Consider the following 72089-nt stretch of genomic DNA (forward strand, 5'->3'; position numbering starts at 1 on the left):
TTTATTCTTAGAAGTGAAGTACATTCTCAGTATAGGAAGTTATATTATGAGCAGAGTGCACTTACCCATCCTATGATACAAATGTCTTTCATTCCTGCTTTAAGATTTTTTGTCTTTTTACATTGATCACTAAAAAAGATGCTCACTTCAGTTCAAGTAAAATGTAATTGATCATGTAGATACTGGACAGTATACTGCACGTAACATAACACAGCACCAAACACTGCATGGGAGGTGAGAACAAATGACAACTAAAGTGTGTGTGTGTGTCTTACCTCAGCGTCCTTGTTCTGTACATCATAGGTTCTCTGTATCATATGCAATGACGTCACACTTAGCTCCGCCTCCGTCAGCAGGAGCTCCAATAGCAACACCAGCTGCTCCGGCGTCACCTAGGCAATGTAAATAGAAGGGAAGAGTTATTTGTGGGTCTCAACATGATCAACGACATCAGTATGATTTACTTGACCACATGCACTCACACACACACACACACACACACACACACACACACACACACACACACACACACACACACACACACACACACACACACACACACACACACACACACACACACACACACACACACACACACACACACACACACACACACACACAAACACACACAAACAGGGAAGCATTAAGCATACAGCTAACAAACACCTGTAATAATCATCATCCTGACTACAGTATTCAAGGGAAAATGTGCCATACAGATCAAGTCAACCTCCACAAAATACAGTACTACAATTCCAGTACAATACCCACATCGGGAAACATTTCATTTTGTTTTATTTTGGCAACGCCCTTTATCTACTTCCCCAGAGTCAGCGTTTTATCTGCGTCCAGTATGAAGGAAGTTAGATGTAGTTCCATGACCCAATGCTAACTTGGTTAGCACAAAGACTGAAAGTCTTCGGGTCCAGCTAGAACGCTATTAAAATACTAGAGGAAAACATTGGCGGAATGTTCGGGAAAGGTTGGGGGAGTGTTAGGGAAAGGTTGGTGAAATGTTAGGGAAACATTGAGGGAATGTTAGGGAAACGTTGAGGGAATGTTAGGGAAACGTTGGGGGAATGTTAGGTAAACATTGAGGGAATGTTAGGGAAACGTTGGGGGAATGTTATATGTTGAAGCCGAGCGGTGATGGAGGAAGGCGGAGGAGTTATTCCATAGACTGAGTGAAAGAGACAGTGAAAACAGCTCTTATTAAAACACCACACCTTGGGGAGATGATGAGTCTTCTAAATCTATCAACAGCACACAGCCACAAGTGAAAGAAGGAACATCTTTGATTAAAATTAATCTCTGCTGATGCCCAAAGCCTTATGACAATGAAATATTATTCAATGGAAAAAGAGAGCAGGTTTCCATACATGACTAAATAAGTTCTAGAACAGAGGAAGATAGGGAAGATAGGAAAGAGACGATTAAAGGAAGAATATGTTAGATATGTTCAGTTCTAAGTTTGCTCTGTTGGGATAGTGTTGATTAATGATTTGTTATGATGAGATGTGGTATTCTGTGATAATATACAAAAAGGGCCTCCAGAGTGACGCCCGCACGGTGCTGTGAGCTGTGCCCAGCCTTGCCTGCCTCTCCCTGGGATAGACGAAACACATATTTCCCAGCTCTTGTTCTCTCAAATAGGCTCCATAGAGACTGGTATGAAAATTGATCTGTGTCTGTGTGTGTATTTGTATACACACACACACACACACACACACACACACACACACACACCTAGATATGCAACTTTTCTAATACATTTCTCCTGTCTTGTTCATATTTTGCACTCCTCCAACCATGGTATCCACAACCAGAGGCTGGTAAAACCTCAAGTCAAACAAATACGGTATAGCCTACACCAGGGTTCCCCAGCAGGTCGATCGAGAGTTATCAGTAGCTCGTAGCCCACCTATGAGTAGCTCGCCAAACAATTCTGAACGTACATGCATTTTTCACTTGTTCCACTGCAAACTGTCATAAACAAATCTCACAAGTATCAGACACCGCAAGCTCCCAGATATTATCTAGTCAACGTAACATTGACGTTATCCCACCCCTGGTTAGCCACTATTGGCTTCAAAAGCCAAACCTAATACAATAGCTGGCAATTAATTTCCAGCAATATTGCCTCTGTCTGTGTGGTGCGTGCGTTTGTCTATCACTCCACGTTTAGCCAGTTGATGTGATAACTATCTTGTGGGTTGACAGAAACACTTTCCTCAAAACCTTCTCAATTAACTGAAAGGTAGGTTTACCTGGCAGAAGTATATCATGAGTAAGTCTAGAATTTGTATCTATTATTTGGTATTTGTTCACATTGCCATGAAATGAGCAACAGCAGCAGTACAGAACCATCGCTAAACTAGCACGTTAGAAGGCACATTCCTCACTCACTAGATTCGCAATAAAAGGCCAGATGCACTATTAAAGAGGAATTACATAAAAAAATGTAAATGTGTTAGTTTTCTTCCAGACCTAAAGAAAATGGTCTTCTGATCTGATTTATGCATGAACATGGCCTCAGAACAGGGATCTCCAAACTTTTCTAGCATGAGAGCTAAATACAACATGTCGCGAGCTACTCATTTTTTGGAGACCCCTGCCTCAAAACATCCCATTTCGTTGTTTCTCTGTAATTTTTTGCGAGTGAAAAACTAAACAAATCTAAAACCAGGAAAAATATAAAAAACATAATCTGGCAAAATATCAAATAGAATTTGTGGGGAAAAACAAATATTTTATAGAGCTTTCCTTTGGTTTGCTAATTAATCATAATTTTACCAAGTACATTGACAGAAAACATAGTGCACTACTTTCTCTTGTACACTAAGGACAAGGGGAGAGGAGAAGAGAAGAATGTGCCTATTTGAAAGCTAGACAAAAATGTGCAGCTCACAACATGTTTTCTTTTTTTTAAGTAGCTCTCATGCTTGAAAAGGTTGGAGATCCCAGGCCTACACACTGACAGTCATGTATTGTGGATAGTCTGCACATAGATCTCTCAATTCAATTTCAATTTAAGGGCTTTATTAGCATGGGAAACTTTTCCTTAATTTTGCCAAAGCAAGTGAAATAGATAATAAACAAAAGTGGAATAAACAATAAAAAATGAACAGTAAACATTACACTTACAAAAGTTCCAAAATAAGAAAGACATTTCAAATGTGATAGTATGTCTATATATATGTGTTGTAATGATGTGCAAATAGTTAAAGTATGAAAGGGAAAATAAATAAACATATGGATTGAAGTTACAATGGTGTTTGTTCTTCACTGGTTGCCCTTTTCTTGTGGCAACAGGTCACAAATATTGCTGCTGTGATTGGACATTGTGGTATTTTACCCAATAAATATAGGAGTTGATCAAAATTTGATTTGTTTTCAAATTATTTGTGGGTCTGTGTAATCTAAGGGAAATGTGTGTCTCTAATTTAGCCATACATTTGGCAGGAGGCTAGGAAGTGCAGCTCAGTTTCCACCTCATTTTGTGGGCAGTGTGCACATAGCCTGTATTCTCTTGAGAGCCAGATCTGCCTATGGCGACTTTTCTCAATAGCAAGGATATGCTCACTGAGTCTGTACATAGTCAAAGCTTTCCTTCATTTTGGGTCAGTCACAGTGGTCAGGTATTCTGCCACTGTGTACTCTCTGTTTAGGGCCAAATAGCATTCTAGTTTGCTCTGTTTTTTAGTTAATTCTTTCCAATGTGTCAAGTAATTATCTTTCTGTTTTCTCATGATTTGGTTGGGTCTAATTGTGTTGTTGTCCTGGGGCTCTGTGGGGTCTGTTTGTGTTTGTCAACAGAGCCCCAGGACCAACTTGCTTAGGGGACTCTTCTCCAAGTTCATCTCTCTGTAGGTAATGGCTTTGTTATGGAAGGTTTGGGAATCGCTTCCTTATAGGTGGTTGTAGAATTGAACGCCTCTTTTCTGGATTTTGATCATTAGAGGGTATCGGCCTAATTATTTTCTACATGAATTATTTTGTGTTTTACGTTGTACACAGAGGATATTTTTGCAGGATTCTGCATGCAGAGTCTCAACTTGGTGTTTGTCCCATTTTGTGAATTGTTGGTTGGTGAGCGGACCCCAGACCTCACAACCATAAAGAGCAATGGGTTCTATAACTGATTCAAGTATTTTTAGCCAGATCCTAATTGTTTAGTCAAATGTATGTTCCTTTTGATAGCATAGAAGGCCCTTCTTGCCTTGTCTCTCAGATTGTTCGCAGCTTTGTGGAAGTTACCTGTGGCGCTGACGTTTAGGCCGAGGTATGTATAGTTTTTTGTGTGCTCTAGGGCAATGGTGTCTAGATGGAATTTATATTTTTGGTCTTGGCAATTGGACCTTTTTTGCAACACCATTATTTTATTTTCACTGAGATTTACTGTCAGTGCCCAGGTCTGACAGAATCTGTGCAGAAGATCTAGGTGCTGCTGTAGGCCCTCCTTGGTTGAGGACAGAAGCATCAGATCATCAGCAAACAGTAGAAATTTGACTTCAGATTCTAGCAGGGTGGGGCTTACGCATAATCCCTGTCTCACCCCACAGCCATGTGGAAAGAAATGAGTGTGTTTTTTGCCAACTTTAATCACACACTTTTGTGTACATGGATTGTATAATGTCGTATGTTTTTCCCCCAACACCACTTTCCATCAATTTGTATAGCAGACCCTCATGACAAAATCTTTTTTGACGTCAAATAAACATCTAAAGACTTTGCCTTTGCCTTTGTTTTGGTTAATTTATTTGTTAATTAGGGGGTGCAGGGTGAATACATGGTCTGTTGTACGGTAATTTGGTAAAAAGACAATTGACATCTCTGTCTGTCTGTCTGTCTGTTTTTCTGTCTTGCTCTCCTCACCTCTCCTCCATTGTGTGAGAGCTGACTGTTAGGTCCCTCCATTTTGTGAGAGCTGACTGTTTGGTCCCTCCATTTTGTGAGAGGTGACTGTTAAGTCCCTCCATATTTAAAGGTCTCTGAGAGGCCCACCCATTATCCTCTTCTCTGCCAGGGAACCTTTGAAAAGCCAGAGGAATCTGGTCATAAAACCCCTAATATCTCTCTCTCTCTCTCTCTCTCTCTCTCTCTCTCTCTCTCTCTCTCACGAGCACACAAAGTCAAGCATATGCACGAACACACACACACAATATGTGTGAGTGGTTCACGTGAGCTTATGTGTAGGGTCAAGACAGGGGATAGGTTTCCCACGCTAGTGGGGAAATGCTTTCAACACAAGACTATTGGGGCTATTGTTAGTCTCAGCCCTGACCGAGTCATGAGATCAAACACTGCGTGTGTTTGTGTGTGTGTGTGTGTGTGTGTGTTGCAGAGCCACTTAGCACCGTGATGTGTTGGTCTTTGTGGTCTGCTTCAACTCCTCCACATGAAAGAGACATTTCATCCATCCTTCCATTCCATATATCCTACATCTCTCAACACTGCACAACTCCTACTCCGAAATGAACACAAATAAACACTTCTCAGAGTGGTTTGGAGAGTAATGGTCATTTAAGATGGAAACTTGGGGGTATGGAGAGAGGCTTGGTATGAACCATAACCCCCCCATATCTTCATTTTCCTGTTTCTGTCCCCCTCCAAAATGGTTAGTTAGTCCCACCGTGTAGCCCTCTAGCCTTGTCTAAAAGTGGGTTTCAGCCTCATCAGCCCAAAACAGCTGGACTAGGGGAACCATCATCATTCATTCTGTAGTGTGATTTGGTGTTTGGGACATTAGTGAAACATGATTTAATATCCACTGATATCCAACATACAGATTGGTGTCTCCACACACAGGGGCACAGTGAAATCCCAGAATAAGAAGGCACCATGACAGATGAGACTGCCCTAATACACTAATAACTGGGGTAATAAGTAATAAGTAGTAAAACAATAAAACAAGAATAAAACAGTAGCTGAGTGTATTCAACTATATCTTTAAATAATACCATCTTTGAGAACTAACCAACATTTTCTCTTAGCCCATGTAAAAATGTGCCAAAAAATCTTGACCTTTCTAGCTAACAGACTATGTTAGGGTTTACACCTCCTCTTCCAACGAAGAGGGTAGGGCAAAATAATGAAACCATGAAACTGTACACAAAAATCAATTAATTTTAAATGTGGATTATTTCTACTTGCCATTATCATTCACCTGATGATAAAACAATACGTGATTTTTTTAAAATTTTGCTATCATATTATGGGGGGCCCTGGGACGCCGGTTTGCCTGGTTGGGGCTCCCTGGGACGCCGGTTTGCCTGGTTGGGGCTCCCTGGGACGCCGGTTTGCCTGGTTGGGACCCTGGGACGCCGGTTTGCCTGGTTGGGGCTCCCTGGGACGCCGGTTTGCCTGGTTGGGGCTCCCTGGGACGCCGGTTTGCCTGGTTGGGGCTCCCTGGGACGCTGGTTTGCCTGGTTGGGGGTCCCTGGGACGCCGGTTTGCCTGGCTGGGGCTCCCTGGGACGCTGGTTTGCCTGGTTGGGGGTCCCTGGGACGCCGGTTTGCCTGGTTGGGGGTCCCTGGGACGCTGGTTTGCCTGGCTGGGGGTCCCTGGGACGCCGGTTTGCCTGGCTGGGGCTCCCTGGGACGCTGGTTTGCCTGGTTGGGGGTCCCTGGGACGCTGGTTTGCCTGGTTGGGGCTCCCTGGGACGCTGGTTTGCCTGGTTGGGGGTCCCTGGGACGCTGGTTTGCCTGGCTGGGGCTCCCTGGGCAGGATCCCTGGGCAAGAAAAGTTTGAAAACGCCTGCCTCAGAGGACCTTAGGGAAATATGCTGGTGAAATAATAAAAATCCAACAACCCTGATTCAATTGTGAGTTATACTTTTACATTAACATGATCTATTGAATGCTCCTCCCACAGATACACACACACACACACACACACACACACACACACACACACACACACACACACACACACACACACACACACACACACACACACACACACACACACACACATCATCATCAAGGGACAGCTAACAGCACAATACCAAAGGAAGCTTATGACATGTTTAGCAAACACAGGAAATTAATGTAGTTTCCCTAATATATACAGTACATCCTATGTTTTAGTCTTTCCTTGTGTGTGTGTGTGTGTGTGTGTGTGTGTTTGTGTGTTTGTGTGTGTGTGTGTGTGTGTGTGTGTGTGTGTGTGTGTGTGTGTGTGTGTGTGTGTGTGTGTGTGTGTGCGTGGGCGTGTGCGTGTGTGTGTGTGCGTTTGTGTGTGTGCGTTTGTGTGTGTGCGTTTGTGTGTGTGTGCAGCCAGGTCACCAGTCAGTATTCGACGTCCATCCATGTCTGAGGACATTAGGAGATGACATGGAAACCGGCCACTAGGGACAACAGTGAGCACTGTTACCTTCAAGTAGGCCTGAACTTAACCCTAACATTAACAATTTGGAGTTAACGCCAAATTTGACGTTTGGAACAACTTTGAATTTTGAGAAACATGGATGAACGTCTAATTCTGACTTTCTATCGCTGGATTCAAACTTCATCTTAGACCTTATACCAGGGTTTCCCAAACTCGTTCCTCGAGATTCCAAGGGCTGCACGTTTTGTTTTTTTACCCTAGCACTACACATCTGATTCAAATAATCAACTAATCATCAACGTTTGATCATTTGAATCAGCTGTGTAGTGTTACGGCAAAAAACAAAATGTGCACCACCTGGGGACTCGAGGACTGAGTTTAGGAAACGCTGCCTTAAACAATTTGAAATTTGATGTTTGGAGCAACTTCGAAATTTGACATTTGAGAAACATGGATGAACATTTAAAACAAAAATCTCAAAATGCTACATTTTATCACCAGATTTGAACAGGCAGACAGATGCTTACACACATCCACCATCCCCATCCCCAAAGCCCTAGCAAAACCGAAACTGAAGCCTACTTGAAGGTGATAGTGCTCACTGTTGCCCATAGTGGTCAATTTCCACGTAATCTCCCGACACTCTCAGACATGGATGGACGTCGAAAACTGACTTGTATCACGGGTGACCTGCCTGTTATTTCACTATAGAAATTACAGAAAATAAACAGAGAGAAACAGAGACAGAGAGGGTGACAGAGAGCGAGAAAGACAGACAGACAGTGAGAGCTTCTTTATCTTTGACCTGTTCTCTCTCTCGCCACCCCTCTCTCAATCTTTCTCTCCCCCCCAAAAAAGCTAATTGAGAGAGACTTACAGTAAACCCTACCTTCTACTAATAATTTCTATCATGGTATCCATCTGTAGTACCAATGTGTGTAATGTTGACTGATGTGGTTGTTATCAACGCTTTTGCTACAAACATTTCCCAAAATATCCTGATAGGTATAAGTCACATCTGTATTTTAATGAGCTGTGTGTTTCCCTCCCCCTCCCTCCATCCCTCCCTCCTTTCCAGCGGTGTGTGTGTGTATGTGTGTGTCAGAATGCTTGCTCAGTCACTCTGCATTATGGGTGATGGAGACGTGGAATCACTGTGACATTATAAAATCTAACAGTGATTTCTCAAAGTCCATTCAACTGTGTGTGTGTGTGTGTGTGTGTGTGTGTGTGTGTGTGTGTGTGTGTGTGTGTGTGTGTGTGTGTGTGTGTGTGTGTGTGTGTGTGTGTGTGTGTGTGTGTGTGTGTGTGTGTGTGTGTGACTGACCATTCAATCGCTCCATTGCCTTTAATTTCTGTCTGACCACAGACTGGTAAAAGCTCTCTGGCACCACCAGCTAAACGCCTCAGCCCCTGCTACAGGTACTAGGGTTACGCTCTCTCTCTCTCTCTCTCGCTCTCTTTCCATTTCCCTCTTTAATGTTTGTCATTCTCCTCCCTCCATACCTCCCCACCCTCTTATTTCTCTGGCCCCTCTCAGCAAGATGTCCTTTTGTTTGTGTGTGTGTAAAATGTAAAAATGTTCATCTTGATTACGAGGTATGCTAAGCCTGATTACAAGACACACACACACACTGCCTCATCCACAGACAATGCTTCTTGATTTCTTTTGCATGGAGGGACAGACAATGAGTGACTAGCAGATAGATGACTGCTCTCAGTAAATGGGACATTCACAACATGAACTATAAACTGTCAATCCATTCCATATACATCACACCATACCATCACACCATATACATCACACCATATACATCACACCATACCATCACACCATATACATCACACCATACCATCACACCATATACATCACACCATACCATCACACCATATACATCACACCATACCATCACACCATATACATCACACCATATACATCACACCATATACATCACACCATATACATCAGACTATATACATCACACCATACCATCACACCATATACATCACACCATACCATCACACCATACCATCACACCATATACATCACACCATACCATCACACCATATACATCACACCATACCATCACACCATACCATCAGACCATATACATCACACCATATACATCACACCATACCATCACACCATACCATCACACCATATACATCACACCATACCATCACACCATATACATCACACCATACCATCACACCATATACATCACACCATACCATCACACCATATACATCACACCATACCATCACACCATATACATCACACCATACCATCACACCATATACATCACACCATATACATCACACCATACCATCACAACATACCATCACACCATATACATCACACCATACCATCACACCATATACATCACACCATACCATCACACCATATACATCACACCATACCATCACACCATATACATCACACCATATACATCACACCATACCATCACACCATACCATCACACCATATACATCACACCATATACATCACACCATACCATCACACCATATACATCACACCATACCATCACACCATATACATCACACCATACCATCACACCATACCATCACAGGACTTAAAGCGTCAGCGTGCTTCACTTTGTATGGCGCCTAGCCGAACTCAAGCGAATGTGCTCGCATACTCCCTTATAAGACATTCGCTTGAAAAATGAGAAAAAATCTGTAATAGTACTGTTTGTCCATATTGAGAGGCCGTAGCCAGTATACACTTCCCCAAAATAGTCTGAATTAATATAAGATAACTCAATAAATCTGTCATTAATATTTATTTTTCTGCAGAGGAGGTCTTAGTAGCGTGATTTTACTTCATATAAGATCTTTGGTGCAGAAAAAATTTGCAAGAAAACGAGTCGTCTCTTGTTGAATGACAACAAACACTTAACTGAAGAATCCCTATTAACTGAAGAATCCCTATTAACTGAAGAATCCCTATTAACTGAAGAATCCCTATTAACTGAAGAATCCCTATTAACTGAAGAATCCCTATTAACTGAAGAATCCCTTGCCGAAGACCAAAACGAACAAAAACGTCACAAAATGTCATCATAATATATGCACAAAGTGTTCCGAACTGTTTCGGATGGGAAGCATGCAGACGCCTTTACTAACACCTTGTTAAACGAGGGAATGTGTGAATGCCTGAATGTGTAAAATAAAATATATTTTTTATTATTATCTTTTTTTTAATACATTTTTTATAAAAGTATTGAAAAAAGTGTCTAGTCAATCCTATACATGGAGCCAGAACCTTTCTATTCTGGTCAACTCCTAGCTCATAGTGGAACTATTGAACACGTCTAACACTTCAGGCTGCATGACCTGTGAAAGTCTGATTCATTCTGGTTCAAATTCATTAAGTTCTAAATGTTCAGGACTGGCCCTGCCCATGTTGGCTCATCTCTTAGAGGACATATCTATCAATAATAAACAATGGAGGACCAACACAAACCTTCCACTATAACAAAAAACATGCACCGGATAGGTGCAGTGAAATGTGTTGTTTTACAGGGTCAGCCATAGAAGTAAGGCACCGCTGGAGCAAATTAGCATTAAGTGCAGATTTTAACCTTGTCGACTCGGGTATTCAGAACAGGAGATTTTCGGTTACTGGCCCAACGCTCTAATCGCTAACACTTGAGGACTGACTGTGTCATTTTACATGCGTATCGACACTGATGCAACAGCATGTATTATTGCAAAATAATACAATAGCATAGAACAGTAGTGACAGTATATTAGACTAGCTAAAGATAACAAATAGTGTGAATAGTTCAATAGTTATAGCAGAACCAAAGAATACTGGTTACTGCAGTCTACTGTACTGGCACTGCACTCCAGTGGTTCTGCAATTCTAACTAGTATGATGCCATATGGAAGAAGTCTGTCTCTCCATGACCCTGTACAGCTATAGCACATAACCTTTCATCATCACTGTTTTGGTACTGCTTTACCTCTCTACACACATTGGACACTGTGATGATGATTTGTTTATGCATACAGGGTCATGGAGAGAGACAGACAATTGCCACTCTTGATCTCATAGGTGCTACATCATATAGGATATTTCATATTTTCATCGTATTTTTATTATGTACTTGAGTTTGTGTCCTCAAAAGTGAGTATTCTGGAGGCGAAAGAAACGCACACCTGTTTAGGCGAGGTGCTGGCTAGCGGAGTAGAACACTTGAAAAAGAAAAGGCTAGTTAAAGCGTGAATTAAAAGTACGAATCTCCGAGCATCATTAGGTGCAAATTCAATTCAACATACCCAGTTGTGGCCCACTTTTTGGAAGCGAACCACTCGATTTGGTCTCTACGTTATATCGGCATCGAACACCTCACCCTCCCTAGGAGTGTGGGTGACCTCGACAATTGATTGTTAAAACGAGAGACTGCCTGGATCTTTAATTTAAAGACCCTGGCTTCCTTCGGTCTCAACGTAGACTTTGATCTGAAGCCATTCTTGTGATTTTGCTATTCATTGTAAATGTTTGTAGGCTTATGTAGGCAAAATGTATCTATGATCGCATGCTATCCATTCATCCAGCCATGATTACAGACAACTGTGTGAGACACTATATAAACTAGTGACCCACAGTATTTGTCATTATACCCTGATGAAGACAGCTTGTCTGTCGAAACGTTGGTTAATAAATGATTGCATCTGAGCTCCTAGAGTGTGCGGCTCTCCTTTTCTTCCTCAAAAGTGAGTACACCTCAGCAATTTCTAAACATTTTTACCAGAAAGGTGAGATTTTCATCTTTCTTGGAGTATGCATCATTACTAGTTGTTGTTTATGGCCCCCTCATGATACATCTTTACTTTCGTTATGTCTATTTAGGCAGAAATATACATTTACAAATCAAATCAAATTGTATCTGTCACATGTGCCAAATACAACAGGTGTAAATGCTTACTTACAAGCCCTTAACCAACAATGCAATTTTAAGAAAATTTTAATATTTACAAAATAAACTGAAGTAAAAAATAAAATAAAAAGTAGCAATAAAATAACAATAATGAGACTATATACATGGGGTACCAGTATAGAGTCAATGTGCGGGGGTACAGGTTAGTCCAGGTCATTGTCGCGCCCCCCCTTGGTTTGTGCTGTGGTGGAGATCTTTGTGGGCTATACTCGGCCTTGTCTCAGGATTGTAAGTTGGTGGTTGAAGTTATCCCTCTAGTGGTGCGGGGGCTGTGCTTTGGCAAAGTGGGTGGGGTTATATCCTTCCTGTTTGGCCCTGTCCGGGGGTATCATCGGATGGGGCCACAGTGTCTCCTGACCCCTCCTGTCTCAGCCTCCAGTATTTATGCTGCAGTAGTTTATGTGTCGGGGGGCTAGGGTCAGTTGGTTATATCTGGAGTACTTCTCCTGTCTTATCCGGTGTCCTGTGTGAATTTAAGTATGCTCTCTCTAATTCTCTCCTTCTCTCTCTCGGAGGACCTGAGCCCTAGGACCATGCCTCAGGACTACCGGGCATGATGACTCCTTGCTGTCCCCAGTCCACCTGGCCTTGCTGCTGTTCCAGTTTCAACTGTTCTGCCTGCGGCTATGGAACCCTGACCTGTCCACCGGACGTGCTACCTGTCCCAGACCTGCTGTTTTCAACTCTCTAGAGACCGCAGGAGCGGTAGAGATACTCTTAATGATCGGCTATGAAAAGCCAACTGACATTTACTCCTGAGGTGCTGACTTGCTACACCCTCGATAACTACTGTGATTATTATTATTTGACCATGCTGGTCATTTATGAACATTTGAACATCTTGGCCATGTTCTGTTATAATCTCCACCCGGCACAGCCAGAAGAGGACTGGCCACCCCTCATAGCCTGGTTCCTCTCTAGATTTCTTCCTAGGTTTTGGCCTTTCTAGGGAGTTTTTCCTAGCCACCGTGCTTCTACATCTGCATTGCTTGCTGTTTGGGGTTTTAGGCTGGGTTTCTGTACAGCACTTCGAGATATTAGCTGATGTACGAAGGGCTGTATAAAATAAACTTGATTTGATTGTCATGCCCTGACCTTAGAGATCGTTTTTATGTCTCTATTTTGGTTGGTCAGGGCGTGAGTTGGGGTGGGCATTCTATGTTTTTGTTCTATGTTGTCTATTTCTATGTGTTTGGCCGGGTGTGGTTCTCAATCAGAGGCAGCTGTCTATCGTTGTCTCTGATTGAGAACCATACTTAGGTAGCCTTTTCCCACCTGTGTTTTGTGGGTAGTTGTTTTCTGTTTTTGTGTCTGCACCAGACAGAACTGATTCGCTTTCGTTCCCCTGTTTGTTGTTTTTGTTCGATTGGTTTTTGGATTAAATTATGAACACTTTAAACGCTGCACCTTGGTCCAATCTTCCTTCAGCCCACGAGAATCGTTACAGAACTACCCACCACCAAAGGACCAAGCAGCGTGGTAGGAAGGAGCAGCATTTGTTGGAGAGTTGGACATGGGATGAAATCCTGGACGGCAAGGGACCCTGGGCACAGACGAGAGAGTATCGCCGTCCTAAAGAGGAGCTGGAGGCAGCTAAGTCGGAGCGGTGACTCTACGAGGAGTTGGCTCGAGGAGGCGTGCACAAGAGGCAACCCCAGAATTTTGGGGGGGAGGGGGCACACGGGGAAATTGACGGAGTCAGGTCATAGACCTGAGCCAACTCCTCGTGTTTGCCGTGGGGAGAGAGTGACCGGGCAGGCCCCGTGTTATGCGGTGAAGCGCACGGTGTCCCCAGTGCGCACTCATAGCCCGGTGCGCTACATCGCAGCTCCTCGCATCGGCCGGGCTAGAGTGGGCATCGAGCCAGGAGGGATGGTGCCAGCTCAGCGCATCTGGCCTCCAGTGTGTCTCCTCGGCCCGGGTTATCCTGCGCCAGCCCTACGCACGGTATCCCCGGTTCGCCAGCACAGCCCAGTGCGGCCTGTTCCAGCTCCCCGCACTTGCCGGGCTACAGGGGGGATCAAGCCAGGAGGAGTTGTGCTTGTATCAAGCCAGGAGGAGTTGGTCTCGAGCGCACTGGCGCTCGAGACCGCCAGTGCGCCTCCACGGCCCAATGTATCCGGTGCCTCGGCCAAGGAAGAGGCCTCCTGCATGTCTCCCCAGCCTGGTGAGTCCTGTGCCTGTACTAAGCCCTAACCCTCCTGCATGTCTCAGCCTGGTGAGTCCTGTGCCTGCTCCCAGAGCCAGGCCTCCTGTGTGTCTCTCCACTCAAGTGATGATCCATGGCAAGAAGCATCCAGTGACGATCCATGGCAAGAAGCCTCCAGTGATGATCCATGGCAAGAAGCCTCCAGTGATGATCCATGGCAAGAAGCCTCCAGTGATGATCCATGGCACGAAGCCTCCAGTGATGATCCATGGCACGAAGCATCCAGTGATGATCCATGGCACGAAGCCTCCAGTGATGATCCATGGCACGAAGCCTCCAGTGATGATCCATGGCACGACGCCTCCAGTGATGATCCATGGCAAGAAGCCTCCAGTGATGATCCATGGCAAGACGCCTCCAGTGATGATCCATGGCACGAAGCCTCCAGTGATGATCCATGGCACGAAGCCTCCAGTGATGATCCATGGCACGAAGCCTCCAGTGATGATCCATGGCACGAAGCCTCCAGTGATGATCCATGGCACGAAGCCTCCAGTGATGATCCATGGCACGAAGACTCCAGTGATGATCCATGGCACGAAGCCTCCAGTGATGATCCATGGCACGAAGCCTCCAGTGATGATCCATGGCAAGAAGCCTCCAGTGATGATCCATTGAACGAAGCCTCCAGTGATGATCCATGGCACGAAGCCTCCTGTGTGTCTCTCCACTCCAGTGACGCCCTTCAGTCCGGAGCCTCCAGCAACGCCCTTCAGTCCGGAGCCTCCAGCGATGCCCTTCAGTCCGGAGCCTCCAGCGACGATCCCCAGTCCGGAGCCTCCAGCGACGATCGCCAGTCCGGAGCCTCCAGCGACGATCCCCAGTACGGAGCCTCCAGCGACGATCTCCAGTACGGAGCTGCCAGAGTCGCCCTCCTGTCCGGAGCTGCCAGAGTCGCCCTCCTGTCCGGAGCCGCCAGAGTCGGCCTCCTGTCCGGAGCCGCCAGAGTCGGCCTCCTGTCCGGAGCCGCCAGAGTTGGCCTCCTGTCCGGAGCCGCCAGAGTTGCCCTGCTGTCCGGGGCCCGCTGCGAGGGTCCCCAGTCGGTGGTTGGTGGCGGGGTCCACGTCCCGCACCAGAGCCGCCACCGCGGATAGATGCCCACCCAGACCCTCCCCTATAGGTTTAGGTTTTGCGGCCAGAGTCCGCACCTTTGGGGGGGGTGTACTGTCACGCCCTGACCTTAGAGATCCTTTTTATGTCTCTATTTTGGTTGGTCAGGGCGTGAGTTGGGGTGGGCATTCTACGTTTTTGTTCTATGTTGTCTATTTCTATGTGTTTGGCCGGATGTGGTTCTCAATCAGAGGCAGCTGTCTATCGTTGTCTCTGATTGAGAACCATACTTAGGTATCCTTTTCCCACCTGTGTTTTGTGGGTAGTTGTTTTCTGTTTTTGTGTCTGCACCAGACAGAACTGTTTCGCTTTCGTTCTCCTGTTTGTTGTTTTTATTCGATTTGGTTTTTGGATTAAATTATGAACACTTTAAACGCTGCAACTTGGTCCACTCTTCCTTCAGCCCACAATAATCATTACAGTCATTGAGGTAATATGTACATGTAGGTAGGGGTAAAATGACTATGCATAGATAATAGATAATAAAAAGCGAGTAGCAGAATAGTAAAAAAAAAGAAGGGGGATCAATGGGGGGGGGGGGGGGGGGGACAATGCAAAATAGTCCGGGTAGTCATTTGATTAGCTGTTCAACAGTCTCATGGCTTGGGGGTAGAAGCTGTTAAGAATCCTTTTGGACCTAGATTTGGCGCTCTGGTACCGCTTGCCGTGCGTTAGCAGAGAGAACAGTCTATGACTAGGGTGGCTGGAGTCTTTGACAGTTTTTAGGGCCTTCCTCTGACACCGCCTGGTATAGAGATCCTGGATGGCAGGAAGTGTGGCCCCAGTGATGTACTGGGCCGTACGCACTACCCTCTGTAGTGCCTTGCGGTCGGAGGACGAGCAGTTGCCAAACCAGGCACTGATGCAACCAGTCAGGATGCTCTCGATTGGTGCAGCTGTAGAACTTTTTGAGGACCCATGGCAAATCTTTTCTGTCTCCTGAGGGGCAATAGGCATTGTCGTGCCCTCATCACGACTGCCTTGGTGTGTTTGGACCATGATAGTTTGTTGGTGATGTGGACACCAAGGAACTTGAAGCTTTCAACCTGCTCCACTACAGCCCCGTCGATGAGAATGGGGGCGTGCTCGGCCCTCCTTTTCCTGTAGTCCACGATCATCTCCTTTGTCTTGATCACGTTGAGGGAGAGGTTGTTGTCATGGCACCACACTTCCAGGTCTCTCTCATCCTCCCTATAGGCTGTCTCATCATTGTCGGTGATCAGGCCTACCACCTTTGGGTTGTCGGCAAACTAAATGATGGTGTTGGAGTCGTGCTTGGCCACGCAGTCCTGGGTGAACAGGGAGAACAGGATGGGACTAAGCGCGCACCCCTGAGGGGCCCCCGTGTTGAGGATCAGCATGGCAGATGTGTTGTAGCCTACCCTTACCACCTGGGGGAGGCCCGTCAGGAAGTCCAGGATCCAGTTGCAGAGGGAGGTGTTTAGTCCCAGGGTCCTTAGCTCATTGATGAGCTTTGAGTGCACTATGGTGTTGAACGCTGAGCTGTAGTCAATGAATAATATTCTCACGTAGGTGTTCCTTTTGTCCAGGTGGGAAAGGGCAGTGTGGAGTGCAATAGAGATTGTGTCATCTCTGGATCTGTTGGGGCGGTATGCAAATTGGAGTGGGTCTAGGGTTTCACGGATGATGGTGTTGATGTGAGCCATGACCAGCCTTTCAAAGCACTTCATGGCTACAGACCTGAGTGCTACGGAACGGTAGTCATTTGGCAGGTTACCTTGGTCTTCTTGGCCACAGGGACTATGATGGTCTGCTTGAAACATGTTGGTATTACAGACTCGACCAGGGACAGGTTGGAAATGTCAGTGAAGACACTTGCCAGTTGGACAGCGCATGCTCGGAGTACAAGGCCTGGTAATCCTCTGTATTTACATTAAATTTAACAGGTTAACGTTTGTTTGAGCCCTACTATTTACTTTAGTGAGTCTTATATTATTTAAATTCATGATGATTCAGCCTGACTATAAAGCTGTTGTCTCCACTATGTTCCTATATTTATAAGCTGTAGCTAAAACAACTGTGAATCTTTGTGCTAAGCTAGAGAAAAGTGAGATGCTGAGAACTGCTCCACCAATAAGGTATAATTTGATTACTTAACATTCTCTTTACTCCCAAATGCATGGGGTCTCTTTTTCCTGGTTCACTGTACTGTGCTGGTTCACTTCTAACAGTGTGTGTGTGTTCTGTAGAAGTCTTCTAACAGTGTGTGTGTGTGTTCTGTAGAAGTCTTCTAACAGTGTGTGTGTGTTCTATAGAAGTCTTCTAACAGTGTGTGTGTGTTCTGTAGAAGTCTTCTAACAGTGTGTGTTCTGTAGAACTCTTCTAACAATGTGTGTGTGTTCTGTAGAACTCTTCTAACAGTGTGTGTGTGTTCTGTAGAACTCTTCTAACAGTGTGTGTGTGTTCTATAGAAGTCTTCTAACAGTGTGTGTGTGTTCTGTAGAAGTCTTCTAACAGTGTGTGTGTGTTCTGTAGAAGTCTTCTAACAGTGTGTGTGTGTTCTGTAGAAGTCTTCTAACAGTGTGTGTGTGTTCTGTAGAAGTCTTCTAACAGTGTGTGTGTGTTCTGTAGAACTCTTCTAACAGTGTGTGTGTGTTCTATAGAAGTCTTCTAACAGTGTGTGTGTGTGTTCTGTAGAACTCTTCTAACAGTGTGTGTGTGTTCTATATAAGTCTTCTAACAGTGTGTGTGTGTTCTGTAGAACTCTTCTAACAGTGTGTGTGTGTTCTATAGAAGTCTTCTAACAGTGTGTGTGTGTTCTGTAGAACTCTTCTAACAGTGTGTGTGTGTTCTGTAGAACTCTTCTAACAGTGTGTGTGTGTTCTATAGAAGTCTTCTAACAGTGTGTGTGTGTTCTGTAGAACTCTTCTAACAGTGTGTGTGTGTTCTGTAGAACTCTTCTAACAGTGTGTGTGTGTTCTGTAGAAGTCTTCTAACAGTGTGTGTGTGTGTTCTGTAGAAGTCTTCTAACAGTGTGTGTGTGTTCTGTAGAAGTCTTCTAACAGTGTGTGTGTGTTCTGTAGAACTCTTCTAACAGTGTGTGTGTGTTCTATAGAAGTCTTCTAACAGTGTGTGTGTGTTCTGTAGAAGTCTTCTAACAGTGTGTGTGTGTTCTGTAGAAGTCTTCTAACAGTGTGTGTGTGTGTGTTCTGTAGAACTCTTCTAACAGTGTGTGTGTGTTTTATAGAAGTATTCTAACAGTGTGTGTGTGTTCTATAGAACTCTTCTAACAGTGTGTGTGTGTTCTATAGAAGTCTTCTAACAGTGTGTGTGTGTGTTCTGTAGAACTCTTCTAACAGTGTGTGTGTGTTCTATATAAGTCTTCTAACAGTGTGTGTGTGTTCTATATAAGTCTTCTAACAGTGTGTGTGTGTTCTGTAGAGCTTTTCTAACAGTGTGTGTGTGTTCTGTAGAAGTCTTCTAACAGTGTGTGTGTGTGTGTTCTGTAGAAGTCTTCTAACAGTGTGTGTGTGTTCTGTAGAACTCTTCTAACAGTGTGTGTGTGTTCTGTAGAACTCTTCTAACAGTGTGTGTGTGTTCTATAGAAGTCTTCTAACAGTGTGTGTGTGTTCTGTAGAACTCTTCTAACAGTGTGTGTGTGTTCTATAGAAGTCTTCTAACAGTGTGTGTGTGTTCTGTAGAAGTCTTCTAACAGTGTGTGTGTGTTCTGTAGAACTCTTCTAACAGTGTGTGTGTGTTCTATAGAAGTCTTCTAACAGTGTGTGTGTGTTCTGTAGAAGTCTTCTAACAGTGTGTGTGTGTTCTGTAGAAGTCTTCTAACAGTGTGTGTGTGTGTGTTCTGTAGAAGTCTTCTAACAGTGTGTGTGTGTTCTGTAGAACTCTTCTAACAGTGTGTGTGTTCTGTAGAAGTCTTCTAACAGTGTGTGTGTGTTCTGTAGAAGTCTTCTAACAGTGTGTGTGTGTTCTGTAGAAGTCTTCTAACAGTGTGTGTGTGTTCTGTAGAAGTCTTCTAACAGTGTGTGTGTGTGGTCTGTAGAAGTCTTCTAACAGTGTGTGTGTGTTCTGTAGAAGTCTTCTAACAGTGTGTGTTCTGTAGAAGTCTTCTAACAGTGTGTGTGTGGTCTGTAGAAGTCTTCTAACAGTGTGTGTGTGGTCTGTAGAACTCTTCTAACAGTGTGTGTGTGTGTTCTGTAGAAGTCTTCTAACAGTGTGTGTGTGTTCTGTAGAACTCTTCTAACAGAGTGTGTGTGTTCTGTAGAACTCTTCTAACAGTGTGTGTGTGTTCTGTAGAAGTCTTCTAACAGTGTGTGTGTGTTCTGTAGAAGTCTTCTAACAGTGTGTGTTCTGTAGAACTCTTCTAACAGTGTGTGTGTGTTCTGTAGAACTCTTCTAACAGTGTGTGTGTGTTCTGTAGAACTCTTCTAACAGTGTGTGTGTGTTCTGTAGAACTCTTCTAACAGTGTGTGTGTGTTCTGTAGAACTCTTCTAACAGTGTGTGTGTGTTCTGTAGAACTCTTCTAACAGTGTGTGTGTGTTCTGTAGAAGTCTTGTAACAGTGTGTGTTCTGTAGAACTCTTCTAACAGTGTGTGTTCTGTAGAACTCTTCTAACAGTGTGTGTTCTGTAGAAGTCTTGTAACAGTGTGTGTTCTGTAGAACTCTTCTAACAGTGTGTGTGTGTGTTCTGTAGAACTCTTCTAACAGTGTGTGTTCTGTAGAACTCTTCTAACAGTGTGTGTGTGTGTGTTCTGTAGAAGTCTTCTAACAGTGTGTGTGTGTTCTGTAGAACTCTTCTAACAGTGTGTGTGTGTTCTGTAGAAGTCTTCTAATAGTGTGTGTGTGTTCTGTAGAACTCTTCTAACAGTGTGTGTGTGTTCTGTAGAACTCTTCTAACAGTGTGTGTGTGTGTTCTGTAGAAGTCTTCTAACAGTGTGTGTGTGTGTTCTGTAGAAGTCTTCTAACAGTGTGTGTGTGTTCTGTAGAACTATTCTAACAGTGTGTGTGTGTTCTGTAGAAGTCTTCTAACAGTGTGTGTTCTGTAGAAGTCTTCTAACAGTGTGTGTTCTGTAGAACTCTTCTAACAGTGTGTGTTCTGTAGAAGTCTTGTAACAGTGTGTGTGTGTTCTGTAGAACTATTCTAACAGTGTGTGTGTGTTCTGTAGAAGTCTTCTAACAGTGTGTGTTCTGTAGAAATCTTCTAACAGTGTGTGTTCTGTAGAACTCTTCTAACAGTGTGTGTTCTGTAGAAGTCTTCTAACAGTGTGTGTGTGTTCTGTAGAACTCTTCTAACAGTGTGTGTGTGTGTGTGTGTGTTCTGTAGAACTCTTCTAACAGTGGTTGTGTGTTCTGTAGAAGTCTTCTAACAGTGTGTGTGTGTTCTGTAGAAGTCTTCTAACAGTGTGTGTGTGTTCTGTAGAACTCTTCTAACAGTGTGTGTGTGTGTGTGTGTGTGTGTGTGTGTGTGTGTGTGTGTGTGTGTGTGTGTGTGTGTGTGTGTGTGTGTGTGTGTGTGTGTGTGTGTGTGTGTGTGTTCTGTAGAACTCTTCTAACAGTGTGTGTGTGTTCTGTAGAAGTCTTCTAACAGTGTGTGTGTGTTCTGTAGAACTCTTCTAACAGTGTGTGTGTGTTCTATAGAAGTCTTCTAACAGTGTGTGTGTGTTCTGTAGAAGTCTTCTAACAGTGTGTGTGTGTTCTGTAGAAGTCTTCTAACAGTGTGTGTGTGTGTGTTCTGTAGAAGTCTTCTAACAGTGTGTGTGTGTGTTCTGTAGAACTCTTCTAACAGTGTGTGTGTGTTCTGTAGAAGTCTTCTAACAGTGTGTGTGTGTTCTGTAGAAGTCTTCTAACAGTGTGTGTGTGTTCTGTAGAAGTCTTCTAACAGTGTGTGTGTGTTCTGTAGAAGTCTTCTAACAGTGTGTGTGTGTGGTCTGTAGAAGTCTTCTAACAGTGTGTGTGTGTTCTGTAGAAGTCTTCTAACAGTGTGTGTTCTGTAGAAGTCTTCTAACAGTGTGTGTGTGGTCTGTAGAAGTCTTCTAACAGTGTGTGTGTGGTCTGTAGAACTCTTCTAACAGTGTGTGTGTGTGTGTTCTGTAGAAGTCTTCTAACAGTGTGTGTGTGTTCTGTAGAACTCTTCTAACAGAGTGTGTGTGTTCTGTAGAACTCTTCTAACAGTGTGTGTGTGTTCTGTAGAAGTCTTCTAACAGTGTGTGTGTGTTCTGTAGAAGTCTTCTAACAGTGTGTGTTCTGTAGAACTCTTCTAACAGTGTGTGTTCTGTAGAACTCTTCTAACAGTGTGTGTTCTGTAGAACTCTTCTAACAGTGTGTGTTCTGTAGAAGTCTTCTAACAGTGTGTGTTCTGTAGAAGTCTTGTAACAGTGTGTGTGTGTGTTCTGTAGAAGTCTTCTAACAGTGTGTGTTCTGTAGAACTCTTCTAACAGTGTGTGTTCTGTAGAACTCTTCTAACAGTGTGTGTTCTGTAGAACTCTTCTAACAGTGTGTGTGTGTTCTGTAGAAGTCTTCTAACAGTGTGTGTTCTGTAGAACTCTTCTAACAGTGTGTGTGTGTGTTCTGTAGAAGTCTTCTAACAGTGTGTGTGTGTTCTGTAGAACTCTTCTAACAGTGTGTGTGTGGTCTGTAGAACTCTTCTAACAGTGTGTGTGTGGTCTGTAGAAGTCTTCTAACAGTGTGTGTGTGTTCTGTAGAAGTCTTCTAACAGTGTGTGTGTGTTCTGTAGAAGTCTTCTAACAGTGTGTGTGTTTTCTGTAGAAGTCTTCTAACAGTGTGTGTGTGTTCTGTAGAAGTCTTCTAACAGTGTGTGTGTGTTCTGTAGAAGTCTTCTAACAGTGTGTGTGTGGTCTGTAGAAGTCTTCTAACAGTGTGTGTGTGTTCTGTAGAACTCTTCTAACAGTGTGTGTGTGTTCTATAGAAGTCTTCTAACAGTGTGTGTGTGTTCTGTAGAAGTCTTCTAACAGTGTGTGTGTGTTCTGTAGAAGTCTTCTAACAGTGTGTGTGTGTTCTGTAGAACTCTTCTAACAGTGTGTGTGTGTTCTGTAGAAGTCTTCTAACAGTATGTGTGTGTGTGTGTTCTATAGAAGTCTTCTAACAGTATGTGTGTGTGTGTGTTCTGTAGAAGTCTTCTAACAGTATGTGTGTGTGTGTGTTCTATAGAAGTCTTCTAACATTGTGTGTGTGTTCTGTAGAAGTCTTCTAACAGTGTGTGTGTGTTCTGTAGAAGTCTTCTAACAGTGTGTGTGTGTTCTGTAGAAGTCTTCTAACAGTATGTGTGTGTGTTCTGTAGAAGTCTTCTAACACTGTGTGTGTGTGTTCTGTAGCACTCTGAAAATAGTACTGCATTAGTGTACAATGGCTATTATGCATATAGGTGGTGGTATTAGTGGCTGGTGTGTGTACGTGCGTCGGCGGGGCGGTGGTGTTTCTGCGGTCCAGTTGTGGTGGGATGGTATGGGTCTTATTTTCTTTCTTTCTTTGGGCTCCCTTTCTTTGGGCTTCTTTCTTTAGGCTCCCGAGTGGCGCAGCAGTCTAAGGCCCTGCATTTCAGTGCTAGAGGCATCACTACAGACCCTGGGGGCGGCGCACAATTGGCCCAGTGTTGTCTGGATCTGGGTTAGGGTTTGGCCGGGGTAGGCCGTCATTGTAAATAAGAATTTGTTCTCAACTGACTTGCCTAGTTAAATAAAGGTCACATATCAAAACCATGTTTGTTAAAACAGAACAAAACATCTCATGCCTAACAGAGCTAAACACAAAGGCACTTCTTAATGAAACAAACACAGTGAATTAGGCTATAGGCCTTTTATCCATCACTTTAAGTGAGGGCTTGAGCATGGAGTGTCCCTCACACACACACCAACGCCCGCTCGGAGGGGGCACTAGAAGCCGTGGTGGGCAAGGTTGCTGAGCGTCGGGAAGTGAAATCTCTGTGCCTGCCACAAAAACAAAACAGTGCAAAGTCTGGTTGTTAGACTGAGATCGAGTTTGACTGACCTATAGTTTGACTGACCTATAGTCTTTTAATATATTTTCTAGTAGTCTTGACTCGGGCGTATTGTTATCTGCTCCAGTCGGAGAACTGACCGTTGGTCTCTTTGGCTGTGAGGGTCCTGGCTCTTCATCAGTGGGCTCCACCCTCAAGGCCCAAAGTCATAATGAGCTCTTTGGTTGCCTGCTTAACTTCCTCATGTGCAGTTTCCTCCAGCATCTTAAGAAGACGCAACTTGGGGGTCAAAAATGTTGCTATCATTATAAGCATATGGACAAGCCGTAGTCACTACTACGGGTGTTTGTAGCCTGCGTGCCACGTTAGGATAGGCTATATGTTGTTTGAGATCAATTGTTTTGTACTGTTTTAACAAACAATGTTTCACAATATCATGGAAAGAACCAACATAGTTAAATGAAACAAGAGCAGTTGTATTTGTAGCCGGTGTACGGCGAAAATCACCCTTTCGTTCATTTCTGTAGGTTATAGGTTGCTTGCAAGATATTACATTTTTTGCTCCATCTATTCAATTTTCATCTCAATTAGACCGATCTAGTTGAATAAAGGGAAACTACCTGGTTAAATAAAAATAAAGGTACATTTGTCTTTATTTGCATGCAGCAAATGTATAGGCATAGGTTTGCTTCATTATATAAACAACATACTGTATATCTTGGTATTTGCCTTTGTTGCTTTTGTAGGGCTGTGCAAAAATTTACTTGGTCTCCAAAAAATCTAATTTTAATGAAAACAAGTTGAAATGCCTTTATTATTTATTTATAGTTAAAAACATATTATTATTCATCAGCTCTCCTCACACTCCCCATGCAGCCCCATGCAGCCTGCATTCGGCACAGCACAAACACACCCATGGCCCAAATTGGGAGAGGAGAGGAATGAATAAACAATGAAGTTGATCAAGCAAGATTTATGTGTGAATAAAGGTGATTTCATATGTGGAATATAATGACAAATTAATAGAAAGACGTCTGTTTATAAATCAGCGGGAGAAAAACAATTGTGTAATCACGAAGTTGTCTGTCTGACTCACTGCAGCATTAAAAACGTCCTTTAGAATGATCAACCCTGATATCAGGTACATTATAAACACAACAATTTCTGCAATTCTAGCAGAAATATGTTTTCATTCACTCTTTCACACATCTGTGAGGTTATTGGGATGCCGTCTGGTAGATGGGTACACGTCATGTTTGAGGGTGGATGGGTACACATTACCAGAGTCTGTCTGGTAGAGTGATGTGTGTGCCTGTTAATCTGAGTAAGTGAAACAAACTTGTGTACTTCGAAATGAGGAAGGCAGCTCATTAGTGAAGCGATCCATACCGAAGTTTCTCATAGTATAACATCATAATGCAACCACAGCCAATTTAACAGAGGAAAATAACACATGATATTCAAAACAGCCTGACGTTCAGTACAGACTTAGATTCTGTGTTATGTCTGGCAAATTGGGTCATGGTTTGGAATGTGTGTGCGTGTGTGTACCCGTGTGAGTGAGTGAGTGAGTGAGTGATTGAGTGAGTGAGTGAGTGAGTGAGTGAGTGAGTGAGTGAGTGAGTGAGTGAGTGAGTGAGTGAGTGAGTGAGTGAGTGAGTGAGTGAGTGAGTGAGTGAGTGAGTGAGTGAGTGAGTGAGTGAGTGAGTGAGTGAGTGAGTGAGTGAGTGAGTGAGTGAGTGAGTGTGAGTGAGTGAGTGAGTGAGTGAGCGAGCTCCACAGGGATGCTGGCACATATTGACTCCAATGCTTCCCACAGTTGTATCAAGTTGGCTGGATGTCGTTTGGGTGGTGGACCATTCTTATACACACAGGAAACTGTTGAGTGTGGAAAACCCAGCAACGCTGCAGTTCTTGACACAAACCGGTGCGTCTACTACTATTCCCCTTTCAAAGTGTTTTGTCTTGCTCAATCACCCTCTGAATGGCACACATACACAATCCATGTTTAAAATATCTCAAGGCTTAAAAATCCTTCTTTAACCGTCTCCTCCCCTTCATCTACTCTGATTGACATCAATAAGGGATCATAGCTTCACCTGGATTCATCTGGTAATTCTATGTTATGGAAAGAGCAGGGGTTCTTAATGTTTAAACCTACCATTCAAAAGGAGAGAAGATGAAATCACCCCCCCCCCCCCCACCCCAAACCCCTCCCACCACCTAATGGTCCGTCCAAACTAGTCCAACTAACAAAGACATCATCAATGAGTTAAACCGCCTGAGGACCAGCACAAACACAAAGATACATCTCAGAGAAGTATAGTTACTGGATTCATGTGCGGGCGCTTCAATAATCCCTGGCGTCTATGGGCCCGGTAACATAAAGCTCTCGTGCGTGCGCGCGTGTGCACGTGTGTGTGTGTGTGCGTGCATGCGTGCGTGCGTGCGTGCGTGCGTGCGTGCGTGCGTGCGTGCGTGCGTGCGTGCGTGCGTGCGTGCGTGTGTGTGTGTGTGTGTGTTGAGGAGGCTAATTGCGTCGGGCAGTCTGAAGGTCCCGTCGGCTCCTCGATCATTACCAGCACAGACAGATGTTTTAGCACTTAGTCCGCCCCTTTCACACACACAAACACACACACACACACACACACACGCAGTACTGTGCCCATGAAAGCCTATGAATGAGGTGATGCCTGAATCACCACTTTAGGTTTTATGTGAAAGTTTTGACTCAATTTCCCACAGAATACTTTAGATGGAGAATGACTCAAAACACACCACGTCATTTACCCAACCACTCTATCAAAACACACCACGTCATTTACCCAACCACTCTATCAAAACACACCACGTCATTTACCCAACCACTCTATCAAAACACACCATGTCATTTACCCAACCACTCTCTGTCCTATATACAGTACAATGGCGTATTTGTCAGTTGGTGTTTGGAATGAACTCTTGTGTGTGAGCTGTTGGATAGACCCACATGTTACCTCTGTGTGTGTGTGTGTGTGTGTATGTGTGTGTGTGTGTGTGTGTGTGTGTGTGTGTGTGTGTGTGTGTGTGTGTGTGTGTGTGTGTGTGTGTGTGTGTGTGTGTGTGTGTGTGTGTGTGTGTGTGTGTGCGTGTGTGTGCATGCGTATAATAGAAAGCTCATGACTTCATGGTGGTGTTCCCCCTCTCCTCCTAACCGTAACACTTCACATGCTCTGGTCAGGTGTGTCACGGTGCAGTCTGGAGACTACTGTGTGTACATGGAAACGCAACATGGGATCACAGAGGCAGGCACGCCACATGCCACATACCACAAACTGTCTACCAACCAATGACAAGGTTAGGACGTACCTCATACCACTGAAGTTGTAATTCTTCAATTCTTTACCTCACGGCATCAGAGACCAGTCTGATAACCCAGTGTCTGGTAATGCAGAGGTCAACATGTCTAGTAATAGATTTAGTCTTTGTCTTTCAGACATACACATAGATGTTTGACCTTCCCTCTACAGGATACAGTATATGCAGTAACATTGTCTTACGTCAGATAGTGCGTTGATTCCACCTGCACTGATCTGTCTCGTATCTCCCAAATGGTCATGGGATAGTCCAAAAGTTGTCAGGCTACAATGGGCAGCTGTAGCATTCTGAAAATATTCCCTAAGTGAAATCGTCAATTTCCGCTTCAAAATTGTCTGAATTAATCTAAGCTAAAACAATGTATGTTTTTTTGATGAGGAAGTCTTAGTTGCCCCATTTCACATCTAGCTAAGGATTATTGTGCTTCAATTAGCTGTATTTCTGAAGTTTGATTACGGGCACAAAAGCTAGCATAAATTTGCTGAACATTGAGCCAGTCACTGAAAGCATTTTGACTGAAACGATACTGCTAACCAACCAGCTACCTACTTAGTGCTGCACACAATGTTGAATCTTCCAACAATAGCTAGCTAGCAAGCTACTGTAGCTAGTAGTGCTAACGCTTACATTATGAGTTTTGACAGCTCTTTGGTCTTGGCCATAGTGGAGTTTGGAGTGTGACTGTTTGAGGTTGTGGACAGGTGTCTTTTATACTGATAACAAGTTCAAACAGGTGCCATTAATACAGGTAACGAGTGGAGGACAGAGGAGCCTCTTAAAGAAGTTACAGGTCTGTGAGAGCCAGAAATCTTGCTTGTTTGTAGGTGACCAAATACTTATTTTCCACCATAATATGCAAATAAATTAATTAAAAATCCTACAATGTGATTTTCTGGATTTTTTTTTCTCATTTTGTCTGTCATAGTTGAAGTGTACCTATGATGAAAATTACAGGCCTCTCTCATCTTTTTAAGTGGGAGAACTTGCACAATTGGTGGCTGACTAAATACTTTTTTGCCCCACTGTATCTAAGTCAGAACTGTCCAGAGTAGTGATGCTAGTCGGGCAGGCGGGTGTAGGCAGGAACCGGTTGAAGAGCATGCATTTAGTTTTATTACCGTTTAAGAGCAGTTGGAGGCCACGGAAGGTGTGTTGTATGGTGTTGAAGCTCATTTGGAGGTTTGTTAACCTCTTTGGGCTGCAGGGGCAGTATTGAGTAGCCGGATAAAAGGTGCCCATTTCAAACGGCCTCGTACTCAATTCTTGCTCGTACAATATGCATATTATTATTACTATTGGATAGAAAACACTCTCTAGTTTCTAAAACCGTTTGAATTATATCTGTGAGTAAAACAGAACTCATTTTGCAGCAAACTTCCTGACAGGAAGTGGAAAATCTGAAATCGATGCTCTGTTCTAGGGCCTGCCTATAAATGTCCTTGATATATATCAGTATACATGCACTTCATACGTCTTCCACTAGATGTCGACAGGCAGTGAGAGAAGAAATGGAGTGTATAACTTGATCTGGGGTCGAATAAAACATTACATTACATTTTAGTCATTTAGCAGACGCTCTTATCCAGAGCGACTTACAGTAGAGTGCATACATTTTTATTACATTTACATACTGAGACAAGGATATCCCTACCGGCCAAACCCTCCCTAACCCGGACGACGCTATGCCAATTGTGCGTCGCCCCACGGACCTCCCGGTTGCGGCCGGCTGCGACAGAGCCTGGGCGTGAACCCAGAGACTCTGGTGGCGCAGCTAGCACTGCGATGCAGTGCCCTAGACCACTGCGCCACCCGGGAGGCCGGGTGGCGCAGTAAAATAAAATAAAATAAAATAAATAATAAATAAAAGCTCTTTGTATGACGTGTCACCAGTTTCCTGTTTTCTGGAGAGCGCGAGAAGGGACCTGGTATTGCCTTCTGATAAGCTGTCGTTATAGACGACTAATATCTCCGGCTTTGATTTTATTTGATACATGTGACAATATCATCGTAAAGTATGTTTTTTCAATATAGTTTTATTAGATTATTGAAATTTCTTTCGGGACGTTAGGCGTGTTGCTTTGTCTGCGTATGTTCAGGAAGGAGAGCTTCGCGCCACTTTGCTAGCTTTCCGTGCTAATTGACTGGAGAAGAGGACATTCTAAATCCAAACAACGATTGTTCTGGACAAAGGACCCCTTGTACAACATTCTGATGGAAGATCATCAAAAGTAGGACCCATTTTATGATGCTATTTCATATATCTGTCGAACATGTTGTACTAGTAGTTTGCGCCCAGAGTTTGGGCACTCTCTCGCTATAACTAAGCTGGATGTCGTAATGAAGTTATTTTTAGAATTCTAACACGGCGATTGCATTAAGAACTAGTGTATCTATCATTTCCTATACAACATGTATTTTTTAGTAACGTTTATGTATAGTTATTTGGTCAGAATAGTTGAGTGTCATAAAAATATCCGCACATTCTGGGAAAAAGATGCTACGTTAGCACAATGTATAACCACTGATTTCAGCTCTAAATATGCACATTTTCGAACAAAACATAAGTGTATGTATAACCTGATGTTATAGGACTGTCATCTGATGAAGCTTATCAAGGTTAGTCAAAAATTATATATCTTTTGCTGGTTTATTCGCTATCGCTAACGTGCCTATTGCTATCGCTAACGTGCCTTGATGAATGAATGCGGTAGTGTGGTAGGCTATTGTAGTAAGCTAATATAATGCTATATTGTGTTTTCGCTGTAAAACACTTAAAAAATCGGAAATATTGGCTGGATTCACAAGATGTTTGTCTTTAATTTGCTGTACACCATTGTTTTTTCAGAAATGTTTTATGATGAGTATTTAGGTATTTGACGTTGGTGTCTGTAATTACTCTGGCTGCTTCGGTCCTATTTGTGACGGTAGCTGTGATGGTAGCTGCAATGTAAAACTGATTTATACCTCAAATATGCACATTTTTCGAACAAAACATAGATTTATTGTATAACATGTTATAAGACTGTCATCTGATGAAGTTGTTTCTTGGTTAGTTTGGTTGGTTCTTGGTTAGTTAGGTTGGCTTTGTGCATGCTACCTGTGCTGTGAAAAATGTCTGTCCTTTTTTGTATTTGGTGGTGAGCTAACATAAATATATGTGGTGTTTTCGCTGTAAAACATTTTAAAAATCGGACATGTTGGCTGGATTCACAAGATGTTTATCTTTCATATGCTGTATTGGACTTGTTAATGTGTGAAAGTTAAATATTTCTAAAAAATATATTTTGAATTTCGCGCCCTGCACTTGAAGTGGCTGTTGTCATATTGTGCCCGGCTTCGGGCTTGCAGCCCAAAGAAGTTAACTTCTTATGGCTGCAAGCCCGACGTCGGTACACTTATGACAACAGCCAGCTCAAAGTGCAGGGCGCGAAATTCAAAAGATATTTTTTTTTAAATATTTAACTTTCACACATTAACAAGTCCAATACAGCATATGAAAGGTACACATCTTGTGAATCCAGCCAACATGTCCGATTTTTAAAATGTTTTACAGCGAAAACACCACATATATTTATGTTAGCTCACCACCAAATACAAAAAAGGACAGACATTTTTCACAGCACAGGTAGCATGCACAAAGCCAACCTAACTAACCAAGAACCAACCAAACTAACCAAGAAACAACTTCATCAGATGACAGTCTTATAACATGTTATACAATAAATCTATGTTTTGTTCGAAAAATGTGCATATTTGAGGTATAAATCAGTTTTACATTGCAGCTACCATCACAGCTACCGTCACACAAAAGACACCACTTTTTTTACTCCATCAGTTTTTTACTCCATCAGTAGCTATCACAAATTCGACCAAATAAAGATATAAATAGCCACTAACCAAGAAACAACTTCATCAGATGACAGTCTGATAACATATTTATTGTATAGCATATGTTTTGTTAGAAAAATTTGTATATTTCAGGTATAAATCATAGTTTACCATTGCAGCCACCATCACAAATCTCACCAAAGCGACTAGAATAACTACAGAGAGCAACGTGTATTACCTAATTACTCATCATAAAACATTTCTTAAAAATACACAGCGTACAGCAATTGAAAGACACAGATCTTGTGAATCCAGACAATATTTCAGATTTTCTAAGTGTTTTACAGCGAAAACACAATTTAGCGTTATATTAGCTTAGCACATGTGCAAACATCACCCCAGCATTGATTCAAGGCAAAAAGAGCGATAACGTATAAACCACCAAAATATATTAATTTTTTCACTAACCTTCTCAGAATTCTTCAGATGACAGTCCTGTAACATCATATTACACAATGCATATAGAGTTTGTTCGAAAATGTGCATATTTAGCGGCACAAATCGTGCTTATACAATGAGAATAGTGTCCAAATACTCAAGCAATCTGTCCGGCGCCATCTTGGAAAGACACCTATTCTTATCGAAAACTATTCATAAACTTGACTAAAAAAATACAGGTTGGACAGCAATTGAAAGACAAATTAGTTCTTAATGCAATCGCTGAATTACATTTTTAAAATTAACGTTACTGCGCAATACAGGGTGCGATAAAGCAAGGCTACACTGCAAGTAATGGCGTCTTATGCATTTTACTTTTTTCAACAGAACAATGAATTATCAGCATAAATAGTTCTTACTTTTTGATGACCTCCCATCAGAATCTTGGGATAGGTGTCCTTTGTCCAAAAGAATCGTTGCTAGGTTGTAGAATGTCGTCTTCCACGTTGCAATTAGCAGTAAACATTAGCCATGTGGGCCAGAGATACCCAACTTCCTACAGCGCCAAGAAAATAAATACCCGAAAATCGCAATATACTGATATAAACTGATATAATTCGGTTCAAAATAACAAGATTATGATGTCTTTAAAGCCTATATCGAATAAAAACAGAGCCGGATATAACTAGAAGCTTAAACGGGAGCTTCTAAAACGACATGCCAAGGTCCTCAGTGCGTCAGCGCGAAGAAGCAAAAGAAGGGACACATCGATTCCAATCAATTTATAGACTTTCTGATCTGCCTAGAGACTCCATTTCAAGGCCCTCTATTCGCTGACACCCAGGGGAAGGCGTATGCAGTGCATCTCAACCAATAGAAGACAGGCAAAGTTATACACAGGTCTGAGAACAGGTTGGAAAAATCTGCATTCTCAACTCCACATAGGGAAATTGCTCTAAGTCCAGTTCTGTTTCACTTACAGACATAATTCAAACGGTTTTAGAAACTAGAGAGTGTTTTCTATCCAATAGTAATAATAATATGCATATTGTACGAGCAAGAATTGAGTACGAGGCCGTTTGAAATGGGCACCTTTAATCAGAGCTACTCAATACTGCCCCTGCAGCCATAAAAAGTTAACACAGTGTCCAAAGAAGGGCCAGATGTATACAGAATGGTGTCATCTGCGTAGAGGTGGATCAAGGAATTCCCCACAGCAAGAGCGTCATCGTTGATATACACAGAGAAGAGAGTCGGCCCGAGAATTGAACCCTGTGGTACCCCCATAGAGACAGCCAGAGGTCCGGACAACAGGCCCTCCGATTTGACACACTGAACTCTATCTGAGAAGTAGTTGGTGAACCAGGCGATGCAGTCATTTGAGAAGCCAAGGTTGTTGAGTCTGCCGATAAGAACACGTTGATTGACAGAGTCGAAAACCTTGGCCAGGTCGATGAAGATGGTGTATGTATCCTTGACAACACAACCCAATAACACCGTGTGTGTGTGTGTGTGTGTGTGTGTGTGTGTGTGTGTGTGTGTGTGTGTGTGTGTGTGTGTGTGTGTGTGTGTGTGTGTGTGTGTGTGTGTGTGTGTGTGTGTGTGTGTGTGTCCAGCAGACATCATAGTGATTTTAATCAGAGGTTTCTAGCCAGTAAGCGGTCCTAACTGGCCCTAGCAGCAGACCACATACACTTTAGTAGGCTTCCACACAGCCTGATGCAGAGGTGAATCAATGTTAGACTAATGGAGCACGCACACACACACACACGCGCACACACTCGCTCCTCTTCCATTTCCAAATCCTACCACTGCTTCCAAATTATCTGTGATGAGGTCTGAACGGAAACAGCCATTTCCTTAAATGCTCCCCCCCCCCCCCCCCCCCCCCCCCCCCAATAAATCACACTCTAATCCAGATCCTGGTGAGCTTGGATGGACTGAGAGGAAAAGAGAGAGGGGGTGACGAGTGAAGGAATAACAGATGTTTGATGGACTGCTCTCAGGCATCTCAACTGCAATGAGAGGTGGGGCGGAGTTTCCTAGTCTACAGAGGTGGAGTTTGGTCATATATAGGTTAACAGCAGTCAAAGTAAACCACAACAAGAATGAAGATGTGACAAGTCACAATTTTTTCTTTGATTATCAAAAAATCCTGCCAATTTCATCTTAACTGTCTAACGCCCTTCCCCATTCCCCCAACTACCTCCTAGGCACCTGTGTAGTTCTGTATTGGACAGATGTAAGCAATATGGCGGCAATTCCAGCAAGACTATCAGAGTGAGAGGTAGGCTTATATTCATCTGGTACTTTTAGACCCAGGAAGTGGTACAGTCACTGTTGACTTGACTTCAGGAGGCAGCCGAGGGAGGGGACCGATATGCGTTGTGCCTGTTGCTATGGCAACCTGTAAACTGTGATTAGTGATATGAGTTATAGGACATGCCGTCACCTTGGTGTGAATCAGGTGATATTGTGTGATATTGTGCTGCTTGCAGACTCATTTCACCCTTTTTCCCCTTTTCCCCATGCAGTGTACAGCAAGGAGACGCTCCACAGACAAGCAAAACAGAACATCCCAATTCATGGGATGCAGGCTTTTGTTCCAGCCCAGCTCTCACACACCTGATTTCACTAATCAAGGGCTTGGTGATTATAATCTATCCGTCTATAAGTTGAGTCAGGTGTTTTAGTGTTGGGCTAGTACAAAATCGTCCACAGCATCTGGAGAATGTCTGTGACTGGGATGACGGCCAAAAAAGCCGCTGCCCGCCGGACCCAGACTGCCTCTGCCTACAGGGTTTCCTGGGCTGATTAGCAGGGGCAGACAGACCCTCATTACAGCGACCACAGATGAAAATGAGAACAAAATGAGGCCCATTACCATGAGAGCATGACTAATATCCTTCAGCAGACCCCTGATACACACACCCACACATACAGACAGAAACAGACACACAAACACATATGAGTTGAGTTGAGTTTGAGTTTATTTTTACAGGGACAGTGCACATTAATCAACGTTTCAGTAAAAGTGCCGGTTTTAGCCAGCCGGCTAATTTTCAACCGCAGTCCCTGGGCAGGTTATTAAAAACAATTACAATATAGACAATAGCAACATAGAACAAGACATAGCAACATAGGACAAGCAAGACGTAGCATACAGACAGAGCAACATAGAACAAAAAGCAGCAAGACAAAATTCATAAAAGCGACAAAGTGTTTCCACACCTCACCATACAGACAACAGACATGGAAAGCGGCAACACACAGCTAGGGACCATGTTCACAAATCTGAACTAGACACACACAAAAGCAAGGAAAGAGGTAATACATTCTGGCTCTATTAAAGCAACCCTCATTTAAGGCCTCTGTGTGTGTGTGTGTGTGTGTGTGTGTGTGTGTGTGTGTGTGTGTGTGTGTGTGTGTGTGTGTGTGTGTGTGTGTGTGTGTGTGTGTGTGTGTGTGTGTGTGTGTGTGTGTGTGTGTGTGTGTGTGTGTGTGTGTGTGTGTGTGTGTGTGTGTGTGTCTGTGTGTGTGTGTGTGTGTGTGTGTGTGCGTTTACAGACCACTAATCATCTATGACGTAATCAACAAGCTCTCACTACAGAATTAGACACTTATCCACATTTCTTCAAATGTAAAATTTCTAAGTTGCTCCAAAGTATTTTTGACTCCCTGGGTTGACTCCTCCTGCTCAGTATCATTCCATTTCTAAAAATGTCAAATTGTGAAGTAGCTCCAAATTAAGGGTTACGAGTTTGGATATGGTTAAAACATTACATTTAGGCACTCATTCTGAATGGTTAAGGTAACGGTTAAGGTTTGGAATAGGGTTACAACCAAAAAATACAAAACAAGTGTTCACCACTGGGATCAAACACACAACCTTCTGATCTGGAGTCATGGGATTCCATCCATCCACCACCCCTGTCTACAACCCATGTCCACAACCCCCTGGCAAAGCCCAACCCTACTTGATGGTAATAGTTGGACAGACGTCCAATTGTCTCGTCTCATCTTGTCTCTTCCATTCTCTCATCCTTTTCTCCTCCTACTCCACTACCATCTAGGCACTTCTCTCTCACCCCTTTTCTCTCTCACCCCTTTTCTCCTATCTTCTCTGCCCCTTCACCTTTCTCTTCCCACCCTCTCTAATATCACCTCTCCACATCTTTCATCCCCCGTCTTCTCTACACTTCCTGCTATCTCCTCTACCTTTTTTCTCCTCTCCTTCCCCTCTCTGTGCATTGCCAAGCAGGCAGTAATTGGCTATTCTTTCACAATGAGTTGGGTGAATTTTGGCCCAATCCTCCTGACAGAGCTGGTGTAACTGAGTTAGGTTTGTAGGACTCCTTGCACACTCCTTTCACACACGCTTTTTCAGTTCTTCCCACACATTTTCTACAGGAATGAGGTCAGGGCTTTGTGATGGCCACTCCAATACCTTGACTTTGTTGTCTTTAAGCCATTTTGCCACATCTTTGGAAATGTGCTTGGGGTTATTGTCCATTTGGAAGTCCCATTAGAAAAGCTTTAACTTCCTGACTGATGTCTTGAGATGTTGCTGCAATATATCCACATAATTTCCTCACTCATGATGCCGTCTATTTTGTGAAGTGCACCAGTCCCTCCTGCAGCAAAGCACACCCACAACATGATGCTTCCACCCCCATGCTTCACGGTGGGATGGTGTTCTACGGCTTGCAAGCCTCCCCCTTTTTCCTCCAAACATAACGATGGTCATTACGGCCAAACAGTTCTATTTTTGGTTCATCAGACCAGAGGACATTTCTCCAAAAAGTAAGATCTTTGTCCCCTTGTGCAGTTGCAAACCATAGCCTGGCTTTTTATGGAGATATTGGAGCAGAGGCTTCTCAAATCAAATCAAATTGTATTGGTCACATACACATGGTTAGCAGATGTTAATGTGAGTGTAGCGAAATGCTTGTGCTTCTAGTTCCAACCATGCAGTAATATCTAACAAATAATCTAACAATTGCACAACTACCTTATACACACAATGGCAAAGGCAAGATGCAGTAGATGGTATACAGTACAGTATATACATATTAGATGAGTAATGTAGGGTATGTAAACATTATATAAAGTGGCATTGTTTAAAGTGACTAGTGATACATTTATTACATCCAATTATTAATTATTAAAGTGGCTAGAGTTGAGTCAGTATGTTGGCAGCAGCCACTCAATGTTAGTGATGGCTGTTTAACAGTCTGATGGCCTTGAGATAGAAGCTGTTTTTCAGTCTCTCAGTCCCAGCTTTGATGCACCTGTACTGACCTCACCTTCTGGATGATAGCGGGGTGAACAGGCAGTGGCTCGGGTGGTTGTTGTCCTTGATGATCTTTTTGGCCTTCCTGTGACAACGGGTGGTGTAGGTGTCCTGGAGGGTAGATAGTTTGCCCCCGGTGATGCGTTGTGCAGACCGAGGAACTTAAAACGTTCCACCTTCTCCACCACTGTCCTGTCGATGTGCATAGGGGATGCTCCCTCTGCTGTTTCCTGAAGTCCACGATCATCTCCTTTGTTTTGTTGACGTTGAGTGTGAGGTTATTTTCCTGACACCACACTCCGAGAGCCCTCACCTCCTCCCTGTAGGCCGTCTCGTCGTTGTTGGTAATCAAGCCTACCACTGTAGTGTCGTCTGCAAACTTGATGATTGAGTTGGAGGTGTGCATGGCCACACAGTCATGGGTGAACAGGGACTAAAGGAGAGGGCTGAGAAAGCACCCTTGTGGGGCCCCAGTGTTGAGGATCAGCGGGGTGGAGATGTTGTTTCTTACCCTCACCACCTGGGGGCGGCCCGTCAGAAAGTCCAGGACCCAGTTGCACAGGGCGGTGTCGAGACCCAGGGTCTCGAGCTTAATGACGAGTTTGGAGGGTACTATGGTGTTAAATACTGAGCCGTAGTCGATGAACAGCATTCTTACATAGGTATTCCTCTTGTCCAGATGGGTTAGGGCTGTGTGATTGCGATTGCGTTGTCTGTGGACCTATTGGGGCGGTAAGCAAATTGGAGTGGGTCTAGCGTATCAGGTAGGGTGGAGGTGATATGATCCTTGACTAGTCTCTCAAAGCACTTCATGATGACGGAAGTGAGTTCTACAGGGCGATAGTCGTTTATTTATTTTATTTATTTTTTTATTTCACCTTTATTTAACCAGGTAGGCTATTTGAGAACAAGTTCTCATTTACAACTGCGACCTGGCCAAGATAAAGCTCAGGTACCTTAGCTAGTATATTTATTTTATTTTTTAATTCACCTTTATTTAACCAGGTAGGCAAGTTGAGAACAAGTTCTCATTTACAATTGCGACCTGGCCAAGATAAAGCAAAGCAGTTCGACACATACAACAACACAGAGTTACATATGGAGTAAAACAAACATACAGTCAATAATACAGTAGAAAAATAAGTCTATATACAATGTGGGCAAATGAGGTGAGATAAGGGAGGTAAAGGCAAAAAAAAGGCCATGGTGGCAAGGTAAATACAATATAGCAAGTAAAACACTGGAATGGTAGATTTGCAGTGGAAGAATGTGCAAAGTAGAAATAGAAATAATGGGGTGCAAAGGAGCAAAATATATAAATAACTAAATACAGTAGGGGAAGAGGTAGTTGTTTGGGCTAAATTATAGATGGGCTATGTACAGGTGCAGTAATCTGTGAGCTGCTCTGACAGCTGGTTCTTAAAGCTAGTGAGGGAGATGAGTGTTTCCAGTTTCAGAGATTTTTGTAGTTCGTTCCGGTCATTGGCAGCAGAGAACTGGAAGGAGAGGCAGCCAAAGGAGGAATTGGCTTTGGGGGTGACCAGAGAGATATACCTGCTACCAGTTTAGCTCAGGTAGCTTAGCTTTCTTGGGAACAGGAACAATGGTGGACCTCTTGAAGCATGTGGGAACAGCAGACTGGGATAGGGATTGATTGAATATGTCCGTAAACACACCAGCCAGCTGGTCTGCGCATGCTCTGAGGACGCGGCTATTGATGCCGTCTGGGCCGGCAGCCTTGCGAGGGTTAACACGTTTAAATGTTTTACTCACGTTGGCTGCGGTGAGGGAGAGTCCGCAGGTTTTGGTAGCGGGCCATGTCGGTGGCACTGTATTGTCCTCAAAGCGAGCATTGTTGATTAATTTGTCTGGGAGCAAGACATCGGGTCCGCGACTTGGCTGGTTTTCTTTTTGTAGTCCGTGACTGACTGTAGACCCTGCCACATACCTCTCGTGTATTGAATTGCGACTCTACTTTGTCTCTATACTGACTCTTAGCTTGTTTGATTGCCTTGCGGAGGCAATACACTGTTTTGTATTCGGTCATGTTTCCGGTCGCCTTGCCATGATTAAAAGCAGTGGTTCGCGCTTTCAGTTTTGGACGAATGCTGCCATCAATCCACGGTTTCTGGTTGGGGAAAGTTTAAATTGTCACCGTGGGTACAACATCATCGATGCACTTGCCGATAAACTCACTCACCGAATTAACGTATACATCAATGTTGTTGTTCGACGCTATCTGGAACATAGCCCAGTCCACGTGATCGAAGTAATCTTGAAGCGTGGAATCAGATTGGTCAGACCAGCGTTGAACAGACCTGAGCATGGGCGTTTCCTGTTTTAGTTTCTGTCTGTAGTCTGGGAGCAACAAGATGGAGTCGTGGTCAGATTTGCCGAAAGGAGGGCGAGGGAGGGCTTTGTATGCGTTCCGGAAGTTAGAGTAACAATGATCCAGAATTTTTCCAGCCCAGGTCACGCATTCGATATGCTGATAAAATTTAGGGAGCCTTGTTAAAATCCCCAGCTACAATAAATGCAGCCTCAGGATATGTGGTTTCCAGTTTACATAGAGTCCAAAAGTTCTTTCAGGGCCATTGAGGTGTCTGCTTGGGGGGATGTACACGACTGTGATTATAATCAAGAATTCTCTTGGTAGATAATGCGGTCGGCATTTGATTGTAAGGAATTCTAGGTCATGTGAACAAAAGGACTTGAGTTCCTGTATGTTGTTATGATCACACCACGACTCGTTAATCATAAGGCATACACCCCCGCCCTTCTTCTTACCAGAGAGATGTTTGTTTCTGTCGGCGCGATGCGTGAAGAAACCAGGTGGCTGTACCAACTCTGATAACGTATCGCGAGTGAGCCATGTTTCCGTGAAACAGAGAATGTTACAATCTCTGATGTCTCTCTGGAAGGCAACCCTTGCTCGGATTTCGTCTACCTTGCTGTCAAGAGACTGGGCATTGGCTAGTAGTATACCCGGGAGCGGTGGGCAATGTGCCCATCTAGGGAGCCTGACCAGAAGACCGCTCCGTCTGCCCCTTCTGCGGCGCTGTTGTTTTGGGTCGCCTGCTGGGATCCGAAGTATTGTCCTGGGTGGTGGACCAAACAGAGGATCCGCTTCGGCAAAGTCTTCCTGGTCGTAATGTTGGTAAGTTGACGTTGCTCTTATATCCAATAGTTCCTTCTTCCTTGCTGAGTGGCCTTTCAGGTTACGTCAATATAGGACTCGTTTTACTGTGGATATAGATAGTTCTGTACCTGTTTCCTACAGCATCTTCACAAGGTCCTTTGCTGTTGTTCTGGGATTGATTTGCATTTTTTGCACCAAAGTACCTTCATCCCTAGGAGACAGAATGAGTCTCCTTCCTGAGAGGTATGACGGCTGCGTGGTCCCATGGTGTTTATACTTGCGTACTATTGTTTGCACAGATGAACGTGGTACCTTCAGGCATTTGGAAATTGTTCCCAAGGATGTACCAGACTTGTGGAGGTCTGCAATTTTCTTTTCTGAGGTCTTGGCTGATTTCTTTTGATTTTCCCATGATGTCAAGCAAAGAGGCACTGAGTTTGAAGGTAGGCCTTGAAAAACATCCACAGGTACACCTCCAATTGACTCAAATGATGTCAATTAGCCTATCAAAAGCATCTAAAGCCATGACATAATTTTCTGGAACTTTCCAAGCTGTTAAAAGGCACAGTCAACTTAGTGTATGTAAACTTCTTACCCACTGGAATTGTGATACAAAGAATTATAAGTGAAATAATCTGTCTGTAAACAATTGTTGGAAAAATTACTTGTGTCATGCACAAAGTAGATGTCCTAACTGACTTGCCAAAACTATAGTTTGTGAACAAGAAATGTGTGGAGTGGTTGAAAAACGAGTTTTAATGACTCCAACCTAAGTGTATGTAAACTTCCGTCTTCAACTGTAAATATTATTAATTAACTGGTTCGACAGCTTCTTTTTTGTAAACTCAACTTTTCGGTCAAAGTGCTACCTGAACTTAACATTTTTAGTTGGCCTAACTTTAGCTCCAAAATGAGAAAACCTAGGCAGAAATTCAGTCAACTTAAAATCATGTGTTTGCTCAAATTGTCTCATATGTTCATTCAACTAGAAATTATTATTTGGGCATCTTACCTGCAAAAATGGCTGTGGAACTAATTACACACACACACAAAGTGACTTTAACTTACAACGTACAAATTTGACACACGTTGACAAACACTGAGTGTACAAAACATTAGGAACACCTTCCTACTATTGAGTTGCACTTCCTTTTGCCCTCAGAACAGCCTCAATTATTCGGGGAATGGTCTCTACAAGGTCTCAAAAGTGTTCACAGGGATGCTGGCCCATGTTGACTCCAATGCTTCCCACAGTTGTGTCAAGTTGGCTGGATGTCCTTTGGATGGTGGAACCTTCTTGACACACACAGGAAACTATTGACCCAGTAGCGTTGCAGTTCTTGACACACTCAAACCGGTGCACCTGGTACCTACTACCATACCCCGTTCAAAGGCACTTACATGTTTTGTCTTGCCCATTCACCTTCTGAATTCCACACATACACAATCCATGTCTCAATTGTCTCAAGGCTTAAAAATCCTTCTTTAACCTGTCTCCTCCCCTGCATCTACACTGATTGAAGTGGGTTTAACAAGTGACATCAATAAGTGATCATAGATTTCATCTGGATTCACCTGGTCAGTCTATCATGGAAAGAGCATGTGTTCATAATGTTTTGTACACTCAACACAATGTTTTGTATATTTAGCCTCACAATGAAGAGTTTTACCATTTTCTTTTCAGGACAACCAGGGCTACAAGTTTTTAAACTATATTGTTTTATACTATATTGTGACAAGCTAAAGCCTCCATTTAAAATGGTCAGTAGCAGCTAACCCATGAGGTTCATTATCTCAGGCAGGAAATATAGGCTGAAGGTTCCTAACCCTCGGTTGGTTATAGATTGGTTCTTGCTCATTAGTGATGCAGGTGTGTGTGTGTTGTCCTTAGGGAATTCCTCATTAACACACACTCTGACCTCAGCTAATATCTGACCTCTAATCCCTGATCCTGATACCTGACCTTGGCCCAAAACCCAGTGACATGCAGATTAGGTAAAGACATGCACACACGCATGCATGCACACATGTTCGCACGTACACTTGCACAGAGAGAGGGACAGAGAAAGAGAGAGAAAGAGAGAGAGAGCAGACAGCCTTAGCGAGAGTCCACTAGGAAGCAGTGTGTCTGACAGACAGAACACACTGAGACCATGAGAGCGTGAGATAGAGGTCTATTTAAAGGGGCTCCTACCTCGTTGAAGTTCTCTTTGGGTTCTGCTCTCTTCTGCTTCCTGCCCTTTCCATCGCTCGGACTGACACCAATCCATTGTACTACCTGCCCAGGGAAAGGAGGAACAATGGGAGGGAGGAGGGGAAGTAGCACACCTCTAATATGAGTTAGTACCTATAAACGGATTGTAGACGCACTTTACATTGCTTCAATGGAAAGACACGCACGCACGCACGCACGCACGCACGCACGCACGCACGCACGCACGCACGCACGCACGCACGCACGCACGCACGCACGCACGCACGCACGCACGCACGCACGCACGCACGCACGCACGCACGCACGCACGCACGCACGCACGCACGCACGCACACACGCACACACACACACACACACACACACACACACACACACACACACACACACACACACACACACACACACACACACACACACACACACACACACACCTACCTACACGGCTGCTTACACGCAAGCCCCAACAGCGAGTCAGCGGTGGAGGTATAGGCACACAGCGAGATGTCCTTGCCGCAGAAGTAACCCTATCAGTCCCTACAGAGTGTGGGTCTACTACCACATCATGGCTCTGCTACCACACTGCCTTAGACAAGAGCAAGACAAGAGCAAATAAATACTGCCACACTGCCTTAGACAAGAGCACCTAAAAACTACCACATTGCCTTAAACAAGAGCACCTAAATACTACCACACTGCCTTAGACAAGAGCAACTAAAAACTACCACACTGCCTTAGACAAGAGCACCTAAATATTACCACACTGCCTTAGACAAAAGCACTTAAAAACTACCACACTGCCTTAGACAAGAGCAGCTAAATACTACCACACTGCCTTAGACAAGAGCACCTAAAAACTACCACATTGCCTTAGACAAGAGCACCTAAATACTACCACACTGCCTTAGACAAGAGCACCTAAAAACTACCACACTGCCTTAGACAAGAGCAAATTAATACTGCCACACTGCCTTAGACAAGAGCAAATAAATACTGCCACACTGCCTTAGACAAGAGCAAGACAAGAGCACCTAAAACCTACCACACTGCCTTAGACAAGAGCACCTAAAAACTACCACACTGCCTTAGACAAGAGCACCTAAAACCTACCACACTGCCTTAGACAAGAGCACCTAAACACTATGTGAATGCCTTAGACAAGAGCACCTAAATACTACCACACTGCTATAGACAAGAGCACATAAAACTACCACACTGCCTTAGACAAGAGCACCTAAAAACTACCACACTGCCTTAGACAAGACCACCTAACAACTACCACACTGGCTTAGACAAGAGCACCTAAAACCTACCACATTGCCTTAGACAAGAGCACCTAAAGACTACCACACTGCCTTAGACAAGAGCACCTAAATACTACCACACTGCCTTAGACAAGAGCACCTAAAACCTTCCACACTGCACTAGACAAGAGCACCTAAAACCTACCACACTGACTTAGACAAGAGCACCTAAAACTACCACACAGCCTTAGACAAGAGCACCTAAAAACTACCACACTGCTTTAGACAAGAGCACCTAAAAACTGCCACACTGCCATAGATAAGACCACCTAAATACTACCACACTGTCATAGACAAGAGCACCTAAAACTACCACACTGCCTTAGACAACAGCACCTAAAAACTACCACACTGCCATAGGCAAGAGCACCAAAAACTACCCCACTGCCATAGACAACAGCACCTAAAAACTACCACACTGCCTTAGACAAGACCACCTAAAACTACCACACTGCCATAGACAAGAGCACCTAAAACTACCACACTGCCTTAGACAAGAGCACCTAAAACTACCACACTGCCATAGACAAGAGCACCTAAAACTACCACACTGCCATAGACAACAGCACCTAAAACTACCACACTGCCATAGACAAGACCACCTAAAAGCTACCACACTGCTATAGACAAGAGCACATAAAACGACCACACTGCCTTAGACAAGAGCACCTAAAAACTACCACACTGCTTTAGACAAGAGCACCTAAAAACTACCACACTGCCTTAGACAAGAGCACCTAAAACCTATCACATTGCCTTAGACAAGAACACCTAAATACTACCACACTGCCTAAGACAAGAGCACCTAACAACTAGCACACTGCTTTAGACAAGAGCACCTAAAAACTACCACACTGCCTTAGACAAGAGCACCTAAAACCTACCACACTGCCTTAGACAAGAGCACCTAAAGACTACCACACTGCCTTAGACAAGAGCACCTAAATACTACCACACTGCCTTAGACAAGAGTACCTAAAACCTACCACACTGCCTTAGACAAGAGCACCTAAAACCTACCACACTGACTTAGACAAGAGCACCTAAAACTACCACACAGCCTTAGACAAGAGCACCTAAAAACTACCACACTGCTTTAGACAAGAGCACCTAAAAACTGCCACACTGCCATAGATAAGACCACCTAAATACTACCACACTGTCATAGACAAGAGCACCTAAAACTACCACACTGCCTTAGACAACAGCACCTAAAAACTACCACACTGCCATAGACAAGAGCACCAAAAACTACCCCACTGCCATAGACAACAGCACCTAAAAACTACCACACTGCCTTAGACAAGACCACCTAAAACTACCACACTGCCATAGACAAGAGCACCTAAAACTACCACACTGCCTTAGACAAGAGCACCTAAAACTACCACACTGCGTTAGACAAGAGCACCTAAAACGACCACACTGCCATAGACAAGAGCACCTAAAACTACCACACTGCCATAGACAACAGCACCTAAAACTACCACACTGCCTTAGACAACAGCACCTAAAACTATCACACTGCCTTAGACAAGAGCACCTAAAAACTACCACACTGCCATAGACAAGAGCACCTAAAACTACCACACTGCCATAGACAAGAGCACCTAAAACTACCACACTGCCATAGACAACAGCACCTAAAACTACCACACTGCCATAGACAAGACCACCTAAAAGCTACCACACTGCTATAGACAAGAGCACATAAAATGACCACACTGCCTTAGACAAGAGCACCTAAAAACTACCACACTGCTTTAGACAAGAGCACCTAAAAACTACCACACTGCCTTAGACAAGAGCACCTAAAACCTACCACACTGCCTTAGACAAGAGCACATAAAGACTACCACACTGCCTTAGACAAGAGCACCTAAATACTACCACACTGCCTTAGACAAGAGTACCTAAAACCTACCACACTGCCTTAGACAAGAGCACCTAAAACCTACCACACTGACTTAGACAAGAGCACCTAAAACTACCACACAGCCTTAGACAAGAGCACCTAAAAACTACCACACTGCTTTAGACAAGAGCACCTAAAAACTGCCACACTGCAATAGATAAGACCACCTAAATACTACCTAACTGCCTTAGACAACAGCACCTAAAAACTACCACACTGCCATAGACAACAGCACCTAAAAACTACCACACTGCCTTAGACAAGAGCACCTAAAACTAACACACTGCCATAGACAAGAGCACCTAAACCTACCACACTGCCATAGACAAGAGCACCGAAAAGTACCACACTGCCATAGACAAGAGCACCTAAAACTACCACACTGCCATAGACAACAGCACCTAAAACTACCACACTGCCATAGACAAGAGCACCTAAAACTACCACATTGCCATAGACAACAGCACCTAAAACTACCACACTGCCATAGACAAGACCACCTAAAAGCTACCACACTGCTATAGACAAGAGCACATAAAACTACCACACTGCCTTAGACAAGAGCACCTAAAAACTACCACACTGCCTTAGACAAGAGCACCTAAAACCTATCACATTGCCTTAGACAAGAACACCTAAATACTACCACACTGCCTTAGACAAGAGCACCTAACAACTACCACACTGCTTTAGACAAGAGCACCTAAAAACTACCACACTGCCTTAGACAAGAGCACCTAAAACCTATCACATTGCCTTAGACAAGAACACCTAAATACTACCACACTGTCTTAGACAAGAGCACCTAACAACTACCACACTGCCTTAGACAAGAGCACCTAAAGACTACCACACTGCCTTAGACAAGAGCACCTAAAACCTACCACACTGCCATAGACAAGAGCACCTAAAACTACCACACAGCCTTAGACAAGAGCACCTAAAAACTACCACACTGCTTTAGACAAGAGCACCTAAAAACTGCCAAACTGCCATAGATAAGACCACCTAAATACTACCACACTGCCATAGACAAGAGCACCTAAAACTACCACACTGCCTTAGACAACAGCACCTAAAAACTACCACACTGCCATAGACAAGAACACCAAAAACTACCACACTGCCATAGACAACAGCACCTAAAACTACCACACTGCCTTAGACAAGACCACCTAAAACTACCACACTGCCATAGACAAGAGCACCTAAAACTACCACACTGCCTTAGACAAGAGCACCTAAAACGACCACACTGCGTTAGACAAGAGCACCTAAAACGACTACACTGCCATAGACAAGAGCACCTATAACTACCACACTGCCATAGACAACAGCACCTAAAACTACCACACTGCCTTAGACAACAGCACCTAAACCTACCACACTGCCTTAGACAAGAGCACCTAAAACTAACACACTGCCATAGACAAGAGCACCTAAAACTACCACACTGCCATAGACAACAGCACCTAAAACTACCACACTGCCATAGACAAGACCACCTAAAAGCTACCACACTGCCTTAGACAAGAGCACCTAAAACTACCACACTGCCTTAGACAAGAGCACCTAAAAACGACCAGACTGCCATAGACAACAGCACCTAAAACTACCACACTGCCTTAGACAAGAGCACCTAAAACTACCACACTGCCTTAGACAAGAGCACCTAAAAACTACCACACTGCCTTAGACAAGAGCACCTAAAACCTATCACATTGCCTTAGACAAGAACACCTAAATACTACCACACTGCCTTAGACAAGAGCACCTAACAACTACCACACTGCCTTAGACAAGAGCACCTAAAGACTACCACACTGCCTTAGACAAGAGCACCTAAATACTACCACACTGCCTTAGACAAGAGCACCTAAAAACTACCACACTGCCTTAGACAAGAGCACCTAAAGACTACCACACTGCCTTAGACAAGAGCACCTAAATACTACCACACTGCCTTAGACAAGAGCACCTAAAAACTACCACACTGCCTTAGACAAGAGCACCTAAATACTACCACACTGACTTAGACAAGAGCACCTAAAACTACCACACAGCCTTAGTCAAGAGCACCTAAAAACTACCACACTGCCTTAGACAAGAGCACCTAAAAACTACCACACTGCCATAGACAACAGCACCTAAAACTACCACACTGCCTTAGACAAGAGCACATAAAACTACCACACTGCCTTAGACAAGAGCACCTAAAAACTACCACACTGCCTTAGACAAGAACACATAAATACTACCACACTGCCTTAGACAAGAGCACCTAACAACTACCACACTGCCTTAGACAAGAGCACCTAAAGACTACCACACTGCCTTAGACAAGAGCACCTAAATACTACCACACTGCCTTAGACAAGAGCACCTAAAACCTACCACACTGCCTTAGACAAGAGCACCTAAAATCTACCACACTGAAGTAGACAAGAGCACCTAAAACTACCACACAACCTTAGACAAGAGCACCTAAAAACTACCACACTGCTTTAGACAAGAGCACCTAAAAACTGCCACACTGCCATAGATAAGACCACCTAAATACTACCACACTGCCATAGACAAGAGCACCTAAAACTACCACACTGCCTTAGACAACAGCACCTAAAAACTACCACACTGCCATAGACAAGAGCACCAAAAACTACCACACTGCCATAGACAACAGCACCTAAAAACTACCACACTGCCTTAGACAAGAGCACCTAAAACTACCACACTGCCTTAGACAAGAGCACCTAAAAACGACCACACTGCCATAGACAACAGCACCTAAACCTACCACACTGCCTTAGACAAGAGCACCTAAAAACGACCACACTGCCTTAGACAAGAGCATCTAAAAACTACCACACTGCCTTAGACAAGAGCACCTAAAAACTACCACACTGCCATAGACAAGAGCACCTAAAACTACCACACTGCCTTAGACAAGAGCACCTAAAACTATCACACTGCCTTAGACAAGAGCACCTAAAAACTACCACACTGCCATAGACAAGAGCACCTAAAAGCTACCACACTGCCATAGACAAGAGCACCTAAAACTACCACACTGCCATAGACAAGAGCACCTAAAACTACCACACTGCCATAAACAAGAGCACCTAAATACTACCACACTGCCTTAGACAAGAGCACCTAAAAACTACCACACTGCCATAGACAAGAGCACCTAAAAACTACCACACTGCCATAGACAAGAGCACCTAAAACTACCACACTGCCATAGACAAGAGCACCTAAAACTACCACACTGCCATAAACAAGAGCACCTAAATACTACCACACTGCCTTAGACAAGAGCACCTAAAAACTACCACACTGCCATAGACAAGAGCACCTAAAAACTACCACACTGCCATAGACAAGAGCACCTAAAACTACCACACTGCCATAGACAAGAGCACCTAAAACTACCACACTGCCATAAACAAGAGCACCTAAATACTACCACACTGCCTTAGACAAGAGCACGTAAAACTACCACACTGCCATAGACAAGACCACCTAAATACTACCACACTGCCATAGACAAGAGCACCTAAAACTACCACACTGGCATAGACAAGAGCACCTAAAACTACCACACTGCCATAAACAAGAGCACCTAAATACTACCACACTGCCTTAGACAAGAGCACCTAAAACTACCACACTGCCTTAGACAAGAGCACCTAAAACTACCACACTGCCATAGACAAGACCACCTAAATACTACCACACTGCCAGCTATATCTATCAATATCTCATAGTGCATGCGCACACACACACGCCAGAACGCGCACATACACACCTACTGACACATTTTTTCGACAGTTATTTAGTTTTTCCCTTCAGTAAGGAGTGCTCTGTCTGTAAGAGAAAACCAGATAAAGATTCAGATCTTCCTTTCTACCACTCTCTGTATCTCACACACTCTTTCATACACACGCAACAGTATATCTATCTGTATCACAGACAATCTCTATTTAACCCAAACCACAATCACAAATGACTTGATAATAAAGACAGGGTTTGACCCCTCATATACTACAGTAGACATCACCTCACAACATGCAGCAGATGTATGCATGGTGACTAAGAGAGACAGAGATAGAGTGAGCAAGTGGGAGAGAGAGAAAGAGAGTGAAAAAGGCTGAAATAGCAATAGGGAGAGAGAGAGGGAGAATAAACTGAGCTGAGAGAGTGTGAGAATGTCTTTCAAACAGCTGAGGAAACAACTTATTCTCTGAATTTCTCAAAGAAATGACAGAGAGGGAAAGAAAGAGGGAACTAGAGATAGGGGAAGAAATAGAGAGGAAAAAGGAGAGGGGGAGGTGTGTGCCCCTACCTTGCTTTGACTTCTTCCACCAGCCGAGTCTGTAACCATACGGAACTCCCTTCACATATAGACTGATCGGGAGAGCAGAGGAGGGTGTGAACCAGAGAAAGGGAGAGAGAGAGAGAGAGAGAGAGAGAGGGGAGTGATCGAACAGGAGAAAGAGGAATGTTGAGCAGAGGGAGGGAGAGAGAGAGAGAGAGGGAGAGGGAGGGAGGGAGAGAGAGAGGGAGAGGGAGGGAGAGAGAGAGAGGGAGAGAGAGTGCGAGAGAGAGACGGAAGGGGAGGGAGAGAGAGAGAAAGGGAGGAAAGGAGAGAGCTAGATCACTTGTTCCTTTCTGACAAAAACTCACGGCTTGACTTCGGAGAGACAGGAGTGAGAGAGAGGAGGAGGAGGAGAAGGAAGAAGAGGATGATAGCAACAATGAGAAAGAAGAGGAAGGGAGGGAGGGAGGAAGAAATTAGAGGAGGAGATGGAGGAGAGGCAAAATCCCCTCATTACGTAAAGCAATGTGTAGAGCGTCACATAGGACTAAGTCACTAACGCCCACAAACACACACGCACACACACACACTCAAGGTATTCACAAACACACATAAAAATGCTACAGTTTACAATAGAATACTGCAGTATTTACTATATAATTATGTAGTAAACTGTAGTATACTGTAGATTACTATACTGTAGATCACTGTTGTAGAATACTATACTACACATTGTAGTATACCTTGATAATGTTGTGATTTTATCACTCCTACTCCCTCTGATATTTTAACATTTTAACGCCTGGTATTTAACCCCTGGACCCACTTTAAACCATGATACCAATTTAAACTCACCTGTCCAGGAAGGTGGGTCACTGCAATAGAAGCTGACATTCTAACAACTTAAACCCTGGTTTTACTGCACTGTAAGTTGATGTATTTTTCACATAACTTAATAATGCTGAGACTAACACACCGAGTGTACAAAACAAGGAACACCTTCCTAATATTGTAGTGGCACCCCCTTTTGCCCTCAGAACAGCCTCAATTTGTCGGGGAATAGACTTTACAAGGTGTCGAAAGCGTTCCACAGGGATGCTGGCCCATGTTGACTCCCACAGTTGGGTCAAGTTGGCTGGATGTCCATCGGGCGGTGGACCATTCTTGATACACATGGGAGACTGTTGAGAGGGAAAAACCCAGCATCGCTGCTGTTCTTGACATTCAAACCAGTGAGCCTGGTACCTACTACCAGTGCTGTAAAGTACTTAAGTAAAAATACTTTAAAGTACTACTTAAGATGTTTTTTTGCGGTATCTGTATTTTACTTTACCATGTATATTTTTGACTACTTTTACTTTTACTTCACTACATTCCTTAAAAACCTCTTAAGGATTAGCCCCTTTTTTTCAATTTTCGCCTAAAATGACATACCCAAATCTAACTGCCCTGTAGCTCAGGCCCTGAAGCAAGGATATGCATATTCTTGGTACCATTTGAAAGGAAACACTTTGAAGTTTATGGAAATGTGAAAGGAATGTAGTAGAATATAACACAATAGATCTGGTAAAAGATAATTCAAAGAAAAAAAAACCCATTCTTTTGTATTTTTTTTGTGCCATCATCTTTGAAATGCAAGAGAAAGGCCATAGTGTATTATTCCAGCCCAGGTGCAATTTAGATTTTGGACACTCGATGGCATCAGTGTATGTGCAAAGTTTTAGACTGATTTAATGAACCATTGCATTTCTGTTCAACATGTTGTATCAAGACTGCCCAAATGTGCCTAATTCAAAATTTTGCACTCTCCTCAAACAATAGCATGGAATTATTTCACTGTAGTAGCTAATGTAAATTGGACAGTGCAGTTAAATTAACAAGAATTTAAGCTTTCTGCCAATATCAGATATGTCTATGTCCTGTGAAATGTTCTTGTTACTTACAACCTCATGCTAATCGCATTAGCCTACGTTAGCTCAACCGTCCCGTGGAAGGGACACTGATCCCAAAGTTTTAAGAAAATAGTGTACTTTTTACTGCATCAATTTTCCTAGACACCCAAAAGTACTCTTTACATTTTGAATGCTTAGCAGGACAGGAAAATGGTCTAATTCTTGCTGTTATCAACAGAACATCCCCGGTCATCCCTACTGCCTCTGATCTGGCGGACTCACTAAACACAAATGCTTCGTTTGTAAGTGATGTCTGAGTGTAAACATAATATGACATTTGTAATGTCTTTATTCTTTTGGAACAATTGTGAGTGTAATGTTTACTGTTCATTTTTATTGTTTATTTCACTTTTGTATATTATCTACTTCACTTGCTTTGGCAATGTTAATTAACATATGTTTCCCAAGCCAGTAAAGCCCCTTGAATTGAATTGAATTGTTGGAGTGTGCCCCTGGCTTTCCGTAAATAAAAAAAACAAGAAAATGGTGCCATCTGGGTTGCTTAATTTAAGGGATTTGAAATTATTATACTTTTACTTTTGATACTTAAGTATATTTTAAACCAAATACTTTTAGACTTTTACTCCAGTAGTATTTTACTGGGTGACTTTAACTTTTACTTGAGTCATTTTCTATTAAGGTATCTTTACTTTTATTCAACTATGACAGTTGGGTACTTTTTCCACCACTGCCCACTACCATACCCCGTGCACGATGGCAACCAAAACCCATGCAGGTCAGTTTATAACATTCCATCATTGGTTACTCTGAGAGTTCCTCATACTGACATTTGCTGCGGCCTCCGGCCCTATGGTGCCAACCTTGGAAAAGTAATTCCAATTTCTACTCTCTCCTCCATTACAAATAGGGATAGACCAAATGGTGCAGTTCTATGCAATCTTATAGCCATACCAACTATGTCAGTATCAACCATCAGACAAGGCCTGCAACTGCCTATTGAACATAGCTTATTTGAATTGGAGACTCCCTTCGATTGTGACCCGTTTGTGACCCGTTTCAGGAAGCTAGTCATATGTCGCATGTCACTACTTCACAGGAGAGGCATTTGAACGTAAACATAAAAAAAAAAAATCAAAATGCATTTTTGGGGAGCTGAAATGCCTTCTGGAACATGTGAACATTCATGTGCATTAATAACAAACTTGTTTGCCATCTGTAAATACGAATACAATTGTTCAATTACGAGCCTAGTTGGTTTAAACACGGAAAAGTCAGAAACCTTCCCGCTAGCCATGATTGGCTGAGATAAAAGACGGCCTGGACATGCCAAGAGATGAGTTCAGATTGGTCTGCCATGTAGCAGACTTCTGTCTATAACATGAGCTGCTCAGTATGTGTTGATTATCCTTGTTACATGGCTTTTTTGAAAGATATCATGGAGAACTGCAAAAGTGATGCTATTGCTCTCAACAACATTGCTGCTCTGAATTTAGCAGACACTATTGACAAAGATCAGTGGGAAAAAGTTGTGATGGACTATTTTCTGGAGGATGATCGTGCCATGCTGACTCTCTCTGACTCTGAAAGTGAATCAGACGATAAGGAAATCCCTGATTTAGGTAAAACATTTTAAGTGAACCAGACATTGTAGAGTCTTCTGTTGACAGTGATGGGGAAGAAACGGCAATCAACAGTGTTTCAACAGAAACGGCAATCAACAGTTGGCAGAGTTTTGAAATCAGTGGAATGCCCGATCGAAGCAGAGTATGACAATTCTGGAGTTTGATTGCAATATGCGGAGGGGGACGAAAAGAGATTTAAAAAGGCTGTCGTATAAAACACCTGACCTCCGGATTACATCTTCAAACTAAGGGAAACCATGGCATCCGTGACAGAGAGAGAGAAGCGTTCATCCATGTATACAGGTAAGAGTCTAGCTACATTTTCAGATATTATACGTTTCTAATTTTGTCAGAAAGTTAAAGCGTACTGTTAGCTAGCTAGCTAACGTCATGTGTATAATCTGTGTAGTAATATTATTTGCATCGCAGAAAACTATTTGCATGGCTAGTTATAGTCTAATGTTAGCTAGTTAGCTAACACTGAACCTAGTTGGTTAGCTTTAGCTACCTGCAGATTCATACTACAGCATTGCATGCATGGTGACTAGCTATGACAATCGGTTTGTATTGCGAGTACTTTATGGGTTGGGATTATGGTTCATTGTTTAGCTAGCTAGATAACTTACATGTCAAAACAAAATACTTCACTTCACCATATGATTACATGATCTGTGTAGTACTATTATTTGTATCTCAGAAAGCAATTTGCATTACTAGTTATAGCCTAATGTTAGCTAGTTAGCTAACATTGAACTTAGTTGATTAGGTACAGGTACACCTACTGGACAAAAGGAACACCTATGTGAGAATGCTTTTCATTGACTACAGTTCAGCATTCAACACCATAGTGCCCTCAAAGCTCATCACTAAGCTAAGGACCCTGGGACGAAACACCTCTCTCTGCAGCGGGATCCTGGACTTCCTGACGGGCCACCCCCAGGTGGTAAGAGTAGGTAACAACACATCCACCACACTGATCCTCAACACAGGTGCCCCTGAAGGGTGCATGCTCAGTCCCCTCCTGTACTCCCTGTTCACTCATGACTGCATGACCAGGCACGACTCCAGCACCATCATTAAGTTTGCCGATGACACAACAGTGGTAGGCCTAATCATCGACAACGACGAGACAGCCTATAGGGAGGAGGTCAGAGACCTGGCCGTGTGGTGCCAGGACAACAACCTCTCCTTTGACGTGATCAAGATAAAGGAGACGATTGTGGACTACAGGAAAAGGAGGACCGAGCATGGCCCCATTCTCATTGACAGGGCTATATTCAAGCAGGTTGAGAGCTTCAAGTTCCTTGGTATTCACATCATCAACAAACTAACATGGTCCAAGCACACCATGACATGAAGCGGGCACGACAAAACCTATTCCCCCTCAGGAGACTGAAAAGATTTGGCATGGGTCCTCAGATCCTCAAAAGGTTCTACAGCTGCACCATCGAGAGCATCCTGACTGGTTGCATCACTGCCTGATATGGCAACTGCTCGGCATCTGACCGCAAGGCACTACAAAGGGTAGTGCGTACGGCCCAGTACATCACTGGGGCCAAGCTTCCTGTCATCCAGGACCTCTATACCAGGCGGTGTCAGAGGAAGGCCCTAAAAATTGGCAAAGACTCCAGCCAATCTAGTCATAGACTGTTCTCTCTGCTACCACACGGCAAGCGGTACCGGAGTGCCAAGTCTAGGTCCAAGAGGCTTCTAAACAGCTTCTACCCCAAAGCCATAAGACTCCTGAACATGTAATCAAAAGGCTACCCAGACTATTTGCATTGCCCCCCTCTTTTATGCCGCTACTGCTCTCTGTTATTATCTATGCATAGTCACTTTAATAACTCTACCTACATGTACATATTACCTCGAATTACTTGTTCCTTTTATTTCTTATTCTTATTCATATTTTTTTTAAACTGCATTGTTGTTTAGGGGCTTGTAAGTAAGCATTTCACTGTAAGGTCTATATCTGTTGTATTCGCTGCATGTGACATATACAATTTGATTTGATTTGATTTTGAAATTGCACACATTGTGTTACACGAATTGAGACACCTGTGGCATTGTTGTCACGCCCTGACCTTAGAGATCCGTTTTATTCTCTATTTTGGTTAGGTCAGGGTGTGACTAGGGTGGGTACTCTAGTTTTTGTATTTCTATGTTGGCCTGGTATGGTCCCCAATCAGAGGCAGCTGTCTATTGTTGTCTCTGATTGGGGATCATATTTAGGCAGCCTTTTCCCCACTATGGTTGTGGGATCTTGATTTTGTATTGTAGCTTTAGCTCTACAAAGCTGTACGTTTCGTTTGTTACTCTTTCTTGTTTTGTGCCGGTTATCATTAATAAAAAATGATTAACCTACCCCACGCTGCATCTTGGTCCGACCATCCTTCCAACAACGATTGTTACAATTGTGTTGTGTGACAAAACTGCACATTTTACAGTGGCCTTTTATTGTCCACAGCACAAGGTGCACCTCTGTAATGATCATGCTGTTTAATCAGCTTCTTGATATGACACACCTGTCAGGTGGATGGATTATCTTGGCAAATGAGAAATGCTCACTAACAGGGATGAAAACAAATTTGTGCACAACATTTGAGAGAAATATGTTGGAACATTTCTGGGATATTTTATTTCAGCTCATGAAATATGACCAACACTTTACATGTTGCGTTTATATTTTTGTTCAGTATAGTTTGTTGTCTTCTTTTACTAAATCAGAAGTTATTATCCTGGGTGACCTAATTTATGAGTGGAAAATGCAGGCTTCAGACAATCTAAAATACACGTGTAATGATCTAAACCTAACCCAGCTGGTGACTAAGCCTACACGGCCAAACCCTAAAGATCCTTCAAAGACAACTCTAGATTGATTTATTCTAATGAATACACCAGAGAAATGTGTTTCTACTGGTGGCTTCGCCCAAGATATTAGTGACCATTGCACATTGTTTCTGTCAGCCTCGTGTCATCAGAAAGAGGAACTTTAAAAACTTCAGTGAACAGGATTTTTTACATGATCTTTATTTTAGTGACCTTGACTGTACTTCAGCTATCCCTGAACCTGACTTAGCTTTCAGCCTTTATTCAGATGTCTTCAATACTATTGGATAATCATGCTCCTTTAAAAAAACGAAGGTTTAAAGGTGAGTCGAATGCCTGGTGCACTCCGGAATTATCAGAAGTCATTCATAAAAGAGATGATCCTCGGGTCAAGGCCAGCACACAGGCTTAGGCCCGGACTGGCAAACTTTTAATAAGCAACTGAGGAATCATTGTTGAAGACAAATCACAAAGGCTAAATCTGATTATTATGTAACCGCTCTTTCGGATTTTAATGGAAACCCGTCTAAATTCTGAAAAACTTTCAAATCCCTGAAGGGCTCTACTTCCTCCTCTCTCCCACAACACATTAATGCAGACACTGGCCTCATTACAGAAAATATGCCATCATTGATGCATTTAATCACCATTTTATTTCAGCGGGCTATCTCTTGATAATGGTCTGGATGCTGATAGGGGAAAATTGCTGAATGATCATAGGAATTATAGTCAATGATTTTCTTTAAGACTATTTACAGAAAAATAAGTCCTGGATGCTTTGCTAGTAATTGACAACAAGAAATCAACTGGTGCTGACCAATTGGATCCCGGTCTGCTGAAGTGTGCAGCGCCCACTATTGTTGACCCAATAACGCACCATTTTTTAAATTGTTATTGTTATCAGGAAATATTCAAAAAGTATGGAAATCAGCTCTTGTGAGGGCGGGGATATTTGTGATCTTAATTACCGCCCCATTTCAAGGCGTCCTTGTCTTGCTAAGATTCTTGAATCATTGGTAAATGTACAACTTTGCAATTTGTTTTCTGAGAAATTTATTTTGAATGTAGACCGATCAGGGTTTAGGCCTGGACAGAGCACTATTACAGCAACCACTTTAGTTGTTATGATCTTGTCAATGCTTTAGACACTGAAATGAAATGTGCTGCTTTGTTTGTGGACCTGTCAAAAGATGTCAACATTCCTAGTTCAATACTAACGTTGTACACACACACACAGTGTGTTTCTGTGTGTGTGTGTACGAATTAATCTAGTATTGTTTGTTAATGTGTTTGCCATGGTGAGAGAGAGAGAGAGAGAGAGTGGGTAGGGTAGAATGTAGTGAGCGTTGAGGCAGTAAAGTGCCATTGTGTTGGAGGATACCACACATAGCTGTTTTACAGCCTAGATAACTGCTGCCATTCCCTGCATAGCAAGGCTTTTGTACTCCTGAGAGATAGACACACACACACACACAACCCTTTCATAGCCTTGGCCCCACTTGTAAAAACACTCCAAGTGCTCAAAGACACTAGAGATGCACGCTACAAGCTCAAACACACACATACACTACATGTCCAAACGTATGTGGCCACCTGCTCGTCAAACATGTCATTCCAAAATCATGGGCACTGATATGGAGTCGGTCCCTTCTTTGCTGCTATAACTGCCTCTACTCTTCTGGGAAGTATTCCCACTAGATGTTGGAACATTTCTGCGGAGACTTGCTTCTATTCAGACACCAGCATTAGTGAGGTAGGACACTGACGTTGGGCGATTAGTCCTAGCTCGCAGTCGGCGTTTCAATTTATCCCAAAGGTGTTCGATGGGGTTGACGTCAGGGCTTTGTGCAGGCCTGTCAAGTTCTTCCACAGCAAACTCGACAAACCATATCTGCATGGACCTCGCTTTGTGCACGGGGTCATTGTCATACTGAAACAGGAAAGGGTCTTCCCCAAATTGTTTCCACCAAGATGGAAGCACAGAATTGTCTAGAATGTAATTGTCTGCTGTAGCATTAAGATTTCCCTTCACTGGAACTAAGGTGCCTAGCCCGAACCATGAAAAACAGCCCCAGAACATTATTCCTCCTCCACCAAACTTTACAGTTGGCACTATGAATTCGGGCAGGTAGCGTTCTCCTGGCATCTGCCAAACCCAGATTCGTCCGTCAAATTGCCAGATGGTGAAGCATGATTCATCACTCTAGAGAACACATTTCCACTGCTCCAGAGTCCAATAGTGGTGAGCTTTACACCACTCCAGCCGACGCTTGGCATTGCGCATGGTGAGCTTATGCTTGTGTGCATCTGCTCTGCCATAGAAACCCAGTTCATGAAGCTCCCAACAAAGAGTTATTGTGCTGACGTTGCTTCCAGAGGCAGTTTGGAACTCGGTAGGGAGTGTTGCAACCGAGGACAGATGATCTTACGCGTTACGCACATCAGCACTCGGCGGTTCCATTCTGTGAGCTTGTGTGGCCTACCACTTCGCGGCTGAGCCGTTGTTGCTCCTAGACGTTTTTAGTTCGCAATAACAGCACTTAATGTTGACTGGGGAAGCTCAAGCAGGGCAGAAATTTGACGAGCTGACTTGTTGGAAAGGTGGCATCATACGACGGTGCCACATTGAAAGTCACTGACCTCTTCAGTAAGGCCATTCTTCTGCCAATGTTTGTCTATAGAGATTGCATGGCTGTGTGCTCGATTTTATACACGTCAGCAACGTGTGTGGCTGAAATAGCCGAATCCACTAATTTGAAGGCGTAGCACATACTTTTGTATATATAGTGTGCATACTAGACATTAAAGCTATGTGTATTGAGCCTTATGGTCAAAAGTCAGAAATAGCCAGTGTAATGTAAAATGTATCCATCTATGGTGGCTTGCCTCCAGCATTTTTTTCCCCCTTCAAAATTGAATTTGATGTAATTTGATGCATCCCCAATTTGTTAAAGTCAACTAAGTTACTGGCCTTCGGGTTAGCATTCAGCTATTTGATGGCCAGTTAAGGCGTATGGAAAACACAATAATACACATTTGATGAGGTGAGTTCCCTTTCCCTTCACAAGCACACATCTAATAGCTTTCACATCTAATCATAGGTGAAATACACAGGTAAACTCAATGCGTTGGATATGAGCTGTCTGTCACACCCTGGCCTTAGTTATCTTTGTTTTCATTTATTATTTTAGTTAGGTCAGGGTGTGACATGGTGAATGTATGTGTTTTTGTAGTGTCTAGGGTGGTTGTAAGGTTAGGGGGTTTATTAGAGTAGTTGGGTTTATGTTTAGTATAGAAGTCTAGCTGTGTCTATGGTTGCCTGAAGGGTTCTCAATCAGAGACAGATGTCATTAATTGTCTCTGATTGGGAGCCATATTTAAGGCAGCCATAGGCACTAGGTTTTTGTGGGTAATTGTCTGTGTCTATGTGTAGTGTTTGTGTCAGCACTATCTAGATTTATAGCTTCACGGTCGTCTGTTTGTTGTTTTGTTTCGTTTTCCTTCTGTTAATAAAGAGAAGATGTATTTTTCACGCGCTGCGCCTTGGTCCAATCTCTCTCCCTTCGACGATCGTGACAGAATTACCCACCAATCCAGGATCAAGCAGCGTGATAAACGGCAACAGGAGCAGCGCAAGGAGGAATGGCAATGGGAGCGTAATCTGGACTACACAACGTGGGAGGAGATCGACAGGTGGGCGATCGACCCAGGGCGAGTGCCGGAGCCCGCATGGGATTCTCTGGCGCAGTGCGAGGAGGGATACCGGCGAATGGAGGCAGCACGACGACGCGGTAGGAAGCCTGTGAGTCAGCCCAAAAAATTTCTTGGGGGGGGGCTTAGAGGTAGTGGGCAGAGGGCAGGTAGGAGACCTGCGCCCACTTCACAGGCTAACCGTGGAGAGCGGGAGTACGGGCGAACACCGTGTTACGCAGTAGCGCGCACGGTGTCTCCTGTACGTGTTCATAGCCCGGTGCGGGTTATTCCACCTCCACGCACTGGTAGGGCTAGATTGGGCATTGAGCCAGGGGCCATGATGCCGGCTCAACGCGTCTGGTCTCCAGTGCGTCTCCTCGGGCCGGCATACATGGCACCAGCCTTACGCATGGTGTCCCCGGTTCGCCTACATAGCCCGGTGCGGGTTATTCCACCTCCCCGCACTGGTCGGGCGACGGGGAGCATTCAACCAGGTAAGGTTGGGCAGGCTCGGTGTTCAAGGGAACCAGTACGCCTGCACGGTCCGGTATTTCCGGCGCCACCTCCCCGCCCCAGTCCAGTTCCACCAGTGCCTACACCACGTAACAGGCTTCCAGTGTGTCTCCAGAGCCCTGTTCCTCCTCCACGCACTCGTCCTATGGTGCGTGTCTCCAGCCCGGTACCACCAATTCCGGCACCACGCACTAAGCCTCCTGTGCGTCTCCAGAGTCCTGTGCATCCTGTTGCTGCTCCCCGCACTAGCCCTGAGATGCGTGTCCCCAGCCCGGTACCACCAGTTCCGGCACCACGCACTAGGCCTAATGTGCGTCCCCAGGGTCCAGTATGCCCTGTTCCTTCTCCCCGCACTAGCCTGAAGGTGCGTGTCCTTAGCCCGGTGCCTCCAGTTCTGGCACCACGCACCAGGCCTACAGTGCGCCTCATCCGGCCAGAGCCATCCGTCTGCCCAGTGCCATCTGAGCCATCCGTCTCCCCAGCGCCATCTGAGCCATCCGTCTCCCCAGCGCCATCTGAGCCATCCGTCTCCCCAGCGCCATCTGAGCCATCCGTCTCCCCAGCGCCATCTGAGCCATCCGTCTCCCCAGCGCCGTCTGAGCCATCCGTCTGCCCCGAGCCATTAGAGCCGCCCGTCTGTCCCGAGCCGTCAGAGCCGTTAGTCAGTCAGGAGCCGCTAGAGCCATTCGTCAGTCAGGATCTGCCAGAGCCGCCAACCAGACAGGATCTGCCAGAGCCGCCAACCAGACAGGATCTGCCAGAGCCGCCAACCAGACAGGATCTGCCAGAGCCGCCAACCAGACAGGATCTGCCAGAGCCGCCAACCAGACAGGATCTGCCAGAGCCGCCAACCAGACAGGATCTGCCAGAGCCGTCAGCCAGCCATGAGCAGCCAGATCCGTCAGCCAGCCATGAGCAGCCAGATCCGTCAGCCAGCCATGAGCAGCCAGATCCGTCAGCCAGCCATGAGCAGCCAGATCCGTCAGCCAGCCATGAGCAGCCAGATCCGTCAGCCAGCCATGAGCAGCCAGATCCGTCAGCCAGCCATGAGCCGTACAGCCAGGATCCGCCAGAGCCGTCCAGCCAGGATCCGTTCCTCAGTCCGGAGCTGCCGTCCCTCAGTCCGGAGCTGCCGTCCCTCAGTCCGGAGCTGCCGTCCCTCAGTCCGGAGCTGCCCCTTATCCTGGTGCTGTCCCTTATCCTGGTGCTGCCCCTTATCCTGGTGCTGCCCCTTATCCTGGTGCTGCCCCTTAGTCCGGTGCTGCCCCTTAGTCCGGTGCTGCCCCTTAGTCCGGTGCTGCCCCTTAGTCCGGTGCTGCCCCTTAGTCCGGTGCTGCCCCTTAATCCAGTGGGGTTAAGTTGGCGGGTGGTCAGTTGGAGGAGGCTACGAAAGCGGGTAGTGACTATGGTGGGGTGGGGACCACGACCAGTACCAGAGCCGCCACCGTGGACAGACGCCCACCCAGACCCTCCCCTAGACTTTATGCTGGTGCGCCCGGAGTTCGCACCTTAAGGGGGGGGTTATGTCACACCCTGGCCTTAGTTATCTTTGTTTTCATTTATTATTTTAGTTAGGTCAGGGTGTGACATGGTGAATGTATGTGTTTTTGTAGTGTCTAGGGTGGTTGTAAGGTTAGGGGGTTTATTAGAGTAGTTGGGTTTATGTTTAGTATAGAAGTCTAGCTGTGTCTATGGTTGCCTGAAGGGTTCTCAATCAGAGACAGATGTCATTAATTGTCTCTGATTGGGAGCCATATTTAAGGCAGCCATAGGCACTAGGTTTTTGTGGGTAATTGTCTGTGTCTATGTGTAGTGTTTGTGTCAGCACTATCTAGATTTATAGCTTCACGGTCGTCTGTTTGTTGTTTTGTTTCGTTTTCCTTCTGTTAATAAAGAGAAGATGTATTTTTCACGCGCTGCGCCTTGGTCCAATCTCTCTCCCTTCGACGATCGTGACACTGTCCATTCAATGCTCTGGAGGGTGGCTCTGTACGGTGGCTCTGGAGGGTGGCTCTGGAGGGTGGCTCTGTATGGTGGCTCTGGAGGGTGGCTCTGTATGGTGGCTCTGGAGGGTGGCTCTGGAGGGTGGCTCTGGAGGGTGGCTCTGTATGGTGGCTCTATATGGTGGCTCTGTATGGTGGCTCTGGAGGGTGGCTCTGGAGGGTGGCTCTGGAGGGTGGCTCTGTATGGTGGCTCTGTATGGTGGCTCTGGAGCGTGGCTCTGTATGGTGGCTCTGGAGGGTGGCTCTGTATGGTGGCTCAGGAGGGTGGCTCTGGAGGGTGGCTCTGTATGGTGGCTCTGTAGTGTGGCTCAGGAGGGTGGCTCTGTATGGTGGCTCAGGAGGGTGGCTCTGGAGGGTGGCACTGTATGGTAGCTCTGTATGGTGGCTCTGTATGGTGTCTCTGTATGGTGGCTCTGTATGGTGGCTCTGGAGGGTGACTCTGTATGGTGGCTCTGGAGGGTGGCTCTGTATGGTGGCTCTGTATGGTAGCTCTGGAGGGTGACTCTGTATAGTGGCTCTGTATGGTGGCTCTGTATGCTGGCTCTGGAGGGTGACTCTGTATGTTGGCTCTGGAGGGTGGCTCTGTATGGTGGCTCTGTATGCTGGCTCTGTATGGTGGCTCTGGAGGGTGGCTCTGTATGGTGGCTCTGTATGCTGGCTCTGTATGGTGGCTCTGGATGGTGGCTCTGTATGGTGGCTCTGGAGGGTGACTCTGTATGGTGGCTCTGTAGTGTGGCTCTGTATAGTGGCTCTGTATGGTGGCTCTGTATAGTGGCTCTGTATGGTGGCTCTGTATGGTGGCTCTGTATGGTGGCTCTGTAGGGTGTTTCTGTAGGGTGGCTCTGTATGGTGGCTCTGTATGGTGGCTCTGTATGGTGGCTCTGTATAGTGGCTCTGTATGGTGGCTCTGTAGGGTGGCTCTGTAGGGTGGCTCTGTAGGGTGGCTCTGTATAGTGGCTCTGTATGGCGGCTCTGTATAGTGGCTCTGTATAGTGGCTCTGTATAGTGGCTCTGTATGGTGGCTCTGTATAGTAGCTCTGTATAGTGGCTCTGTATAGTGGCTCTGGAGGGTGGCTCTGTATAGTGGCTCTGTATGGTGGCTCTGTATGGTGGCTCTGTATGGTGGCTCTGTATAGTGGCTCTGTATAGTGGCTCTGTATAGTGGCTCTGTATAGTGGCTCTGGAGGGTGGCTCTCAAGGGTGGCCCTTATTGAATTGTTATGACCCACCCTAGATTCATCCCCAAACTGCATGCTGACCAAGGTTATTATAGTTTTGTGTTTTTATATTAGTTGTATTTCTATTTGTTTACTAAATTCTGTATTTAGGATTAGTTTTCCATTTTAACTTCAGTTTAGTATAACAACCTTGCTGCTTACTCATACTAACAGTGATCTAAAATAGACAGCAGCTCAGTTCCCATTCCATTTGGCCTTTTTGGGATGTGTGGGGATGTCATTGTTTATTATTATGTCTCCAAACTGTTGCCTGCCATTTTCTATTTCCAGCCATGTTCAAGTACAATGTATTGTTAACCTTAGAGTAATGGATCAAGTGAAGGACTGAAAAAAGACCGATCTAAAAGGTTCAGATTGATCCAGATTCTGCTAATGTATGTTACCAACATATCATACATGGAAAAAACACGCCAATCGAGTGTCAGAAAACACAACTCTCCGATCAACTGACCGTCACGCATTCCAAGGTTGGGATGATGACAACTTATCAGTGAATATTCCTGGAGGTAAGGATTGCCAGACAACGGAACACCACGAGGTAATTACGGTCAGTTATTATGGTGATTAGAAGTAGTCATTAGAGTAGATTGATTGTGAGGTGGTTGGGGGAGTTGGAGACCTGTGACTAGCAGAGAATTGAACACTGGAGGGCTGTGACTAGCAGAGAATTGAACACTGGAGACCTGTGACTAGCAGAGAATTGAACACTGGAGACCTGTGACTAGCAGAGAATTGAACACTGGAGACCTGTGACTAGCAGAGAATTGAACACTGGAGACCTGTGACTAGCAGAGAATTGAACACTGGAGACCTGTGACTAGCAGAGAATTGAACACTGGAGACCTGTGACTAGCAGAGAATTGAACACTGGAGGGCTGTGACTAGCAAAGAGCTGGGGGTTGGAGGTTTGTGACTAGCAGAGAGCTGAGAGTTGGAGGGCTGTGACTAGCAGAGAGCTGAGAGTTGGAGAGCTGGAGAGAGTTGGAGAGATTTGACTAGCAGAGAGCTCAAAGTTGGTTCGATTTGGAGGGCTGTGACTCGCAGAGAGTTGGAGAGCTGGAGAGAGTTGGAGAGATTTGACTAACAGAGAGCTGAGAGTTGGAGGGCTGTGACTAGCAGAGAGCTGGAGAGAGCTTGAGAGAGTTGGAGAGATTTGACTAACAGAGAGCTGAGAGTTGGAGGGCTGTGACTAGCAGAGAGCTGGAGAGAGCTGGAGAGAGTTGGAGAGATTTGACTAACAGAGAGCTGAGAGTTGGAGGGCTGTGACTAGCAGAGAGCTGGAGAGAGCTGGAGAGAGCTGGAGAGAGTTGGAGAGATTTGACTAACAGAGAGCTGAGAGTTGGAGGGCTGTGACTCGCAGAGAGCTGAGAGTTGGAGAGCTGGAGAGAGTTGGAGAGATTTGACTAACAGAGAGCTGAGAGTTGGAGGGCTGTGACTAGCAGAGAGCTGGAGAGAGCTGGAGAGAGTTGGAGAGATTTGACTAACAGAGAGCTGAGAGTTGGAGGGCTGTGACTAGCAGAGAGCTGGAGAGAGTTAGAAGGCTGAGAGAGAGAGAGAGAGAGAGAGAGAGAGAGAGAGAGAGAGAGAGAGAGAGAGAGAGAGAGAGAGAGAGAGAGAGAGAGAGAGAGAGAGAGAGAGAGAGAGAGAGAGAGAGAGAGAGAGAGAGAGAGAGAGAGAGAGAGAGAGAGAGAGAGAGAGAGAGAGAGAGAGAGAGAGAGAGAGAGAGAGAGAGAGAGAGAGAGCAGGAGGGTGTGTTTGAATGCTCCCAATTTCAAACCTTGTGCATCACATTTTCAATAATGTTGTATTGGTATTAGACATGGCCACAATGTTTTCACAGTCATGAAAAATACATCACTGGTATCTGCCTCGTGTATCCACGACTAGCCTTTTCTAATAAATACAATTAAAAAACATGAACCAAAAGAGGAATAACTGTTCCCATGTAGCTCAGTTGGTAGAGCATGGCGACAGGGTTGTGGGTTTGATTCCCACAGAAGACCAGTACAAAAATGTATGCACTCACTACCATAAGTCGCTCTGGATAAGAGCGTCTGCTAAATTACTAAAATGTAACTGAACTAGCTCCAGAGTTCAACCTCAACACTATAGCGTACTAGGCCTTTTCTGACCAGTGTAACTGCAGACGTTTCAACCACTCAGCTTACTTTAGGATTTCCTGGTCAATCCAGCCAGTCTGCATAAATAGCTTAAATGGTGAGGCCTTGTCTGGAATACAATGGCAGAACATACACTGAACCAATATCTAAACGCAACATATAAAGTGTTGGTTTCAGGAGCTGAAATAAAAGATCCCAGAAATGTTCCATACACACAAAAAGCTTATTTCTCTCAAATGTTGTGCACAAATTTGTTTACATCCCTTAGTGAAGATTTCTGCATGGCCAAGATAATCCATCCACCTGACAGGTGTGGTATATCAAGAAGCTGATTAAACAGAATGATCATTACACAGATGCACCATGAGCTGGGGACAACAAAAGGCCCCTCTAAAATGTGCAGTTTTAACCACAACACAATGCCACCTTGTGAACAGAGGGCCTCATGGTGGCGGTGCTGTTATGGTATAGGCAGGCATAAGCTACGGACAATGAACACAATTGCATTTTATCGATGGCAATTTTAATGCACAGAGATACTGTACGTGATGAGATCCTGAGGCCCATTGTCGTGCGGCCCAATGTTGCAAGGATCGGTACACAATTCCTGGATGCTGTAAATGTCCCAGTTCTTCCATGGCCTGCATACTCACCAGACATGCCACCCATTGAGCATGTTTGCGATGCTCTGGACTGACGTGTATGATAGCGTGTTCCAGTTCCCGCCAATAGCCAGCAACTTCGCCCAGTCATTGAAGATGAGTGGGAAAACATTCCACAGGCCACAATCAACAGCCTGATCAACTATGAGAAGGAGATGTGTTGCGCTGCATGAGGCAAATGGTGGTCACACCAGATACTGACTGGTTTTCTGATCCACGACCCTAACTTTTTTTTAAGGTATCTGTGACCAACAGATGCATATCTGTATTCCCAGTCATGTGAAATCCATAGATTAGGGCCCAATGAATTTATTTCAATTGACTGATTTCCTTATATGAACTGTAACTCAATAAAATATTTGAAATTGTTGCATGTTGCGTTTATATTTTAGTTCAGCATAATTGTTATTGTTAATGTAACAACTGTTATTACCTAAGACACAATGATAAAACATAATCCTGGGAAAATAGTTATTGTATTGTGAAGAAAAATGTGGGCAACACTTTCAAATAGCAGAGAAGGGAAATTCTGGCACACACACACACACACACACACACACACACACACACACACACACACACACACACACACACACACACACACACACACACACACACACACACACACACACACACACACACACACACACACACACACACACACACACACACACACATACACACACACACACACCTCCTAAGTCTGTCTCAGTCTCTTTCAGTCTATGGTGTTTACAGTTGGATGCAGCAGACACAAATATTGACCGTCCTTAACTTTCCCTCCAGCTCTCACTTTAATTAAATCAATCTGCTCTGGACACAAGCTACAGCACAGGAAGGGAGAAGACCCTGCTTTGAGAGGAGAGAGGAGGGGGAGAAAGGGAGTGAGAAAGATAGAAAGAGTGAGAAGTGGATAGAGACAAGCAGGGATTGGGACAGAGACAAAAGGAGGGACAGATGCTGAAGTGGGAAAGAGGCAAGGTGAGAAAGATGGAATAGAAAGGAGAGAGATTATACAATAAGGAGGAGAGAAAGAGAGGGAGTGAGAGGAAAAGATAGCAGAAAAACAGCATTTCTTCTTTCACCATTCAGTAAACATCAGTGGAAAAAGGTGTGCACAGGATCTGTCCATTTCCCTATGCATTTCTCAAATCAACTTAACTCTCCGTGTCAAAAAAGGTCTCCAGCAGCAAGAAATCCTGAACCAAAACATGAATGATTAATTACATGTAGTTCAGTACGTGTATGTACCAGTAGGCATGTATATACTGTATGTATGTACAGTAAGCGCAATGATTAGTTAAAATCCGTAGTCCTTTTCTGCAGTCAATGACCAAAAGCGCCCTCTTTGGCCTCAATGTTATTAATATTTTTCATAATTTCACAATTGATAAAGATATTTTTGTGATGAATATAAAGTGTAATATTGGGATGCAAACGCAAAATGTAATGCATTTCAACTCTATATCTGACATAGTACAGGTGTCTTTTTTGTTGTTGCCCATAACCATGTGTGAGTTGCAATGTTCCCTCTAAGCTACACCCGTCGCACCAGGCAAAATAAATACCAGCATGCACAGAGAAGCAAGAGACTGAACTTCACTTAACTAGAGTTTCCCATTTAGTTAACACTATCAATGTTTCCCTTTACTGTGAGAATTGTGATCTAATCAACAAAATATTAGCCACTTTCAATGCAACATACAGAAAGAAAACGAACTACGAAATACTTATTATGCAAAACTAACTATGCAAGAGATTTTATTGTAGGCAGAAGGCATCTGCGTAGGATTCTATTGCATTGACAGGCAGCACTAAGGTCTGTACTCTACACCACAGGAGGTTGGTGGCACCTTAATTGGGGAGGACAGGCTCATGGTAATGGATGAAGCGGAATCCACCACATCCGCCTATGCCGACCTTCCACATCTGTAGTGGAAAGTGGCAGAGCTACAGTGCTGTTTGTCAGACCAGGCGACATTCTGAAAATCGTGTTCTCTCCGCTTTTCTGTATGACCCCATCTAGTCATTACGCTAACGCTAGTTAGCAATTGTGCTAGTGCAAGTTAGCAACAGGGGTGAAAGTAAGTAAAACATTTGTGGGGGTACGCTTACCGGTAAAACGTGACTCTATCACAATTAACTCAAAATGCCAAGAAAACTGTAGGCTACTACACCATTATTTAACATTACTGCATTCAGCCACATTAACCTGTTTGGGCTGCAGGGGCAGTATTGAGTAGCCGGATAAAAGGTGCCCATTTCAAACGGCCTCGTACTCAATTCTTGCTCGTACAATATGCATATTATTATTACTATTGGATAGAAAACACTCTCTAGTTTCTAAAACCATTTGAATTATATCTGTGAGTAAAACAGAACTCCTTTTGCAGCAAACTTCCTGACAGGAAGTGGAAAATCTGAAATCGATGCTCTCTTCTAGGGCCTGCCTATTAAAGTCCTTGATATTTATTCGTTTAGATGCACTTCATACGTCTTCCACTAGATGTCGACAAGCAGTGAGAGAAGAAATGGAGTGTGTAACTTGATCTGGGGTTGTCACACCCTGGCCTCTGTTATATTGATTTTCTTTATTAGTTTAGTTAGGTCAGGGTGTGACATGGGGGATGTTTGTGTGTTTTTTCTAGTTTAGGGTGTGTGTATTGTTTAGGGGGTTTTTGTAGTAGGTATGGGGTAGTGTTCAGTGTAGGTGTTTAGGAAAGTCTATGGTTGCCTGATTTGGTTCTCAATCAGAGACAGCTGTTTATTGTTGTCTCTGATTGGGAGCCATATTTAAGGCAGCCATAGGCTTTAGGTGTTTGTGAGTAATTGTCTATGTTGTACGTTTGTAGCTTGTGTTTGCACTTACGTCTATTAGCTTCACGATCGTTTGTTGTTTTGTTTTGTAAAAGTGTTCGTTTCGTGTTTCGTCATCTTTAATAAAAGAAGATGTCTTCATATCCCGCTGCACCTTGGTCCGCTTATTATGACGATCGTGACAGGGGTCGAATAAATGCTCTTTGTATGACGTGTCACCAGTTTCCTGTTTTCTGGAGAGCGCGTCAAGGGACCTGGATTTGCCTTCTGATAAGCTGTCGTTATGGACGACTAATATCTCCGGCTTTGATTTTATTTGATACATGTGACAATATCATCGTAAAGTATGTTTTTTCAATATAGTTTAATCAGATTTTTGAATTTTTTTCGGGAGTTTTGCCGTGTTCCGTTCTCTGAGTTTGTTGACGATGGAGAGATTCGCGCCACTTGGCAAGTGTGCTTGCTAAATCGAGAGGGAAAAAGGCCGTTCTAAATCCAAACAATGATTGTTCCCGACAAAGGACCCCTTGTACAACATTCTGATGAAAGAACAGCAAAAGTAGGACCCATTTTATGATGCTATTTCATATATCTGTCGAACATGTTGTGCTAGTCGTTTGCGCCCAGCTTTTGGGTACTCTCTCGCTATACCTAAGCTGGATGTCGTAATGAAGTTATTTTTAGAATTCTAACACGGCGATTGCATTAAGAACTAGTGTATCTATCATTTCCTATACAACATGTATTTTTTAGTTATGTTTATGAATAGTTATTTGGTCAGAATATGTGTGTCAGAAAAAGTGTCAGAAAAATATCCGGACGTTGTGGGAAAAAGATGCTACGTTAGCACAATGTATAACCACTGATTTCAGCTCTAAATATGCACATTTTCGAACAAAACATAAGTGTATGTATAACCTGATGTTATAGGACTGTCATCTGATGAAGCTTATCAAGGTTAGTCAAAAATTATATATCTTTTGCTGGTTTGTTACGATCGCTAACTTTTGCTACTGGGTAATGGCTTGTGTTTCTGGCTATTGTGGTAAGCTAATATAACGCTATATTGTGTTTTCGCTGTAAAACACTTAAGAAATCGGAAATATTGGCTGGATTCACAAGATACTTGTCTTTCATTTGCTGTACACTATGTATTTTTCAGAAATGTTTTATGATGAGTATTTAGATATTTGACGTTGGTGTCTGTAATTATTCTGGCTGCTTTCGGTGCAATTTCTGATTGTAGCTGCAATGTAAACTATGATTTATACCTGAAATATGCACATTTTTCAAACAAAACATAGATTTATTGAATAACATTTTATAAGACTGTCATCTGATGAAGTTGTTTGTTGGTTAGTTTGGTTGGTTCTTGGTTAGTTAGGTTGGCTTTGTGCATGCTACCTGTGCTGTGAAAAATGTCTGTCCTTTTTTGTATTTGGTGGTGAGCTAACATAAATATACGTGCTCTTTTCGCTGTAAAACATTTTAAAAATTGGACATGTTGGCTGGATTCACAAGATGTGTACCTTTCATTTGCTGTATTGGACTTGTTAATGTGTGAAAGTTAAATATTTCTAAAAAATATATTTTGAATTTCGCGCCCTGCACTTGAAGTGGCTGTTGTCATATTGTGGCCGGCCTCGGGCTTGCAGCCAGAATAAGTTTTAACAATGTGCGAATTGACTTGAAACCGGGTGGTAAATGCTTCAAATTGCATTGTGGTTCAACGAGAACACTTACTTTTTACCAAGACAGAAGTGGACAAGGTGGAGATGAGTGGCCGATATCGAGGCGCGCGTGGACAACAGTGGACGCTTCAATTCAGCCTGCAAGCGGAGGCCTAATGACATTGGCAGAATTTCCTTACAGTACATGTAGGGGTTTTCTAACTGATGTCTCTTTCTATTCATCAAACTGTGGGTGCACTGTTGCACTGTTGGGGTTTGGATGCTGAAATGATTTTGTGTGTGGACCAACTTGCACGGGTAGCCTACAAGAGCACATTCTTGAATCCTAAAACAAATCCTAAAACAATTCCGTATGTTGGCTTACCAGAACCCCCCCCCCCCCCCCCCTACTTGTAAACATAGGTCACTGCTATGGGTCTGGACGTGTTTATGAAACATTCATTAATGAATGGGGCCCCGGGTCCTCTACTGCAGGCACCAAGGGCCAGGTGTGGTAGCTCATATACGCACACATGGACACAAGCACATGCACAAACACACACACATCTGTACACACTCACAAGTGCATGCACACATGCGCAAGGTGTGATCACTCACAGCCATAAGGTTCTAGCAGGACAAACACATCTTGGCTCGTGACGTATGACGTTTGTGACGTGATGTTTGATAATGACGTTTGATAATTTTCTAAATTATAGAATAATAGTGAATACATCAAAACTATGAAATAATACATGTGGATTCATGTAGTAACCACTGTTGGCATTCTCTCAACCAGCTTCATGAGGTAGTCATGGAATGCATTTCAATTAACAGGTGTGACTTCTTAAAAGTTCATTTGTGGAATTTCTTTCCTTCCTAATGCGTTTGACCCAATCAGTTGTGTTGTGACAAGATAGCCCTATTTGGTAAAAGACCAAGTCCATATTATGGCAAGAACAGCTCAAATAAGCAAAGAGAAATGACAGTCCATCATTACTTGAGACGTGAAGGTCAGTCAATGCGGAAAATGTCAAAAACTTTGAACGTTTCTTCAAGTGCAGTCACAAAAACCATCAAGTGCTATGATGAAACTGGCTCTCATGAGGACTGCCACAGGAAAGGAAGACCCAGAGTTACCTCTGCTACAGAGGATAAGTTTATTAGAGTTACCAGCCTCAGAAATTGCAGCGGAAATAAATACTTCACAGAGTTCAAGAAACACACACATCTCAACATCTCAACAGACTTTGTGAATCAGGCCTTCATGTTCGAATTGCTGCAAAGAAATCACTACTAAAGGACACCAATAAGAAGAAGAGACTTGCTTGGGCCAAGAAACACGAGCAATGGACATTAGACCACTGGAAATCTGTCCTTTGGTCTAATGAGTCCAAATTTTAGATTTTTGGTTCCAACAGCTGTGTCTTGTGAGACGGAGAGTGGGTTAATGGATGATCTCCGAATGTGTAGTTCCCGCCCTAAAGCATGGAGGAGGAGGTGTGATTGTGTGTGGGTGCTTTGCTCGTGACACTGTCTGTGATCTATTTAGAATTCCAGGCATACTTAACCAGTATGGCTACAACAGCATTCTGCAGTGACACGCCAATCCATCTGGTAGGTGCTTAGTGGGACTATCATTTGTTTTTCAACAGG

At 44.0% G+C, this 72089-nt stretch overlaps 1 protein-coding gene across 1 annotated transcript; it reads right to left on the reverse strand.

The window, feature by feature from the left end:
• Window positions 1-6165: 6165 nt before the first annotated feature.
• On the reverse strand, window positions 6166-49465 carry LOC120062790 (basic salivary proline-rich protein 3-like). The gene is made up of 3 exons (XM_039012862.1): window positions 49381-49465; window positions 41796-41879; window positions 6166-6731 (listed from the first exon to the last, which is right to left on the reverse strand). The coding sequence occupies exons 1-3, from the start codon at window positions 49417-49419 to the stop codon at window positions 6213-6215; spliced, it is 642 nt and encodes a 213-aa protein (XP_038868790.1). The 5' UTR covers window positions 49420-49465; the 3' UTR covers window positions 6166-6212.
• Window positions 49466-72089: the final 22624 nt, after the last annotated feature.

Source organism: Salvelinus namaycush, chromosome 18, assembly GCF_016432855.1.
Source record: "Salvelinus namaycush isolate Seneca chromosome 18, SaNama_1.0, whole genome shotgun sequence".
Classification (NCBI taxonomy): Eukaryota; Metazoa; Chordata; class Actinopteri; order Salmoniformes; family Salmonidae; genus Salvelinus; species Salvelinus namaycush.

Excerpts from the sequence above, each read along its gene's own strand:
- LOC120062790 (XM_039012862.1), bottom strand. The coding sequence starts at position 49,419 with ATGGTTACAGACTCGGCTGGTGGAAGAAGTCAAAGCAAG. Across the intron at positions 41,880-49,380 it reads GTGGAAGAAGTCAAAGCAAG|GTAGTACAATGGATTGGTGT; the intron begins GTAGGGGCACAC and ends TTCCCTGGGCAG. Across the intron at positions 6,732-41,795 it reads CCAAAGAGAACTTCAACGAG|GGATCCTGCCCAGGGAGCCC; the intron begins GTAGGAGCCCCT and ends TTTCTTGCCCAG.